This window comes from Salvia miltiorrhiza, chromosome 7 (genome assembly GCF_028751815.1).
Source record: "Salvia miltiorrhiza cultivar Shanhuang (shh) chromosome 7, IMPLAD_Smil_shh, whole genome shotgun sequence".
Classification (NCBI taxonomy): domain Eukaryota; kingdom Viridiplantae; phylum Streptophyta; class Magnoliopsida; order Lamiales; family Lamiaceae; genus Salvia; species Salvia miltiorrhiza.
In genome coordinates this window covers 10,609,175-10,660,064 of record NC_080393.1, presented here as the reverse complement: position 1 = coordinate 10,660,064, position 50,890 = coordinate 10,609,175, and the positions used below count along the sequence as shown (strand labels likewise).

At 34.4% G+C, this 50,890-nt stretch overlaps 5 protein-coding genes and 1 non-coding gene across 6 annotated transcripts; 4 read left to right on the top strand and 2 right to left on the bottom strand.

The window, feature by feature from the left end:
* The first annotated feature begins 3,388 nt into the window (after positions 1-3,388).
* LOC130992531 (acid phosphatase 1-like) lies at positions 3,389-5,141 on the top strand. The gene is made up of 3 exons (XM_057917195.1): positions 3,389-3,877; positions 4,558-4,767; positions 4,850-5,141. Exons 1-3 carry the CDS (start codon positions 3,483-3,485, stop codon positions 5,025-5,027), a joined length of 783 nt encoding a protein of 260 aa, XP_057773178.1. The 5' UTR covers positions 3,389-3,482; the 3' UTR covers positions 5,028-5,141.
* A 14,314-nt stretch (positions 5,142-19,455) lies between these two features.
* Positions 19,456-20,859, top strand: LOC130992530 (acid phosphatase 1-like). The gene is made up of 3 exons (XM_057917194.1): positions 19,456-19,934; positions 20,268-20,474; positions 20,552-20,859. Exons 1-3 carry the CDS (start codon positions 19,546-19,548, stop codon positions 20,733-20,735), a joined length of 780 nt encoding a protein of 259 aa, XP_057773177.1. The 5' UTR covers positions 19,456-19,545; the 3' UTR covers positions 20,736-20,859.
* A 1,702-nt stretch (positions 20,860-22,561) lies between these two features.
* On the top strand, positions 22,562-22,716 carry LOC130996452 (small nucleolar RNA snoR135). Its single transcript, XR_009092625.1, has one exon. It is a non-coding gene; the product is annotated as a small nucleolar RNA snoR135 (small nucleolar RNA).
* Positions 22,717-29,219: 6,503 nt separating this feature from the next.
* LOC130992529 (protein OXIDATIVE STRESS 3-like) lies at positions 29,220-30,230 on the top strand. Its single transcript, XM_057917193.1, has 2 exons — positions 29,220-29,693; positions 29,781-30,230. Exons 1-2 carry the CDS (start codon positions 29,419-29,421, stop codon positions 30,073-30,075), a joined length of 570 nt encoding a protein of 189 aa, XP_057773176.1. The 5' UTR covers positions 29,220-29,418; the 3' UTR covers positions 30,076-30,230.
* A 152-nt stretch (positions 30,231-30,382) lies between these two features.
* Positions 30,383-33,090, bottom strand: LOC130992528 (uncharacterized). Its single transcript, XM_057917192.1, has 3 exons — positions 32,886-33,090; positions 30,765-32,659; positions 30,383-30,660 (listed from the first exon to the last, which is right to left on the bottom strand). Exons 1-3 carry the CDS (start codon positions 32,950-32,952, stop codon positions 30,571-30,573), a joined length of 2,052 nt encoding a protein of 683 aa, XP_057773175.1. The 5' UTR covers positions 32,953-33,090; the 3' UTR covers positions 30,383-30,570.
* Positions 33,091-47,277: 14,187 nt separating this feature from the next.
* On the bottom strand, positions 47,278-50,226 carry LOC130992527 (protein IQ-domain 26-like). The gene is made up of 5 exons (XM_057917191.1): positions 50,055-50,226; positions 49,920-49,965; positions 48,924-49,349; positions 48,165-48,371; positions 47,278-48,081 (listed from the first exon to the last, which is right to left on the bottom strand). The coding sequence occupies exons 2-5, from the start codon at positions 49,938-49,940 to the stop codon at positions 47,488-47,490; spliced, it is 1,248 nt and encodes a 415-aa protein (XP_057773174.1). The 5' UTR covers positions 49,941-49,965; positions 50,055-50,226; the 3' UTR covers positions 47,278-47,487.
* Between the last annotated feature and the right edge of the window lie 664 nt (positions 50,227-50,890).

Here is a 50,890-nt window from a genome sequence, read left to right as displayed (position 1 = left end):
CTTGTCTTTCGGCGTCTGCCCACTGAGTATTAAGTACTCACGCCCTGCATATATTTCTAAATGTGCAGGATAAGCATGGTCGGAGGATGGCTTGGTGTTGGCGGGGATCGTTGTTTCGAGTGATCACCTTTTGATGTCCTTTCGTCTCTATGGCAGCATGATGTTTTTGAAGTTGTTCTTGACTTAATTAAGAAATACACTCTCAACTATATGTCTCCATACATATAGTTTGATCACCTTTTGTTGTGCAACTCTGTACATTTTAAATCCTTGTATATATTGAACTACGACCGTTTGTTTGTGTTTACACAAAACTCCGATGCTTTGGTTTATATAGCGATGTCGATGTTTATGATCTAGAAAGGATGTTATGATGTTAAAATTAGTAAATGTTTATCTTGCTTCCGCTTAAAGACGAGATCAGTTTTCCAGCCTTTGTTACTTCAATTATTTTAGTCGTATCGATACCCGGTCTACGCTATCACTGGCTAGACGGTGGGCTGCGACAAAATCTCAAGAAATTGAGAAGACTCAACAAAAGATCTCCATTGATGTGCGACAACATTGATCTTCCAACATAGATTGGAGCTGAGTTGCTATATCAACGGAGGAGCAAAAAGAAACATAGGTACCGGCCCTATGAAAAGAAATCAAAGAGGAGTTCTTGGAAGCCAAGAACTATGTGGACCAGACAGAAGGCACGCTCCTACAAATCAGGCCAACGGAGCGGACCATCAAGGAGCCGGTTTTCATCCCAAAAACGAATCCCGGCAAGAAAAACTTTCACGCCGCCCCTAAGCCATCTCTAAAAAACCACAGAAAAACCACAAATCTCTCTCAGAAAACCACAGATCCGGCCAACCTCTTCCCATTCGCTGGCCGCTCACCCAACGGTCGTAGCCCCTAAGCCAGCTCTGGAAACCCTAGGCACCAACAATCGTTCTTCCCTCTTCGAACCCACGACCATGTCCGCCACCGCGACGACCCCTCTTCCGGCGAGGGCAGAAGTCTAAACGGCGCCGGACTAAACAGCGTCGGCTGCCACTGTCGGTCAACGGAGGGAATGAGATGGGAAAGAGAAAGATATCTCCCTTTATTTTCCTTTTGCTTTTCGAATACATTGAATGGGTTGGGGGAAGGGGGAGGCTCCGCCGGGCTGTGGGTGCGGGCAGGGTCGAAGGGGTAAGGTAGGGAAGGGGGGTCGATCTGTGGGAATTGGGATGGGTGGGGATGTGGCAACGCATCGTCATCAATCTCGTATAAATTAAATGTCACATAAGCCACGTAAAGTATAAAAAATTCTAAAAGAAAGAGGAGCAATTGAATGGTGGTTTCTGTATCAGTCGGTTGAGAAAGAGGGGAGATTGAAAGCGACTGCACTTTTTCAAGAGAAGCAGCCAATTACCAAAATTTGTGGGATAATGGGTTGGTTGATTATGAAGAGCAAGTTTTATAATGGTCAAATTGAGAGAATCGTGGGAGAGAGATAATGATGAAATTGAAAGAACGTGAGAGTAAGAAAAAATTATATAATATATAGATTAATAGATATAGATTTATTTACAGAATTGCCACAAATTGTGTTTTCATATAATAAATAGATTTTCTCCGCGTTGTCCTTTATAATTATATTCATAATATTTTCTCGATATTTGTTTAATTTGCAATTTAGTTCGAAGTCTTTAGTTTTTTATTTTGGTCCACATATGGTGATACATGGTTAAACGGAGACGGATTTTATCGGAGAATTACTGTAAAGCTACAAATTATACCTAGTGTTTGCTTGTAAGTCGAGAGAGAGAGAAATGGGATTGAGAGCTCAAGAGAAAATGATGTAGTATTGCAAGAGTGAAGATAGCGTAAATTACAAAGGAGCACGTATGCCGCTATTTATAGATTATATGTAGAGGGTAAAATAGTAAAATCAGCACTGGAGCATGCGTCTTGCGTGGTCGGGGGCATAATAGTAAAATCACCTTTACGCGGGAGATTTCCCCACGTTTCTGGTGATTCCGCTGGTGAAGACCATTCCTCTGGCGAGAACGGCTTCTCTGGCGAAGGTGGTCCCTCTGACAAAGGTGACTCCTCTGGCGGGTGTGATCCCTCTGGCGAGTATGATTCCTCTGCTGAGTGTGACTCCTCTGGCGAATATGATTCCTCTGGCGAAAACCATCTCGCTGCATCCCGCGATTCCCTTGGTAAAGTCATTCCTCTGCTCTACATATATTACTCCTCATCAACATAAATTTTAACTTTTGGAAAACATTACAAACACACACACACATATATATAAAAATGTGCCGACACGGATTAGATGCATTATGTGTCCATGTACGAAAAGTCGAAAACGAAAGAATTTGATACCCCCTATATCGTTGACGTTGACAACAATTGTAATTTTATCATTACTATTGTTTATTTATTTTCGTTTGTTAATAAAATTTGTAGTCTTTTTTCTTTTTGAAAATTATTTTGTTGTATTTTAAACTTCATTCGTAATTAATATTTACAAAATACTTAATTATTTAACACATTAATTTTGATGGATTTAAATCTCTACTCAATTTTAGTGGACTTTTTTTAAAATTTTATACACTTTCATGGACGGATTGAGTAATAAAATTATTAAATATAATTTCAAATAAAATTACTATGAAAACAACAACTTCTTGGATTTTACCGTGATCGTTTTCAAATTTCATAGTACGCGCGTCATTTTCTAAATAAGCAGGTGAAAATTAAAGACTCATTTAACTTATATAGTTGTGGTCCGACAAAAATCTAAAAGAATCCAGTTTGATGAGACATTGATATAATTGAATGAGTAAATAATTATGTTAATTTAGTGAAATGCCATTCTCAAGCTATTTATTTATATTGAAAAATTAATACAAACATATATTTGGTTCGAGCATCCAAAAAATAAATGAGTCTCCCCATTTAAAATTACAACTTATATTTTTCTATTATTTTTCAATTAAACTATTCTAAAAATTAGGATTATATTATATAGCAAATACAACCATACTATTTATTACATAAAGTAAATAAGTCTCTAATGCTATGTTTTCCTCAAATTCTTCTTGTTACAAACTTACAAGGCTTCACAATATATAATCCACCAAATTTACTAATTACAAGTCTGATTGGAAATAATTAGATAAATAATCATAAGAGTGTGTTCTCTTTAATTACAAATTTATTATTAATAAAATGAGGAATAAGAAAATATGTAAAAAAAAAATTATCACATTTTATTGGTCCTCACTTTTGTTTATCCCATGTGAAAATATTTGGAGTAAATGAGAGGAAAAGACCTGCCCCAGAGAAATTTTAGTTTGATCGAAAGAAATATAGAACATGTGAAAAGTGTTTCCCCATTAAAAATGTTATTCTTTGCAAAAGTAAGGGTTAAAATAGGAAGACGATTATATTATTTAATCAACCCAAATTGCAGCCCAAAACCGCATCACAATATAGGTATGGGGCTTCAAATCTTCCTATTTCTCGCAACTCTTCTATTCTTCTCCCATGCACAGTCCGACGTCGTAGTGAGTTCAATCCTTCAACTTCGCCCCCGCTCCGGCGCCGGCGGCCACCGCGTCCATGGCGTGAACTGCTTGAGCTGGCGGCTGGCGGTGGAAACCAACAACCTCCAAGGCTGGAAGCTGGTGCCGATGTCCTGCGAGACCTACGTCGGCAATTACATGCTCGGCATGCAGTACCGCCTCGACTGCGAGGCGGTGGCCGACGCCGCCATCGAGTACGCGAAGACCGTCAAGCCCGCCGCCGACGGCAAGGACGTTTGGGTGTTTGATATTGACGAAACCACCCTCTCCAACCTCCCCTACTATGCTCGCTCAGATGTCCTTTTCGGGTATTTCCTCATAATTAATTCATTTATTATTTTTTAACTGCACACTCGAACCTCTGACGTACTAGTTTAATTCATTCAATCCTACATACAAACCTTAGATCTATCGACTTAATTAATTCATTCAACCCGACATACAAACCTTAAACCTATTGATTTAATTCATTCAACCCTGCATATTAGACAGATAAAATGATATATATGTAGGCTGATTTTCTATGTAAGATAATTTTTTTTTAACTCATGATATGCCTCGGTTTATTTTTATTTTTTATAATTACAACATTAAATTTATAGACTGGGTCACGATAAACTCGAACACGAAACTTTTAACCTCAAGCATTAATTAATTACCTAGCCAACACACGTGTTCATTGTCAAAAAATAAATATAGACATATTAGGAAGATTACTTGTTAAATTTTATTTTAAATTATTTTCCTAATCCTTGTGCAAATTTCAATCAGTCTTATAATTGAGACGAAGGAAGTAATATTTATATGCTATGATTTCTAATACTGGACCGGTTGAGCTGGTTTGACCAGTTTAACGGCATATCAATTGTTAGACCAGTCCGGTTATATAATTATATTTGTATGAATGTTCGATTATCTTAATAGCTCAAACACATTGCGTGGGTGATGTGATGTAACACAGTTGGTAAGGTGTGTGTATTATATGCAGGGCGATAGCATACAATGACACGAGGTTCAATGAGTGGGTGGCGGAGGGGAAGGCACCGGCGGTGCCGGGAATCCGGCGGCTCTACCTGGCGGTCCAGTCTCTAGGGTTTGCGACCGTTTTCTTATCAGGAACGGCGGAAAAATTCACCGACATAAGGACAAGCAATTTACACGAAACTGGTTATTACAACTGGAAAAAGCTCATACTTAAGTACGGGATTCAAACGTCATTAACGTTAATCTTGATTTATTAACTAGGATTATTATCTAATTTGAAATTTTTGTTGATGTAGGGGAGATGATCAGCAAGGCAAAACCGCTGTGCAGTACAAATCCCAGAAGAGAACAGAGTTAGTGAATGAAGGTTACAGAATTGTGGGAAATGTGGGAGATCAATGGAGTGATCTCATCGGTGCTAATGTTGGGAATCGGACATTCAAAGTGCCGGATCCTATGTACTACATTGCTTGATTAATTAATTATTCAATCTCCGAATAAGCCTTGTTTTGCTCATGCTCTTTTATTGTTTGTATTAATGTCTTGCTCACTTGCAGCATCTATGAATAAATTCGGTGAATTGTGTTCGATTCTGGAGGCACTACAGAAATTTTAGTCCACATTATTTCGATTATAAAATTGTTTGGTTACTACTCTGAATTTACTGGGAAATAAATTTTGAATACAAATTAGAGATAGATTGAAGTTTATTAACTTGATTCATGCTATTAATTTTGTCTCTGTTCCACCAATTGACTAAACTTATTTTATCACGTCGCACAATTAATTAATGCAAATAATAGAATTAATCCTTGCTAAACTTGACTAAACTTATTTTATCTCATCAGCCTCAATGAAAATATTCTCTTCGATTTGTTCTTTTTGTAACCTTAGAAAAGGTTTTACTTTCTTTTCGATCTAGCTGTTCGCTTTTTCAAACCTTTACTGTACATATATTCTAAGTTTTACTGTAAAAGTTGTCAATCATTTAAATTCTCAAAATATATAAAACAAAAAGTTGTCAATCCTTCTATACATGTACTCTCAGTTTCTTGAAGAGGTTTTATAACAATATAAAATTTAAACACTAAAATGTGGAAGAGCTGAATTAGAATGTTATTAAAAGGAAAAGGAAAAAAGAAACCTATCAACCCTATGTCATTGCGAGTACATGTGGTGCGACTTTTAAATTTTTTTATTTAATATTATTAATTTACTAAGAAAAAAAATATTTTTTAAATATTCTCTTTCCATCTTTTTTTTTTTTTTAGAAATAGTATTTTTTTTATCTACCAAAAGCATGTCAAATCACCACTTACAACAAGCAAGCATAGAAATGTGTGCGTGTGTTGGCCAAGCGGTAAGGGGTTAATGCCTAAGGCCAAAGGTCTTGGGTTCGAGTCCCCTGTGGCGCAATCATTTAATTTCTTTATTTAATATTGTAAATTTAACAAAAAAAAAAAAACATAGAAACAAACGCCTTAGTTCACAAACATTTTGTGAACTTTAGGGTTCAACTCTCCTCTCACCACCATCATCAACTGATACTGTCTAACTACACTATCTTCGTGAAAAGCTTTGCCGTTAAATCTTTGTTCATTCATTTCTCTCCATATATGATAGACAGCTGTTGCCACCAACAGTCTATACATAAGCTGCTTCCCCGCCTTCGAAGCTCCTTGTCTTTCTAAATACTCCACTTCATCATTCCAAGCTCTAGCTTTCCTTCGAACACCACACCACGAACACCACACCACATAGCAAGCTTATCCCACACATTGACAGTATATGGACACAAGCTTTCCACCTACTTTTTATACTTCTTCAATCATACATATATATTTCTTTTAATTTATACATTCACCCCAAAACTTTTCAATTACTAATCGTACAAAAATAAATATTATATTAAAATGTAATTATTATTATATTATTATTATTATGTCATACAAAATACAAAACTTTAAAATAAAATTTATTAAAAATTGGGTTATTAGCGCCTAAATACATCAACTTTGGGAGTGGTTTGGTTTTGCACATAAACTTTAAAAGGTGTAAAAAAAATACATGAACTTTAATACTGTATCAATTTTGCATAAATTCAACAAACAAATCAATATACACATAAAATTCAAGACCTAAAATTAATATATTCTTTCCAAAAATCATTTAATAGTAGTATATTCTTCCCACAAATTGTATATTCAAGACTCGAAATTAGTATATTCTTTCCATAAAATTAGTGATCATTAATAATATTTTATTTATTATTGTGTCATACAATTCATGTTGGTCATGTAATTATAAGTTAATCTATTTTATTATTGCAAATTGAAATACTCTCTCCATCTTGCGATTATCGAATAATTTCTTTTTGGCACGAGTTTTAATGAGTTAGTATTTTGTGTATTAAGTGTGGTATGTGAAAAAGTGAAAATGTGAATAAAGAAAAAAAATTGACATATAAGAAAAATGCTTAAGCTTTGTGGGACAACCCTAAAAAAATACGTACTGCTCAAATTTCATGGAACGGAGAGAGTATCAAATTAACATAATTAAAGCCCAAAATTAACAAAATAATCAAACTAAATGAAGACCAACTGAAAAATACCAAACTAACTAAATTAAACCCAATTTTTTTTTAAAAAAAAATGCCAAACTAAATCGAGTACAATGCACTAATTCTGAAAAATTAATTGAGTCCATTCTGCTATTCTTCGAGCCATTTTTGGAGTTCATTTCAATTTTGAAAATAGAGTCTATTTCCAAGGCCCAATTTATAACTAATATTAATTGAGTCCAAAACAAAAAATATAAAAAGGAGCCCTAACTCATTCTTCTTCAGCTAGCCGCACTGCACAATTTTCCATCTTATTCAATCTATATGCATTCTGATCATCTTCAACCAGTTCACGTCTTCTCAATATCTCTTCTCAATTTCCATCAAGAATAGAGGTTAGTTTACAATTTATAAAAATCAATAAAGTATTTTAATGTGATGAACAGTGCAAACTCAAATTTAGTGTGCCACTATTTAAAATATGACCCCATTTTGGATTTGAGTTTGGTGTATGAGCTGATTTGGTACAGTAAAATAGGATTTGCAGTACCATTGGAGATGGTCTTACAAGCCATCAAGCCAAAAAGAAAAGAATCAACCAAAATACGAAGATAGAAAATATTTAACAACGAGCGATTGTAGAAACAACCCACTCAAAAACAAAACTAAAAGAGTCTAATCAAATCGAAACCAGATCCTAATATTAATATTTATGAAAAAAACATACATTAATTTATCACGCACGAAGAAAATATTTATAAATGTGGAGAGTTGGCCCAATTATCATTAACTCCTCTGGCCCAATACTCTTCCCTAGCCCAAATTTGCTACCCGGCCCATTCCCAAACCCTAAGCCCACTGCCCTTCAGATTTACTCCCCTCATCCTCACTTACCTGCGCCGCTTCATCTTTTTCGCCGCCCGTCTCCTCGATCCCCACCTCCGACTTCAATGCTCCACCCTCCTTCCCAATGACCTCCACTCCTTTTTATCCCTGCTGCAAGTCTTTCAATTGTAAGGAAGTTTCACACACTGTTTGACTCAGAAGACTCTGCTATTCCTACTTGTAGTGTCGCCGGATTCCTGTCCATCGGTTTCCTGGTTTAGTGATACTTTGTGGGTGTGCAAGCCATCGGAATCCTGTCCATCGGATTCCTGGTTTAGTGATACTTTGTGGGTGTGCAAGCCATCGAAATCCTGTCCATCGGATTCCTGCTGCTGGTGGCTGTGCAATCGGGATTGGGGTGCTGATCTGTTTCTCTTGTTCCCTTTTGAACCGTGATCATTGAGCTGCTGGAAGAGCCGAGCTTACTGTGGGAAAAATCTGAGCCAAAGTGTCCCGAGGACACATTTTTCCCAAACTTGAGTTTCCTCTGATTTCTTGTTTCTCTCTTCTTTTTGGTCTCCTGTTGTTCCTTTTACTTGCTTGCTTTCTTCCTTGTTTGTGCAGAGCAGCGAAGTGGATCCAGAGCAACGAAGTCGACGAGTGCCAGAGCAGAGGAATCGAAGCTGCCAGAGCAGCGAAGTCGACAAAGGCCAGCGCAGCGAAGTCACCGAGCTGCCAGAGCAGCGAAGTCGACAAAGGCCAGCGCAGCGAAGTCGAGGGTCAGAGCAGCGAAGCCGAGTCTTCCAGAGCAGCGAAGTCGTTGTCTGCAGAGGAGAAGAAGAAGACGAAGATCCAAAGTACTTGAGTACGTGTGGGGAAGACAGGAGGTTCGGGAACCAAGTGGTGAACCCTGGCTAGGCGAAGATACCCTACAGTGGTATCAGAGCCACGGTGGCCTAGCCAGGGCACCCTCCTAACACATCTTACCCACCCCGCCGCCCCTTGGCTGCGCCATTCTCACTCCCGACGAGCAAGGAACAAGGTAGGACCGGCCTCTCCCCTTCCTGGGAAGGCGGCTCTGGTAAATTGGCTTAAACCTGAAACTCCTAGATTCTAGGGTTGGTGTTGCCTGCTGCTTTTCCCTTTTTTGTTTGCTTTTGCTTGCTGAGTTTCTGGTATCTTGCGATCCTCCCCTTGTGCTTCCGCTTATTGTTCTTCTCTGAGGTTTTCTTGCTCTGGTGTTTTCCTTGAGTGTTCTTTGCTCATCTTCTTGTGAACCCTGGCTAGGCGAAGATACCCTACAATAAATATACGAAAATGTCTCCAAAATTAGCAATTAAGTCCCTAAGCTTTCTTCTGCATGAATAATTGATGCATATACATATATATATATATATATATATATATATATATAGAGAGAGAGAGAGAGAGAGAGAGAGAGAAAGGTTAAACGGAGAATGATAAATATGTAGAGAATAAAGAATTAATCTGGAGCATCCAAATCTGTCAATCCAAGGGTTCAAATTTTATGTTGATTTTATTCCATAATTATAGCGAAAAGGATATATTTGTAATTGGACAATTATATTAATACTATGAATTAAGATTAGCATATCCTAAATTATCTCTTTAATTTTTGGTAATATCTTATACTGCCATATCTTTTTATTTTTATTTTTATTTCGTCCATATCTGATATATTCAATATATCATTCAGGCTAATCTCTGCAAATTATATGAAACTTTCACATTTATTTCTCTCTCCAATTTATTCAGCCCCCTCACCCATTCGAATATATTATTAATGTGTTCGTAATTGTTTTCGAATATATATATAAGTACACTTCTTAAGATAGTATAAAATAAGAATCATTTTCATCCCTTAGATCTACGGTTGATACATCATCCTGTTGAATGAATTTCTGATCCTAAGTTCGAATCTCAAAGGTAGCACAAATTTATTTTTTGCAATTCATACATTTATACAGCTAATTCATACGTGTTTTACATAAAATTCATACATTTTTTTTAGTTCTTATTTCTTATTTTAAGATGTCCTCTCACGGTAGCTATATATATATATATATATATAGGGTGTGGGTCGAGAGAGAGCTACATTATTTGAGAAAATGCGAGAACAATCAAATCTAATGCATCCACTGTAAAAATTAATGCATTCACTGTTAAAATTAATGCACTCAAAAAAAAAAAAAAAAAATCTCCCTTCAGGATTCGAACCCAGGATCTGCATTCATCCAACAAGATGATGCATCCACCGTAGATCTTGATGATCTTGATGCATCCAACAAAATCTCCGTTCTTCTTTTATTTAGTGGTTCTTTTTTGAACATCTCCCTATATATAACCCCATATTTCCCCTATTTTTAGTGAGACATGAGACACGATCTCGTGCGTTTATTTCATCATCTAAAGGGAGAATTTTTTTTCTCAGGGTTCGAATCCTGGAGGAAGCGAAATCTTTTAAATTTCGTCATTCTTTAGTATATACTGCATTTTTCATCTATTGTCTTGTTCATCAGTCTATATTTCTTATTTATTACCAATTTTTTAAATTTCGTTATTCATCAGTATATACTGTCTTGTGGCCTTTGTTCATCAGTATATATGTCTTATTTATTGTCCTCAGTGTCTCACGAAAAATAGGGTGTCTCATAGTGTTGCCGCCGGTTCAGGAACCGCCGGTTCCGGGCCCGAACCGGCGGTTCAGGGTCGAGAATCCGGCTAACCGGAACCGGCCCGGATGAAATATAAAGGGCCGGTTTTCGAACCCTGAACCGGCGGTTCCGGGCCGGGCCGAAAACCGGCGGTTCAGGGCCGAAAACCGGCGGTTCCTGGTTTTTCACAATTTTTCACTTTTTTATTTAATGAAATTAAATGATTTGTGTTAATTTCAACTAAATGTAGCTTCACTATTTATAGTGTACTACACATGGTAGAGAATCCTACATTTTTCAATGTGGGATAATTTTAACTTAATGTAGCTTCACTATATATAGTGTACTACACATTGTAAAGAATACAACATTTTTCAATGTGGGAAATGGTAGAGAATCCTACATTTTTCAATGTGGGATAATGTAGCTTCACTATTTATAGTGTACTACACATGGTAGAGAATCCTACATTTTTCAATGTGGGATAATTTTAACTTAATGTAGCTTCACTATCTATAGTGTACTACACATTGTAAAGAATACAACATTTTTCAATGTGGGATCACTCAACCTAATTTACAAATATATAATTTATATTCATGTAATATATAACTTATAACTTATAAAAATATAACTTGTAACTTATAACTTATATTCATGTAATAGTTTTTACTTTACAAATGTTGAAAAAAATATTAAAATTACTCAACTTATACTATATAGTTTTATAAATTATGATGTTAAAAACTTAAAATGTTAGAATTACTCAACTTAAAGTCTTAAATTACTTAATAACTTATATACTATTGTCATATAAATATATAATTTTTAAATATATGTTTTGTTTTTTAAAGCTTGAAATTACTCAAGTTACCAAGTAAAATAATTTTCAAATTTACTCAACTTAAAAATCTTAATAATATAATAATATTTTTTATGTCATCTTTTTTTTCAAATGACAATTGAATTGAAAGAAAGTAAAGGAAAAATAATTAACACATTGACAACCAAAAATTCAAATGAATTCATAAAAATAGATATCTTTATTGAATTTATTCTATGTACCAAAAAAAATATTACAAGGATACAAATTACATAATCTTTAAAATTGAATAAGTAAACTAACTAATTGATCCCTCGACCTTATAAGTTATAAGTTACATATTTATAAGTTATATATTTAGAAGTTATAAGTTATTACATGAATATAAGTTATATATTTATAAGTTAGGTTGAGTGATCCCACATTGAAAAATGTAGGATTCTTTATAATGCGTAGTACATTATAGATAGTAAAGCTACATTATCCCACATTGAAAAATGTAGGATTCTCTACCATGTGTAGTACACTATAAATAGTGAAGCTACATTATCCCACATTGAAAATTGTAGGATTCTCTACCATGTGTAGTACACTATAAATAGTGAAGCTACATTATCCCACATTGAAAATTGTAGGATTCTCTACCATGTGTAGTACACTATAAATAGTGAAACTACATTTAGTTAAAATTATTAGGATTTGAATATAAAATTAAAAAAAAATAAAAAATTGGCCGGGCCCGACGGTTCAGGGCCGAACCGGCGGGCCGCGGGCCGCTTTCCCCTTGAACCGTAACCGGACCGAGCTCCTTGGCGGGCCGGTCCCGAAACCGGCCTGTGGTCAACGGTCCGGGCCCGGACCGTTGACTTTCGGGCTGGTTCAGGGTTGGCCCGCCGGTCCCGGTTGAACCGTGGCAGCACTAGTGTCTCACTAGAGCGCGCCCATATATATATATATATATATATATAGAGAGAGAGAGAGAGAGGTGAATAGTATGTATAATAAGAGCTCAATACAATGGTATAAATTTTGAGAAAGTATGATCCCCATATATATATGTTAAATTAACGTAACTATTCATGAAATGTAAAGGAATTTTAATTTTAATAAGTAATTGTGAGATGTGTATAAAGTATAGAAGATGGTTATTAAAATTAAGTGAGAAAAGGGATTCATTAAAATTGATGTGTTAAATAATTGAATATATTAATTATAAATATTGAGTGTGAATGAAATTTAAAATATACAAGGTATTTTTAAAAAATAATGGTGAAAGGGAGTTACAACCCTCGCAAAACGGAGAAGACAATGGCTCCGATTCCAAATCAAGGCCAGATGGTGATAAATCAAAATTAGATCCATGTCTCGATGGTAAAAAGTCGAAAAATTTGGTGGGAATTCATGGTGCAGCTCAAAGAGGAAAAGTGAGAGAATACAAATGAGTGCGGCTAACCCTAAGTACGATTAAGGGTGTAGGTTTAAATTAAGGAGATAATTAATTTAGGGTTAATAGTGTTTTATGTCTTGAACTTTCAGCACTTTTCATAAAATATCCCGAACTTTCATTTTCTTCTAAAAGATCCCGAATTTTCAATTTTTTCAATAAAATGTTCCGCTATACAAAATCCGATGACGAAAATATGACTTATCTCGTCGAATAAAATATTTTTAAGGGGACCATCATTGTTGAAAAATTATATTATATGCCGCCATTGTTGGAAAATGTTGAAAGTTCGGAATTTTTCGTCATCTTTTCGTCATTGAATTTTATATAGCGGGACAATTTATGGAAAAAATTGAAAGTTTAGAATTTTTTAGAAGAAAATAAAAGTTTGAGATATTTTATGAAAAACGATAAAAATTTAAGACATAAAATACTACTAATTAATTAATTTGAGAAGAATGGGCTTAATTAAGCTCTAATCATTCCTATTTTGGGTTTGGAGCACTTTTTATAACAAGACAAATCAAAATAAAAAGATGATGACTTATATTGAGAAAGTATTTCAATGTAAATATGATTGCACTCACAAAATTCAATGGCAACATAAACAGTACACAAGGAAAATCATAATAAATGATTTTGTCTTGCATACTTTCTTGGGACCATTTAATTGATAACCTGACAAATGACCATATAATATTTAAAGTGTTAATTACCCATGCCATGCACTATCTTTTTTTCTCTCTCTAGTTGAAAAGTAAAGTTGAAATTATTAACTATTGAAGTTTGGCAGTCGAAATATGCCGATAAAACTTTAAAGAAATATGAAATGATCGATTCATTGATCCAGTGGCTAGAGCTACAGTCTGCAGAAAATCTTGCATGTATTATGCAACTTGTTATTAGGAGAAAGTAACGCAGATTTTGAGATAAAATTATTGAGTATATTGAGAATGGTAAAAATGTGATGTACTCCTTCTATTTACGAAAAAGAATCTCATTTGAAAGTGGACATAATTTTAATAAAAAGTTGTTGTAAGAAGAATAAAAGTACAATTTATACGGATAGTGTTAGTATAAAAAAGTAGAATAAAGATACATTATTAATTAAAAAATGGAATGAAAATATACAATTTTTAGTTAAATATAAAAGAGAAGGTATGATGTGATGGTAAAAAAAAATGAGACTGTTTTTCGTGAAAAAAAAGGTAAGTATGATTCTTTTACGTGGACCGATGGAGTAATTATAGGGGTGAGCAGAAACCGAACCGAACCGAACCCTTTTGGTGCGGTTCGGTCCCGAATCTATTGGTTCGGTTCCGAAAATTAAAAACCGATAAGTTTCGGTTCGGTTTCGGTTTTAAACAGAACCGAACCGATAAATATTAATATTTTATTATATATTTATATTTTATAATATATATTCAATTTTCTAATTTTTAATTGGTTTATATATTTATATTTTATAATATTTTATTATATATTTATATTTTATATATTTTATAATATATTAATTGGTTTTTTCATAAATTATATATTTATATTTTTACATTATTTTACATGTTTTTAATTGTTTTTTTCGAAAAAAAAAATTGCATTGGTTCGGTAAACCGAACCGAAACCGACGATTTTATCGGTTTGGTTTCGGTTCGGTTTGGCACCCCCAATTGGTGTGGTTCGGTTCCAATTTTAACCATTGGTTCGATTTTCGGATTTGGATTTTTGGTTCGGTTTTGCACCGAACCGAACTGATGCTCAGCCCTAAGTAGGGCTGTCAAACCTAGAGGGCCGAGCTGGCCCGGCCCAACCCGACGGGCCTAGGGCCGGGCCAAAACGGGCCAATTTCTTATAAGTAAAATTTTAACTTATTATATTTTCAATAATCGCGTATTCACGCTTCCATCTTGAATATTGATAAATGATAAGCAAGTTTAAAAAGCATTCATATTTAAAACAAAATGCTTTTGAAAAGCAAAAGGTGAATCATCATTAATCACCTATTCACGTTTAAATCAGTAAGTTTTGCTTTTCTTGTTCATCTTTATTCTTTAGGTTGATAACTAAATTAGAAATTAGAAATGACTAAGTGAGGATTTAAATCCTAATTTCAATTTGCAATCAGACGACTTGGACAAACTTTTTTTGGACTTGGACTCTTGGAGGAATAATGATTAATGAATTTAAAATAGCCTATAACTGACGGGCCAATTTAGGCCCGAAAGCCCAGCGGACTTTTTGGCCCACGGGCCGCGTGACCCGGCGGGCCGCGTGGGTCGGGCCTGGGAGGCCCGGTTTTTTTTGGGTCTTGGAAATCCTAGTCCAACCCGCCCAAAACTACGGGCGGGCCGGGCCAATTTCGGCCCATTTTGACAGCTCTACCCCTAAGTAATTAGTATTGGCCATTGTGAATTTGTGAGTATTGGAAAGATGAAAAGTAAGGATAAATGAGATATTATAAGTGGTGAGACATAATTCAAAATTAAAATGCAAAATTTTTTAATGAACGTTCCAAAAAAAAGTAGAAATTTTATCATAAACGGATGAAGTATACCTTAATTGAAAATGAGTTTTACTTGTAGCAAAAAAATGTCTAGAATTAATGTTATTTTTATAAATAAATTTGATGTCATTACCTTTTCTTGTTAAAACCACCTATATATTCTTACTAGAAATTAAAGTGTATAAAATTTCTATTTGAGTAACTTATAACATAAAATTCGACATCATATGGAAGACTACATATAATGTAATGCATATGGTCCAAGAAAACTTATGGACTGGGAGAGAGCCACATGCAATAGCAAAGGACGATCAATTATTGACTCAATTTCGAAACGTGGCTGATTGACTCAATTATTGAACAATTTCAGACTCAATTATTGAACAATTTCAATTTCATGGCTCCCCATATATGTTACAGAACAAGTTTTTTTTTTTTTAATCTTAAAATAATATTTTAATTACAAGATGCAACTTGGCGAGCATGCCCTTAAACTCTTTAATTATCAGTTGAAAATAATTAGTAAAAGTTCATGGATTTTATAAGAAATATTAGTGCGTGAATACAACATTTTAGATATTTTCTAATTTTGTAAATATTTTTTTAGGGATACGTAATTAATTTTATTATTAAAATTCAAATACTCCATCTCCGTATATAAATTTTAAAGCTATATTTGAAAAGAGTAGTGGTTACATCAGCCATTATTGAGCAGATATGGTCCATATCATATGGATCACTCCTTCAATTAATCACGTGTCAAACATTACTCGCTTCATCTAGAGGTATGTTAAAGCATCCACCGCCATTTTGTCTTAGGGTGGTGATTAAACGGCGATCCCCACCTAAACACTAACCTTGTGTCTTAAATTGATGCTTAAATTTTTATTTTCACAAAATCCTCAATTCGACACTTTTTTTAAAAAAAATATATATTATAATAATTAAAAATTAGGTAAAAAATTAAAAAGAATTAAAAAATGCTAAATTTTAAAATTCAAAAAAATCAAAAACAATAAATAAAACAAAACATATTAAAAATATATATTTTTTAAAAGTCATACACCTACCCCCACCTACCTTTTTCTTTCTTCTTCCTCCATCGTCTTCTGTAATTTTTTTTTCAATTTCAAGCGGGGTGTGGCATCCGCGCATAACAATTTTTCGGCCTTCACATTGGTGCTCCAGTGAGACATGACGTAGACACAGGTTGTGTCTCCAGCCCTCCGCTTTTCCTTCGTCCCGCGTCGACCTGGTGCATAAAGCACCGGGCTCTGGATGCTCTTAGGACTTTTGACACAATTCATATAGGTTTTTCAACAAAGTGAATCTTACAAGGTATTTTGATTTTAAATTTTTTAAACCAAATCGAACTGAAAAGCATTGTACCTTTCAATTGGGTTCAGTTTTTAATAGGGATGGCAATGGGCCGGGTCTGGCCAATACCAGATTCAAATTCGTTTTCATATACCAGATCCAAATTCGGATCCAGATCCGCGAATTTGAAAATTTTGGATCCAGATCCACGGATCCGCGGGTCCAAATCCATGGATCTACTATTTTCAAATTAAATTCAAAAATAAATTCACAAAATGGAGATATAAATCCACTCAAAACAAACCTAACATCATGAACAAATGTAAAGCAGCAGTAGACTTAAAACTCAAAGCACACATAAATCATACTTCATACGATTAGATTTGACTTAAAACTCAAAGCACACATAAATCATTTCCCCATTCACAGAGATTTGAAAATAGTATGGAACAGAGAGAAACTTGCAGGATAGAAGTAGAAGGAGAATTAGAATTGGAAACTAGGGTTTCAATTTTCAAAATTATTCTAATTTCTCTATTATTTTTAATTTTTAATATATATATATATATATATATATATATATAATACTATTAATAAAATAAATATAAAAAATAAATAATATATTTTAAATAAAATCGGATCCACGGTCGGATTCGGATCTCAAATTTTAAGATCCAGATTCAGATCCGTTTTATAAAATGAGATCCAGATCCACGGATCCAAAAAATTGAGATCCAGATCTGTAAAATTGGATCTGGATCCACGGATCTGGACCGGGTCCAGGATCCACTGCCATCCCTAGTTTTTAACACCCCTATATTATTGGAATGACTAATTTTGTAATTCGCTGCAAAATAAATAAAAGAAAAAAAAAAGAAGAAAAAAAGATGCAATTATTTAAGATACCCATATTTCCCAAAAGAGTGGACAATTAAAAAAGGGTGCAATGGTTTAAACGGCCCACATTTTATATAGAGACCAACCAAATAAAGCCCATTAATTACTCTCTCTCTCTCTCTCTCTCTCTCTCTCTCTCTCTCTTATACAGAATTCGACTAGATCGGATCATCAGTATAATTTAGTGTGTATTATTGTGTACCACTCATAATTTTTTTATTTTATAATTATTTTTTATAAAAAAAAATTATTATTATATTATGATTTCTAATTAATATTATCACTAAATATTAAAATTTTAAAAAAAATTCTAACTTTAAATTAATTAACTCAAATAATCTATTATTAATTCAAATAAATATAAAAAATATTTATAAATTCTAATTGGATGAGTGAATCCTTGTTAATTATCTTTATATTATATTAAAATATAATAAATTAAAATTAAAGAAAAAATAATAAAAAATTATAACAAATTAAGAATGATATACGATGATACACACTAAATTGTGGGAATAAATATATATGTTCTTGTACGTATTTTACTCGTAAAATGCAACTTCTCGAGCACGTCTTTATAAAAGCTTAAGCAATTAATTAGTAAAATTCATGGATTTTATAAATACTGTCAATCGGTATATATGAAATATTATTACTGCAAAATGCAGTAAATAATTCACGAAAGAGTAGTACAACTACTGAGATGCGACGAGCCGTGGACCGTGGTCCCATGATTCGTTCATCCAATTAACCACGTGCAATAATATCTCATGCATACCAAGACAATAGATAATTTCTCCAAAAAATTTATCATAATTTTCTCTTTTACTCGTCCACGAAAAAATTGTCATTTATAATTATTGTAGTAGGATCTATACAATCTCACTTAAATTTAAAGTGAGACATTTATGATGTTCATAATATGATAATTTTTTGTGGACATAGAGTAAATTTCTTTGAAAACAAAACTAATTATATAAAAAACCTCTTTAGGTGTTGGGTTTTGCCTTGAAAAGGATCTTGGTCCGGTGATCATGTATATCGATTCGTTGCTCGCTATCCATGTGCTTCAAGATTCTTACAAAGGGTCAGATTTCCTCTGCGATAATCTTTGGGAAACTCTCCAACACGCTAGACATACTACTATTGTTTTTTATTTGGCAACCCACGAGCTTGCCAAGTTTGCTTTATCTTATGTTGATGTTATGATCTGGTTGTTGACGTCCCCACGTTGGCTTCTAGACGCGATTTCTGATTATTAATATATCACTCCGATTTCCCCCTAAAAAAATAAAAAATAAAATAATAATAAAACAATTGAACACTTCAATTAGGCTCACTTTCTAACTCGCCGTATACGTCTTTTAATATATAAAAGATTTATGCATTTTTATTCTTATTCTGTTAAAATTTTTGTATGATCTGTAAGAAAAATAATACTAACATCGAAGTAAGAAAAATAATACTACTAAGCCAACTGGCCACCGGGTCCTCACTTAAGTGAAGTGACCCGGGTTCGATCTCTCTTGGGAGCGAATTGGAGTTTGAGGAGATATAAGGTAGATTTTGGTGAATGGAGAGATAAGGTGGTTCTTGGAGTGGATGGGGAACTAATTATTAACATCTAACATGACTTTGCCCGATCAAAAAAAAAAAAAAAAAAAAAAACAATATTGAAGCTTCTAGTATTTTTTTTTTCCTACGTGGGTCCCTGCATATAGATGTGATTTTGTGTGCAATTAAACCTACAAAGTTACAAATAGTCTTTCCAAAAATAACCTTGAACAATTAATGCCCACATCGATAGTTGCTGCATAACATTTAATTCTGGAGAGTCCATAGATAAAGTTTTTGGTAATTCTGTGCAAAAGAGAGGGCAATTGGAAAAGGGTTGCAATTATTTAAACGGCACAAATTTGCGTTACACAGATCATCCAAATCCAAATCCAACATGATCAGACTCTCTCTCCTTGTGTTTGTAGCATTTACCCTACTCTCATCTTCCCATGCAGATGCAGAATTCAACCCCATCCGGCAGCTAGGGCGGCACTCCGTCGGCAGCGACGACTACAAAGTCAACTGCCAGAGTTTCAGAGTCGGGGTGGAGGCAAACAACCTCCGTGACTGGATCACCATCCCTTCTTACTGCAAGAGCTACATCAAAACCTACCTCCAGAAGAACCAGTACAGCCTCGACGTCGAGGCCATCGCTTTCGAGGCCGTCGACTACGCCGAATCCTTGCAAAAGGACGTCTTCCTCAAAGACATTTGGGTGTTTGATATCGAAGAAACCCTGCTCAGCAACCTCGGCTACCTTGCTAGCTCCAGTGTTGACTTTGGGTAATTATATATAATTCACCTAACTACATGATCTTCAATTCTTTAAATGTACATTTATTTTCTTCAATCTTACCATATCTTATTCATAAATTTTATGCATGTATTCTTAAGATGATGATAGAGAACATAACACGTTATTTAAATAATCCAAGTTAGTAGTAAAGTCAGTTCCTACTCAAGAGCGGATCTACTCTTGAGCTTTCATCGTGGGCCCAAAAAATGAAGTAGAAAAATTTGACTCTACTAAATACTCCACTTTCAGGATTCATCCTAAACTTATTGTGAATGTAATTGATCATCAAGTTTAATTAATTAGGGTTTAATCGCATGCAGGACACAGCAAGTGTACGCGACGCCATATTACGAGTGGCTGACCTCAAACGCAACGGTGGTGCCGGCAATTCTAGAGCTCTACAACGCGGTGGTGGAAAACGGCTTCGAAATTGTCCTTTTATCAGAAGCACCGGAATCTATCGGAGATGCTTTGGTTCAGGCTTTGCAAAATGCTGGATTTTCGGGATGGACCAAACTCATCCTCAAGTATATATGATCTCTATATGTTTTGGTTACTACTTAATTAGCTACATACATCATGATCATACTCATCGTATATGCAGGGGAGATGCGGACAACGGAAAATCGCCAGAGGAATACAAATCGGCGAAACGAACGGAGCTAGTGAACCTACGTTATAGAATTGCAGGTAACGTAGGAGATCAATGGAGTGACCTAAGTGGTGAAAATGTGGGAATCAGGACCTTCAAAGTGCCTAACCCTGTGTATAACAGGATTTGGGATTAAATATTTTATTCGCCCAACTATGTCGCAATTAATGATTCTGATCATCACCTCCAATCTGTATTGTGTAAAATAAATTGCGAATATCAAAGAGCTACCACCCCGGGCCCGTTTCCTTTCTCTTAAATTTTATTCAAACTCGCTGGTTGTGGATTTAATTCAAATTACACTCAGGGACGGATCAAAGAATTTAATTAGGACCGGGCGAGATTTCATCGGATGTTTTTAATGAATTTTTAGTAAAGAAAACAGACCAAACAACCGTCGAGATTTCATCAAAATATATACATATATATAGGTAATAAAAAAAAAAATTGACTGGGCGACCACCGAGGCTGCCCGGCCTCTAGATCCGTCTCTGATTACACTTGTCACTCTAAACTGTATTTTTTTTATAAAAACTATATATGTTCATATTACATCAAATTTAGTTGGAGGTTCAAGTCCTCCTCTTCTAGCGCCCAAAAAAAAACATCAAATTTAGTTATGAAATGTTGAATTGAAAAATGTATCATACTTTAGTACTCAATATTTAAACAGTGTCACAAAAATGTCCTAGACCACGTTTTTCAATCTTGAATCCATGCACACATCCGCAAAAATATGTAAATAGATTGTATATTTTATCTACATAATTTACTCTAATTTTTATAAATAATAGCCATTAAATTTTTGAGAAACCATGAAATCTCCATTAAAATCAATTTTACATTGATTTCAAATTAGAGCTTCACATTTTAATATAATATAAAATGTTTTAAAAGAATCCGAAACATGAATGGCGAATAATACTGAACAGTTATTTACCACTTTACCCCCCATGATACATTTACGCTGGGCTTTTGGATGCTATTAGGCCCAAAATTCACTCACCCACCTGAACTAATGAGCCCATCCTCTCTCTCTCTCTCTCTCTCTCTGGTCGATGATATAAATCATGGGCTAAATATGAAGAAAGCCCAGTTTTAGATCAATTCCATTCAACAATCCCATCAATTCACATACCACTTTTAGATTAAATCGTAGATTTACATTTAAGCGTTGTTTACATTATTGCGCAAAGATAAATCGACAGATTATGTAAATAGTGCCCATCTAACATACAATGAAACTTAAGTCAAAAAAAAAAAAAAAACATACAATGAAACTTAAAAAAAAAAAAACATACAATGAGACTTTAACAATTATACCTTTATTGCACATTTATTCCAAATGTTACCTAATAATGTGCATTTATTCTACTTTTTTGTACTAGCACTACACAAATTATATATTTATTCTATTTGTAATAATTTTAACAACTTTATTAAAACTTGTTTCTAAGCAACAATGAAATTCTTTTTCGTAGGCGGATAAAGTATTTATAAATGTGTAGCAACCTTACTCTATTTTTTAGAGTGACCTTAAACATTTATAATTATGCTAACATTGCATAGTCACTTTCACAATTGACATAAGATAGACATATAAGTGGGGGAAAAAAAGGGGTATGTGTGTGTTTACAAAAGAGGGAGGGAGGGGGGGGGGGTGTTTAGGGTAATTAACAAAATAGGGAACGCACAAAACCCTAATGTTTAATCCAATGGGCCGTCACCCGCACCCGCAGTATAAAAGCCACGCACATCACTCTTATTTCATCAATCGTTCCTCACAGATCTCACCTTCTAAACAAATAAATAAATACTGTTTCGACTTCTTCTACTGCATGAATGAGTTTTGCAGCATCACTAGAGATGCTCTAATCTATCTCAATTTCCCTATATTTTATTATGAATTAATTATTTTCTTCTTTTGGATTTGGATGAATACGGAGTCGGGAAATGTAATATGAAGCAGAGATAGTGTGTATCGACGCAGTGCGAATTTGATTCAAAATGCACTCTGATCGAAAGTGTTCTCTGCAAAATCGAATTCACAAGGGAAAGATGGGCAGTTGTCTTTCATTTTTTCACTTGATTTGTCAACAATCATCTTCCCTACACTTTATAAAATTTTCTCCGATCTTCCTCTTTTTTGTCCAATTTTTGCATCAAATTTAATTTTCAAAATTTTTGGTTTGGAGTTACGTTTAGTGGAGGTGGTATCGTTAATCCAAGCGCAAACTTACAAAATTTGTAAATTGGTTAATTTTCCTGTAATTAAATGTTTAATAGTAGTATTGATTAAAGAAATTATTTAAGTTGGCAGCTTCATATACTTTCTGAAATATTTTTGAGATTAAATAATATATCGACGGGCATATTTAGGTTCGATTGTGTTTCGATTAACTGTATTTGGAATAAAAGATGGTATTGATGGCTTCAAAATTACAAATTGCGTGGAAAACTGAGAATGCACAATTGAAGGAATATTGGATTCAAATGTGAAATGATTAATTATTTTTGATAGCTTAACTAAAAAATGGTTATTGCTTATAATTCAACATATGTATTGAAATTTCAAGACCCTTAACAATAACATCCATAAATTCTTGGATTTGCTTGTTAGATTGAGTTGCCCCTAAAATTGACATTGTGAAATCTTGTTTATTACGTGTTGAGTTGTTTTTCAAGTGATTGTGTGGTTGTTGTTTAAAAGTTAGGTCGTGGATAATGATAAGTAATTTTCAATAGTATAAATGTGTGGCCCCTTCTATTTGATGACTCGTATCGAATTGTAGAAATATTTTGACCCATATATTGATTATAATCTTATCAAGAATCTTTCATTGGATTATGTTGTCTCTCCTTTTCTTTTTGTGGCATATGGTTTAATAGATGCATTACCAAATACAATGGTTGGTGGAAAGGACTAATCTACCAATCATCCATATCTCTTCTGTATTTTGAAGATCAATTGTTTCTCTTAATATTATTTGTTCAGCCTTCTTTTCAATTTTGCTGACTACATTTTTGGCTAAATATCATGAGATTCTTAACTACCAAAAATATGTATATAGTATATAAGAGTTGATGATCGTATTGCTCGGGACCATTAAGGATTTTATCAGTAATATTCAAACTTGACATTTATCAATTACTAGAGTTACCCTCCGTATATATATGACTAAATTAGAGAGAGAGAGAGAGAGAAAAAAAAAAATCAAATATGACACCAAAATAGTAAATTTTAAAAAAATTAATTTTATACAACATTTATCTTTGTACTACAAAAAGAGTAGTACATTAATAAAATAAAAACTTTAAAATTTCATAAAATTAATTTTAGAAAATCAAAATTTGCAAATGGGCTAAGTAATCACTAATCACAATTGCTATTTTGGTAAAGTTGTAGTTATAGATATAGGTATTGATACATGCAACATTATTACTTTCATATACTATTATCTATTTTCTTATTTATTTTAATTTTTTTCAATAACATATTTAATTTAATTTCATAAAAAAAATTAATGTATATATTTTCATAAAAATGAATAATGAAATTGTAGGAAAAAGAGATAGAGAGAGATAGAGAGAGTGATAAAAGGATCACACAACTATTCCTTCAATTTTATTTTATTTACAAAATTTCCATTAATTTGATTTGAAATTAATTTCAAATTGAATGTTGACCTTTTAATATACTAGTATCGATATTACAATTTTTTCAAATTATTTCAATTTTATGGAATTTAACTCTAATGATTGACATGGCTAGTGACGGTTCTAGACTTTTTAGTCAATAAGGTCCAACTTACTATAAATTTATAATTTCATAACATGATTTTTAAATTAATCATAGTTGTATAATTTTATAGAAATAACATATTGAAAAATTAGTTAAGTACCTCCTAGTATTTTTCTCATTTTTTGGGTTGGACAAGGTTCATTATTGTTGAATATAACTTTGTTAAATTTGAACTTCAATTCCTTAGATGCAATGATACAAAATTAAAATACATTTTTAATTTATAACGCATTACAAAACAAGCATCAAATGTAAAATGTGATAGTAATAACATAATACTTGTACACAAATCTTAAATGAGAACAATTAATTATTAAAATAATATTAGATTTCGCTATGATATTTTGCATCATTATCATTTTACTATGAAATTTTATACCAATAATGATCAAAGTAATACCAACTTAACCTTATATATACCAGGCAAAGAATAACATTACAATACTTCAGAAAATATATACATTTTTTAATTATTAAATCTAAAATACAGATAGATACCTAAATATTTTGCAAATTCCAGTAGAGCCCCATTGCCCCCACAGCCCACTAGCCACAATCTAGGTCCGGCCATGGACATGGCACACTGGAAAGTAACCTAAAAATTCTATAACCTAAATGCCTCTCTAGTCGCAACATATTTACCGGAGTCAATTTTTGAGATGGCCGTCATATTGAGCAATGAACCTCAATATTTGGACTCATATCTAAAAAATATAAATTTTGGCTATTTTTTTATATTTTAAGATTGTTTTGTCTTTAATTTGGGCGGACCGGATTCCGATTTGCGTGCAAGTTGAGCTTCGAAATCGAGTTGGGGTGCGCGGATTATGATGGTACAGTTGGTACAAATGGGTGGTAAATTCGTGTCAATTGTGTCATTTATTAGATATATTTGGCACAATTATGCACATTTGTGTCAAATGTGACTGAAGTTGAATGATGGTACAACCGGTACAAATAGGTAAATTCGTGTCAATTATATTATTCATTAAGTACACTTGGCATAATTATGCTCATTTGTGCCAGGAGAGGGGGGAGAGAGACATGGGAGAATCGCGTGTATGGGTTGGGTTGGGTAGAGTAGGATCCGCAAGATCAAGGGTACGTATTTTGGATTGAAATTGTAAAAAATTGTCATAATTTGTGTTTTTTCAGATGAGTGACCGAAAATTGAATTGCATTGCTTAATATGACTATATGACTGTGTATTCTCTATTTACTATTTAAATTTCTTGGGTTTGTTTGAAAAAGGTAAATTTAAAGCTGAATGGTTATAAGATCATGTTCACCCTTAACTTCAAACCGTGCTACCTTATCTGAAATATTTAATTTTTTCGTATAAAGTATTCCATTTCCGATGCTTCTCCTACGATTTTTTTTCAAATTAAAACATAAACCGTTGAAATATTTTTGTGAATAATGGAAAGTCGCAAGTCTATCTGAATAATTCAATAAAGATGTCCCCAACTAGGAAACTGACATTCTTGTTAGTGATAAGTCTGAAAAAAAAAGGGGGAAAAAGAAAAGAAGAAGTCTGAAAAATTAGTCAGCAACATGTGCCTTTAGTTCATGATAAGGTTATACACTGAAAATGATTGAACGCGTTGAAGCACTTTTGCTTACCAATTTTTTAATTATAAATTACACTCTTCTAATCCTCAATACATATTCAGATTAGGAGTCTCTGTGTCGACTAATTGTCTTCTTAATGACCTCTAGCACCCATCTATTATATAATAGGATTAAGCCTTAACCTATGTGGCATATCTAAAATCTCACCATTTCAAAATTTACCATATATAATCTTCATCATTTATTAATTAATTAACTATTACATTCTATATAAAGATTCATTAATCATAATAAATATAATTAATAATAAATGTATATATATATATAATAATATTAACATTACATATAATCTAAATTAATAAATTTTATTATTTATTTTTTCTAGATAAAAATTAGATTTACATGTCTGATAAGAAAAAAATTATAATCTATATACGATAAATTATTTTAATTGAATGTTAGTGATTAGATGTATATTTGTTATTAATTTTATATTTCTCAATAGCGTATATATTATATGTATATGTTGCAATATATTATATTGTATGAATATATATATATATATATATAATATTTATCTTTTTAATTTTCAATAAAATCAATTTTAAATTGAGTTTGAATTGAGACATGCACGTGTATGTAAATTATAAACGAGTTCGGTCATTGATTTACATGTTTTAATAATAAGTCAAAAATTCTATAACATGATTACTTTAAAACAAAATCTTATTTTATGTCTATCAAAATAATTAAAATTTTATTTTTATTTTTTATAAAATATATCCGTACATTTTATAAAATATATATTTTTCATTTCTGCAAACTTTATTTGTTTCTGTTCGTCTATTACTACAACAACAACAACAACAACAACAACAACAATAATAATAATAATAATAATAATAATAATAATAATAATAATAGATAAATTATGAAATTAGTAATGCATAAATGAAGAATTTAGATAAAGAACAACAGAGGACATGATGTTAAAATACATTACAAATATTTAATTATGTATTAAATTTATAATAATCTCAATCGAGTGAAGAATTCATATAAATCACCTCATTTCACATTGATTTTTTTTATAAGGTTTCACTAAAATAAAACTTATACAAGAAGAAGCTCTTGCTCTCCAAATTAAAAATCTATATTTATTTGGCGGAATGATTGAAACTAATACAATTTGAATATCTCCAAGCGAGATGATTCCCGAAACCCAATTAAATGATGATACTCACAAGTTAAAATTTTTGGAACCCAATTCTAATATTTGAAGCTAATAATGCATAAAATTTTGGACAAGATTTTTTCAAGTTCCATACAAAATGATGTTTACAAGTTAGTTATGATGTTGGAAGCTCCAAATCATATAATCTCACAAGTCAACTTTGAGTTTTGAAGCTTCAAATAGTGGTGTTAAAAAAATTGACGCATAAAAACTCATTTTTTGTATTTTAAAGTCTACACGAGATGATGCTCAAAAGTTTAGTGTTCAAACGTTATATATCGTCTTTCAGGCGATAGATGATAATATGATCCTACATAGTTTAGACGAGATGATGCTCAGATGAAAATCTTCAATCTTATATCGACCTTTTCCAAAACATTATTAAATAAAAATTTATATAAAAATAATATTTATTATTATAATAAAAAATTAACATTTAATTAAAAAATATGGTCCAGATTAATATAATTTTAATTATATTACCTCAAATTAAATAAATTTAAAAATAATTTATATATAAATAATTGCTTATATAAAAATAATATTATATAATTTAAATAATAATATAAAATAAATATCCGTCGAATTTCGACGGGTTATACACTAGTTATAATATATTGGGTTTTGCTAATATGAAAAGGTCCAAACATTTTATATTGCCTTATCTATAGTTAGTTTATTTCTTATTTACAACAAGCTCATTATCTTAATGGTGTGTTAATCACATGAGCATCCCAAATTGGTGAACAAATTTTATTAATGATTAGTGTGAAAGTATACCATTTCTTGAAAAAAAAAATTGCAACAATGATATTTTACCTTATCAATTCGGATAAGAAAAAATAGAATATTGAGCAAGTATATCCATATTTATTATACTTTTTGTATGACAAATTCTTTCCAAAAATCTTAAGAATAATATATAGAGAACCCAGTCAATGTCTGATTAAGACCCAATATAATTCGTAATTTTCCAATAGCTATTTATCGTTTATAATAAATATGGGAAATGGATATGGACATATGGGGTGCCATGTCATGTCGATATGGAACCAATGGCAAGAAATGTTTCATGTGCTTCTTGCTAGGGTAGGTGGTCAATCCCATGTTTATTCCACCTCCCTCCTTCCTTTTTTTTTTAATGATTTAATATTTACTCCATCTCTTACTTGATTTCTATATTCATTGTCAACAACTATTTGAAATCTCATTTCTAAAGTATTATATCTATACTATTCTCATGACTAGTATAAAATAATCTTTATATATACATATATATCAATATGTAAGTAATACTTATAAAATATTTATTTTTTAAAAATTTAAGATAAAATTTATCTTTTTTCTGTATATATACTTACCATTCAAATCCAATACTTTTATGTGTGTCACACATATATATTATATCTGTGACGATAAAAAATATAAAGTACTATACAATTAGCACGATTGTAAAAGGATAGAGTATGTTGTACAATATAATTATAATAAAGAATCAAACCACCAATACTTAGAATTTTGTAATATTATATAAATGATCCTATATTATTTGCAATTAAAGATTGTGGTGTGGAGGATTAGCAATAGGTACATGTGTTTTATTAGTTTAATGTTATACATGTAAGGTGGGGATGAAGACGGTGACTAGGATGTGGATGCCCTCCTAATACTATTGAACTTATCTATGCCCAAAGTAGGGCAAAATCCCAAAGTCAAGAATTCATTTCAAACCATACGAGAAGATAATGGCGAATCTAAAGATAAGGCAAAAAAAAAGTAAGGCAAATAAACATTTGGTCTAAAATTATCAAACTAGAGGGCCCCTCTAAACTCACCTCATGTTTCTCTAATCTAACCGTGCAATCCCCAATCACAAATTGACACGTTCCACGTCGGTACCAATCCGCACAGCTGCGCCGCTGGATGGCGTCCACGTGTCGCATTCCCAGCGTGGGAAACATGGGATTTTCCATGCACCCTAAGGTGATGGGATACCTTTTTTGCTCCAGAAGGAAAAGCAGCCTAATCCACTCATTTTACATGCCCATATATATGTTTGATTTAATTGGTCCAAGAAATTCATGTTATTCAAGTATTTGAGAAGACTATATATATCTACCCACTGCAGAAAAGAGTTTCTTGAGATCCCTTTAATCTGTTTCTTGATAATTTTTTCTTGATTTGATTTTATTTTTGTGTAATCTGTCGAAGATGGAAGGAGGGAAAAGCCATCATCATCATATGTTTCAAGATTCATGGTTTCAATATAAAGGTAACAACTTGAAGAATGAAGAAAGATTTGAATCATTATCAGCTACTTCATCTTCATCTATTGGAGAAGATTCAGATGCTTCAAATGGATCATCCATAACTTCATCTGATACAGTAGATGATGTGTCATCATCTTCTTCATCGTCATCGTTGAACTCCAGCTGCAGCGGAGCTCTATATGATCTTTCAGAGATCATGGACCAATTGCCCATCAAGTAAGTGAAACTTCGATTTTTTTTTGTTTTTTGGATCTTATATTTTATGTGGAGACTAAATGAGATGAAATGATTTGGTGTGTGCAGAAGAGGGCTTTCCCAGTTTTACAAAGGGAAATCAGAGTCGTTCACATCACTTTCAAGGGTGACAAGCATTGAAGATCTGATGAAGAAAGCAGCAACTCCATATAGAAGAAATTTGAAGGCTTCCAAGAGCTGTGGAACTGGTTTGCATAGCTACAAGCAGTATACTCTACCTAAGGCCACCATATCAAAGAAGGCTTCAAGGGGTGTTTCTCTCTCATCATTTCCAACTAAGAGAGGGGGTGTTATCAACACCAAGCCCCCTCTCACCCCTCTTCACCAGGATTTGGAATGTTGAAGAAAAAGTTTTACATAACATCCACACACACACATGAGAGAGAGAGAGAGAGAGAGTTGTATATAAGCAATTTTGTGATCATATTCTATTTTCTTTCATTGTTCATAGGCACAAAAATTACAGAAATGAGATTACCTTTTTATTTCAGATCAAAAGTTACAATTGGTTCTACTGTTTATCCAACTTTGTGTGATTCTGTCAAGAAATAGGAGGAAATTGATAAAAAGCAAATTTGAGTGTTTATCAAGATAGTTATAAAATGGTCTGAATGCTATCAAGAAATAGGAGGGAACAGCAAAAAACCACATTTCAGAAGCAAATATAGTAACTAGATTATTATAATTTTGTTTAAAGATAAAGAGACAATTAGATGTTGGAAGACAACAAATGAGGATGCTGTTTCAGACAAAGATCCTAGCTTTAGTGAGAGAGAGACATTGCAGAAACAACTGAGAATGCTGTTTCAGACAAAGATCCTAGCTAACTGACGAAGATTCATGGAGACATAATTGTGGTTCGATTTCGGAGTCTGCTTGATCGCCTAACTGGAGTAGGAACAATCATGGCTTCTCTACTTTGGCCTCCCTGTTCAATGCAAAAATAACCAAGAGTTTGTTGATTTACTTTCAATTACATAGAGATCCAAACTAAATAACAAAATGATCGTAGGTTAGGTAAGTATGAAATACCTCTTTCTTTGAGATCTTTCTTTCAGTAGTAAAGCTTCCACGTGGAGTGAAGCTGACTGCAGATGGCTGAGACGACGCAGGAACCACCACTTGAGGTCGTGAGCCACGCTTGCACATGTCTTCAGACACGATCATCTGGAACTTCCCCGAGTTTCCAACTCTGCTAGGCTGTCCAACAACGATCTCACCAATCAACTCGACTGTTGGCGCGTGGATGTGGCTGGCGAGCTTCGAGTGAGATGATGGTAGTGAAGCTCTAGCCAAAAACTCGACTTTCCTATCAATGGAATGAAGCACAGGTGCTTGGTGAAGCACATTCCCCTCAGCTGCAAGTTTTTGCTTTAGCACAGGATCAGATCCCTTAGAAGATGTGCTGCTTCTTGATTTTCTCGAATAAATGATGGCTATTGATGTTGAAACTACGAGTAGTACTGCAGAAACTCCAACAACGGTGTTCCATTCCGATTTCTCCATTCCAACTTCATCTGTAGAATCACTCAACTCTTCATGTGATTCAAGAACAACAAGTTCCTCCACTGATCTTGTGTCGTCTGCGCCTTTGGACTCCGTTGGTATCTCCTCCAATACAGGTACCAGCGAGAACGCATTGGTATCTACACCACTGCCTATAATCTCCGTTTCTGCAGCTTCATCCTTGTTTACATTATCCTCATCCAAACCAGTATAAGAAGACACTACTTCCATATCCAACAAAATGCCACCATCTAAATTTTCATCTGTTTTTGCATCTATCAAGTGCTCGGATTCATCAGCTTCAAACTCAAATCGAGCATCTCTCACGCCCTCAAATTCTGCAGCTTCATCAGCTACATCTTGACTATCCACGTTCTCATTTCCAATCATCTCCTTCTCATCATGCCACTCCAAATATTCAACAATTTCTGCCTCAATACTCTCATCAGTTTCACCACCATTTTCTTCCTCAACTTCTAACTCCTCAATACTGTTATCTTCACTATTTACATTCTCATTTCCAGCCATCTCCTTCTCCTGCCACTCCAAATACTCAACAATCCCTGCTTCGATGCTCTCATCATAACCACCATAACTTTCTTCCTCGACTTCTGCCTCCTCAATACTGTTATTACCTCCATCTTCCACTTCAAAGAAGCTATTGCCATGCAAATTCGTGCTGAAAAATTCAAGTGTTTGATTCTTGATCACAACACCACTATCTTTAAAATCCCAAATGGCTTGTTGAGTTGGTAAATCTGTTGGTGAGTTCATTGGACTAATGTAGGAGGTTAACAACAAACAAGCAATCAGTGTAAAAAGCAGCTTTGATATCCCTCTAAGACACCATCCTTTTTCCATCTCTTCCTCCTCCGACTCATAACCATCAACGACACTACCATTACCTTCATCAGATGCAACTCCATTTCTCTGATTTACATCATTTCCTTTTGGAGGGGAACGCGAAGAGTCTGCAATCTCCTCCTCTACTGCCTCATAACCATCAACGACACTTCCTTTTGGAGGTGAAAGAGAAGAGTCTGCAATCTCCTCTTCATCACTAGCCTCCTCAGAATCAAGAGAGCTATTCAACTCCTTCTCAAATCTCTTGAGTATCTCTCGACGCCTATTTGGATTGAAACGCAGGTAACGAGGCCGTGGGGAGAGGTAGTTCGTCAAAGGGTCATAAACCTTCACAGAAGAATTGCAAATTCCCCTTTTCGGGGGACTACTTTCCAAATCCAGATTGGAGTTTTTGTGAGCTTGAGCATCACAAATGCTTGGATTTCCCTTTATCTCAGCAAGAATTTTCTTTCTTGCAACTCCAGACATGAAATGTTTGCCATATGCAATTTCGTTGTTTGCAAATTGTGGAATCAATTTATCCACACTTGAATCATTCTCATCATTCTCCACCGATCCTAGCCAAAAATAAGAATCAACTACTAATCTTACCAATAAAAAAGCTTCAATTAACGAAATCTACATTCAACTTCCGGCATAACACAGAACAACCAAAAAAAATTCGAAGAAAACCCACCCGAGAAATAGAAGAAGACAAAAACGACAAACAAAAACAATAAAAAAAATTCAAGAAACTATGAACAATTAAGGAAAAGAAACAAACAATTAAAAAATAGGATATACCAGAAGACGGGAAATTGCGGTTCGCATTCGATTTCGATGGAGACAAACCCTTCTCAAAACCATTCATTTCTTTGCTTCTTCAAATCTTTCGATTTTTCAGTGCGTGTGCTTATTATTCAACGAGAGAAAGAGGAAGTGAGAATTCTGCAAACTCCCCTCGAAATTGAAAGAGGCAAAATTGGAGGGAAATGGGAGATGTTGAGTTGAGTTAAGTGACCGTTGGGAGTTTGGATTTGAATTCATTCCTTTGTGACCGTTGGAATCTCTGACGTGGCTAACGGCTTCTTTTTAGGACAAATTAGCGAACTTCATAAATTGCTAATACAGAATTTACTTATTTACTTTCCTCCAAAAAAAAAAGATACTTATTTACAAATTGTAATAATCTGCAAATCTGATTTTTATTTTTTTATTTTTGAGGAAAGAAAAACTGAAATATTAAAAAAGAGGCAACTCGTAGTCTTATGCAATTATTCGATTATTCGATATAATTGATGTTAATAAGATTCAAATTTGTAATCTTTTAATCATAAATTCACCTTCTCCGTCTAAATAACCATAAATGAAATATTTTTTGGATTAATTAGTAAATTTTCAATAAATTCTCATTTTACACACTGAACTTTAAAATACTTACTAAAATTATATAACTATTAAAATTTTCTCATTTTGCATATTCTCCCATTTTTTTTATTGTGGTGATATGGCATAAATGCACTCGTTTTGTATCAATATGCTCGCGTGACATAAATAGAGGTGTGTGGAAAAATAAAAATGACGTCGTATTGTGTAGTTTGATGGAAACGACGTTGTTTTATACCCAAAGTTTGGTCGAAAAATGGACGAGTATGCAAAATGAGAAAATTAATAATTGATTAATTTTAATAAAAAAATTAAAATTCGTGTGTAAAATAAAAAACTATTGAAAATTTAATAACTTATATGAAATTAACCCTATTTAAAAAAAAATCAGTTACATACCATCATCCCCATATGATACTTAATGATTTTTAAATTTCTTGTTTATTTAGCTATTTGTGAACAAAAACGTTAGTTTTGAATGTATTTCAATTTAAATTCAAGAAATTTAATAGTAGTGTTTTTTCGTGAACCATTTGTGTCCAAGCATATATTCTTATTGAATTTGTGATTTTAGATATGAGCCGTTTGACCGTAGTTGATTAATTTGAATTTAATTTGTCTTGATATTTATTTTCATTTTATTGAATGGGCTTTAGGGGAAAACAAAGGTGAAGACTGAAGTCTCCGCTACTCTAAGCCCAACCTTATTAAGGCTCAACTAAGGAGGTCTCCTAACACTTTAATTTGAGAGTGGATACCGTTTTGGGTTTTGGGTTTCTGAATTATAATGACTAACACAAAACTGGTTGAATAAAAAATCAATGTATTACCATGGCTTTTAATTTTTAACCTATAATGGTGGTTTCAACCTAAACGTTGTTAATGTAAAAAAATGATTTTATAAATAACGGTCATTGTATAAATATTTATAATAATTAATAAACAATGACATATGTCCTACTTTTATCTAAAAATCAAAGAGGCCACAAAATCTCATTTGTATTGGCACCGGACCGCGGTAGGTCTTTGCAGTTAATTAAATAAGTTTTTTTTTTTTCTTTTCTTTTTAATTGTTGTTTGTGGAGGTATTGGTCGAATTTTGGGGAAGAAGGTTACTGTTATATATAGTCTTATAACTATAGTGAGATACTTCTCTCACACACTTGTATAAATATCAATCCTTTTTGGCTAATTTTCATTTTTTTTCTTCCACGAAAATATTACTAAGTAATGGATTATCGGTATCTTTTGTTATTAAATTGCAAGATAAAGAATTGATGAGAAAAATAATTTTTTTTAAGAGATTAATCATTCATACAAAAGTGGTCATTTACCTATCATTATATCATAGTATTTCATAATACAACCCTACAACCCCATAGTATACCCCCAAAATAACACGCGGCCATTAAGCAAATACACATCAATAGCACAATTTAATCTTGTCATTAAACACATAAGTTTAATCTGGAGGAGTGGAGAGAGGTGAGGAGAAGAGGGGTTGGTCCACCCCGTTCCGAGCAGTTTCCGGTGAGACACTTTCACAGACCCAAACCTAGGTTCAACCGTTACCCCCTGTCAGGTGAGAAACGTTCTGAGAAGAGATCACTCAAAAGCGAAATAACATTATTCTTCAATAACTTCCCAGAAGGAACTAGGGTTGATCTTCTTGAAAAGAGATTCAATGAGATAGGAAGGGTTACAGATATTTTCTGTCCCAAAAAGAGAGATGTCAAAGGGAAACCTTTCGGTTTCGTGCGTTTTGAGAAGACTGACAAAGAGCGAGTCTTGTTCGAAATGAATAATATCTGGATCGGAAGTTACAAACTGAGAAGCTACATCCCAAGGTTCGAAAGAGCAGCAAAGGAATTCCCAAGTAGTGAGGTGAATGGAGGTTTCGACATGCACAGGAATGAAACTAGGCCAGCGGAGAACCCCAGGAAAAGAGTTCTTTACGTACCAGACAACAAACGAGAAATAGGAAGGTCATTTGCGGAAGTCTTGGGAGGTAACAAGAAGCAGTCCATCCCAGTGGCAGATGAAATCATTGGATTTCAGTCATCTGAAGAGGACACGGAATGGCTTCGCAAATCCTTTTCAGGTTTTATTAAAACTGAATTCGCGTGGGAAGAATATGGAGAAGAAATCAAGAGTGAATGCTCATCACACCTCAAGATTAACTCTCTTGGCGGGAATCTCGTTCTCATTCAGAGTGTTAACGATATTTCAGTTCAAGATCTTTTGCAAGAACTAGATGAATGGAGGAGTTTCTGGTTTGAGTGGACTCGACCGTGGTCTTACGTAGACGTGAGCACCCAAAGAACGGCCTGGACTAAATGGTATGGGGTTCCCCTTCAAGCATGGAATACTAGGTTCTTCGAAATTTTGGGAGCACGTTTGGGGATGGTCCTGAAGATTCACGACCAGACAAAGAATAGGGAACGTCTGGACGCCGCTTTTATCCAACTCTCTGCAGGTTTATCCTCCCTGAACAGAACCTTCGAGTGCAAGATCAACGGAGCTCACTTCAAAATCAGAGTCGAGGAGGTTTCAGACCAAAGCTTGGCGGAGGAACCCCGGGTTCCTGACGAGGATCTGGACTCAGAGGAAGAAATCGAATCTGAGGACGACGAAGAGGCAGCTTCCCTTGATTTTCCGGCATGTGCGCAGGCCGGAGACGATCTTGAATTTCCCGGCAGCGGAGATACTGACTCAGCAACAGTTCAACAAGCCTCTCCGAATTCCCCAAAAGTCGGCGCAAACGATCCACTTCCCCATAAAGATTGCACGCCAGCAGTCTCACAATTAATGGGGGCCCAGTTTCAAGAAAACTCGGAGGAATCGAGGAGTCGAGGCTCTCTTCGTGGAGGCTCACAGGTTGACAGGTGTGTAATTTCTAATGTAGTCATTGTGGAGGATGTCTTGGGTTGTGCCAGCCCATTACCTTTTTGTGGACACAAAGATCAAATTCAAAGCCCGGAAGATCCTGTAGCCCCTGGACCAGTTGAAAGTGGGCTTTACCAAACCTCTCATAGAGCAGAAGGTGAGGCCCAACAAGATCCAATCCCTCCATCTTTATTATCGTCGAATGGAGTCACCCTTCTCTCCTCTCCACGGGCCCCTATTCATCAGAAGAAATCTAAATCCAAAAAGAAAGTGGCAGTGGAGAATTCCCTCAAGTTCGGTCTGAATCGTTTCTTGCACAAAAGACCCAAGCCCTCTCTCTCAAAATCACAACATATGAGAGCTTTAGCTGGAGTCGTCCCAGCCCCCAGGCTGGTGGGGAGCGATGTTCTTGAGTCTCAAAATAAAGACAAGGAAAGCGAGGAAGCTGGGTCTAGGAATTCAATTGAAGTAACCAGAGATCATTCCCTTGATGAGGGGGAAAAAATTTGGGAGTTTGGGAAACAAATCGGGCTCCAAAGCAACCTCGAAGATTCGAAAATGGCCAAATTGTTGGCGAACAACGAGGGCAAAGAAGGGACCAAGGCGAATTTTCCAAAGAGTGATCAATGAAAGTGCTATCTTTCAATATCCGTGGGCTTGGGAGCAAACTTAAAAAGAGAGAGATTCGCGAATTGAGTCAGAAACAAGACTTGGATGTGTGCTTCCTTCAAGAAATTAAAATGGAAAAGTTTGGGGACTTTGATTTGAAACAAGTGTGGGGAAAAGAGATTGGAGAAAAAGCTTTTCGTCCTTCCGAAGGCAGATCGGGAGGGATCTTAACAATTTGGAACCCAAATATTTTTTCTTGCTCTAGTCAGTGGGATATGCCGGGGGCGGTCGTCGTGAACGGCCGATGGAAATCAAACTCAGGTAACATTGATTGCTGCTTTATTAATGTGTATGCTCCACAATGTTCGTCGGAAAAAGCTGCTCTTTGGGATAGGATTGGTTTGGTGGTTGAACAAAATAGGAATTCTTGTATTTGTATTGGGGGAGATTTTAATTCGATCAGAGCAGGAAATGAAAGAGTTGGAGGGGGATTTCACTTCCCTACAAGAGACCTTCAGATTTTTGATAATTTCATCAAAGGAAAAGATCTTATTGAGATTCGGTTGCAGGGGAGGTTCTTCACTTGGTATCAACCTCAAGGTCTTTGTAAATCCAAATTGGATAGGTTCTTGGTTAATGAGAATTGGCTGAAGTCGTGGCCAAACACCAGAGCGAGAGGTTTGCCCCGATCTGTGTCGGACCATTGTCCCATTTTGATGGACACTGTGAATGTTGATTGGGGCCCAAAACCCTTCCGCTTCTTTAATGCTTGGGCGAGCCACCCAGAGTTTCAAAAAGTTGTTGCTGAGTCTTGGAATAAAACAGGCATTTCGGGATGGAAAAGCTACGTGTTCAAAGAAAAATTGAAGAGATTGAAGGCTGACCTTAAGAGATGGAATCTTACGACTTTTGGAAAAGTGGAGGAGAACATCGCAGTACTTATTTCAGACTTGGAAAAATGGGACGCGACGGATGACACTTTGGGGCTGAACGAAGAAGAGATTGTTAGTAGGAATGAAGTGGCTGCCAATCTTCTCACGCAATTGAAGAATAGGGACAGCATTCTTTCACAAAAGGCGAGAGAAAGATGGTTGAAAGACGGCGATGTCAATAGTAGCTACTACCACAGAGTGATCAATGGGAGAAGAGCAAGAAACTCCATCTCGGGGTTGTTGGTCGGCGATCAATGGGAAGAAGATCCTAAGGAAGTTAAGAAAATGGTTCGGGCGCATTTCGAAAGTCAATTTCGCCATCAGAAGGAAGGAAAACCAGTTCTCCCAGATGATTTTGTGCATAAAAAACTGACGGAGGAACAAAGAGTTGGCCTGGAGTTGCCTTTCACGGAAGAAGAAGTCAAAACGGCTATATGGAACTGCGAAGGAGGGAAAAGTCCTGGGCCCGACGGTTTCAACTTTCACTTCCTGAAAGTTTGTTGGGAGATTCTCAAGAAGGATCTCTTGGAGGTTTGTCAAGAGTTCCATTCTAATGGCAAGCTGGCGAGAGGATGCAATCCATCCTTTGTTGTGCTTATCCCGAAAAAAGAAGCCGCCTCTGAGTTAAAGGACTTCCGGCCCATTTCGCTCATTAATTGTCTGTACAAGGTTATCGCCAAAATCCTTGCCTCTAGGCTGAAGAAGGTTTTACAGTTCATTATCTCTGACTGTCAAAGCGCTTTCGTCCATGGAAGGTTCATCCTCGATGGAGTTATTGTCTTGAACGAGATCATAGAGGACGCCAAAAAGAGGAAGAAAGGTGTCATCCTGTTCAAGGCAGATTTTGCAAAAGCTTTTGACACCGTGGACTGGGATTTTCTGGATTCAATGTTGGATAAAATGAATTTTAGCAATAGATGGAGAAGATGGATGAAGGGATGCTTGAGTTCAGCCACAGCAAACGTGCTGGTAAACGGCAGCCCGTCGGGGGAATTCCAGCTGGAGCGGGGTTTGAGACAAGGTGACCCCCTTTCCCCGTTCCTTTTTCTTATTGCAGCTGAGGGCCTGAATTTACTCACAGAGAGAGCAATCAACAAGAATCTACTTGAAGCAGTTGAAGTCGGGAGAAATGGTTGTCGTATCTCACACCTCCAATATGCCGATGACACTGTTTTTGTCACCCCCGGAAACAGAGAAAACGTTTGGGCTTTGAAATGTATTCTTAAACTCTTTGAAGTTCTATCGGGTTTGAAGGTTAATTTCGACAAGAGTAGTCTGTTCGGGGTGGGGATTCATAGTCCTTATACTGATTCTCTTGCTATATCTCTCGACTGCAAAGTGGGTGTTCTCCCTACCAAGTACCTGGGAATCATGATCGGGGCTCGGCAATCCAGGGCAAACGAATGGCAGTATATGGTTGACAAAATCAAGAGGAGAATAGCCAAATGGAACAATCGCATCCCAGACGGGTGGCGATGGAAGCAAGGCCAAAGTGGAATCTTTTCAGTTAGCTCTGCATATAAGCTTCTCCGAGAGAATGGAATCCCAAGGGACTTTCGAAGGAAGAAATCAGAGTTCAAAACCATCTGGAAAGCCCCGGCTCCCTTCAAAATGAAGACTGTTGCATGGAGAATTCTTAAGGGGAGACTACCCACTTGCGAAAATCTACAGAAAAGGCAGATTACTATCCCTTCACCGGAATTAGATTGTCTTTGGTGCAAGAACCAGCTTGAAGATTTGCATCACCTTTTCTTTTCCTGCCATTTTGTCATGAATATCTGGTTTGATCTTCTCAAATGGCTTGGGATTCAGTCGGTCCTGCACTGCCGCGCAAAAGATCACCTCCGAGCTTTCTCGAGCCTTGGGACGAAAGAAACGACTTTGCTGCTCTCAAGCTTGTGGATTTGCACTGTGGGATGTATTTGGAAAACAAGGAACGAATGTATTTTCAACAATGGCTCTTGGAGTAAAGAAAAGCTGATTCTTGATATTAAGACAATGCTGTGGAGCTGGAAGAATGTCTTCAATCTGAAAATTTTCTCCCCGGATTTTCGATCTTGGTTGATGCACGCTGGTTTGACTGAGTGATGTTGTTTGGTTTCTTCCCCATGTTTCATTTCTTTTTCCCTCTTTTTGAGGCCTTCTGATGCTTTTGTTCTCTCTGGTACTGCTGGTACCAAACTTTCCCTTTGGTTAATTTAATTTCCATCTTTCCTGATCAAAAAAAAAAAAAATTAAACACATAATAGTGCACCCATATGAGATTGAGAAGTACACTCAATTCTAACCTTTTTATAAATAAAATAAAATAAATAAAAACCCATCTCCTAGGTCTCACCCCACCCTCTTATCTTATCTCTAATGCACATCTTTTTCTATACCCCAACTTCTAGGGCTCTTAATTAATCCACATTTCCAAAAATATCAACATTCTCAAACTGATTTGCCACCTTCCAAGAAGGTCAATGTGGGGACTTCACTTTCAAATTTTGGCCAAATTCCATTTATTAATACGACTCACCCATTAATGCCCCATTTGATTAAAAAATTAAAAGCAGCCGTTACATTCAAAATCAAAATTCCGTTTTTCAAAATTCAAAGTTTTTTTAAATCTAATAAATGGGAGACTATTAACTACTAATAAGTTATTAATTACCTCGATTAATGTTAATTAATCCATTTGTTAAATACTCAGTAGATCCCCTTAGATATGTAGATAGTGTATTTTAATCTTAAACCACAGTATTTTTTTATTGTTATTCTTCGAATCTCTTGATATAGTGTTCCTTAATTACGATTATTTAATTCCTAATCTTGAATTTGCAAGGGGGTGACGATTGCATTAGCCGATAGACCAATCCCTAATCACTCTCATGGTTATGGGAAGAAGAGCTTCTGATATTAAAAATTAATCAACAGTTAGTGTTTGAATTATAAGAGACATGCCAGTTAACAAGGGATAATGTTTATTTAATTTGGTGGTTTAATTTCAAACTAGCATTTGCACAGGGAAAATATTTTTAATTTTTTATATTTATATAAAATTAATATTAATTCAATTATTATACTTATAAATATAATAAAAAATTAATTTTAATTGAATATATTTGAATTGAATATTGAACAAATAAAAAAGAATTCACAATTATAAAATTTGATATTATGAAAAACAAAAACAAAAAAATAATTTAAAAAATTAAAAATAAAATACTAATTAAAAAGAATTAAAAATATATTTATTCAAAAAAGATGAGAGAGGATAGAGAAATTTATAAAACTTTAATTTAAACAAATTTAATTTTTACATTTTAAATCAAATATTTTCATAAAATATAGTATTATAGTAAAGCTCTTATCGTGATCTTTAATTTGATAAATTGATATGCATATTAAATATTTTATAATTAATCGAATTTCACAATTTTGGAAAAAAATGTAACAACAAATAAGAATTTAAAGAAAATGAATATAAAAAGAAAAATATATAGTTTAATATAAACATTCAATTTTATTATAACTACAAAATTGCCACTCAATTTTGAAATTAATTTGAAATTGATTTCAAATTGAAAACTCCCCTTTTAATATATAGCATAGATGGCCTAAAGATTGTTTAAATCCTATACACGTCTAATTACATTATTCGGTTTTTCAAATTCTATTTTCTTTTTTCTTTTCTTTTTTATTTTTTACTTTATGGAGCTTAAAATTGAGATTGTATTTGTGGATGTTGCTTAATATGGAGGAGTTGAATCATTGTGCATATGCTTTAATTGTTTTCATCAATCTAGCTCCTATTAGAGCAATATTTTTAAAATTTTAATCAATAGAGAAATTGTTCGACTCATATACATTTCAAATATTTCCCAAATCAAGCTCAGATTGTGAATGCAATTTTATTACTGGCTCTCGACCATAGAATCAAATAGTTTTATTAGCCCTTTAACCCTAAAGGTTGATGATTAAAATTTCCACACTTCCGATTTCGTATGTTAACAAAGTGGCTTCGTATGTTTAGCATAAATGAGTTCACTCAGGAACAACCCGAAGATGAATTTCTCTTGTGTAACGAATGAAGTCTAGAATTTAATTATACTTGTTCCTATTTCTAAACTTTAAGGGTCCGTTCACTTTGATGGATGGGAAAATAGGGATAATAAAAATTTGGGCGAATAGTGCCAAAATCTCTATAGTTTCCCCGAATTCGCATTTTTTCCGTGACTTTTAAAATTCTTGTTAAAATCCTTGAACTTAATTCCATTTCTCGTTTTTCCCATAAAATTGACTTGCAATATAATTAATGTGGACATGGCTGTCTGAAAGCTACGTAGGATTAAGTTTCCGGCGAAGCAAACGACATAGTTTAAGCTAAACCCTAAACGACGTAGTTTTATGTCTATTTAGGGAATTAAATGCAATCCAATCGAAAAATTGAGGGCAAAATCAAATTAGGGTTCTTGAGACAAACACACTCAATCCATGTCTTCGCCTTCATCATCCCGCCAGAACTTCGCCTCCGCCACCTCCATCTGTTACCATTGCTCTCTCCGACCTCAAATCTCTTCTCCACCTCTTTGCCACCGCCCTCTGATCCCTCCCAACACCAATCCATGTAGAAACCTCCATTGTCGCTGCTACCTTCGTCCCCTGCCCTTTCAACACTAACCATCGAGTGCGCCGATTTCAATGAAGAACCTTGGCCGGAAGATGTCGCGCTGGATTTTATTCGATTTCTTCCGTCGGAGATTTGGGCAATTCGTGGTGAAATTGAATCATGGGGCGGTTGTTTCCCCGCTGCTTACTCTTCGAGAATTTTGTTTGCGATTTTGACGGCCATGACAGAGAAGGAGTAAGAAGGGATTGTTCAATCGTGTATAAAACGACGACGTTTTAGTCCTAATTTAATGACTCATCACATGCTTTCCACATAGGTGACACGTCAGTGAAATTAGTTGCCGGAAAACGTCATTAAGGAAAAAAAGAGAATTGGAATTAAGTTCAAGGATTTTAACAATAAATTTAAAGGTCAAGTGAAAAATGCGAATTTGGGGAAACTATAGGGATTTTGGCGCTATTTACCCTAAAAATTTATGCCTTTAAATGTCTCATTTCTTTTCTCACATTTTACACAAAAGAGAAGTTCACCATTTTTCCTTCCTCACTTCAAGGAGGGATAATATTATTCATTCTTGAAGTGAAAATAAGGAAGTAAAAATAGTAAACTTATCTTTTGTGTAGAATGTGAGAAAAGAAATAAGACATTTATTTTCACTTCAAGTAAATGCATAAATTTTTGTTATCCCTCATTTTCTCATCCATCAAATTTTCTTATCCATCAAAGTAAGGAACAAATATTTCACGATATGTCTTATCACGAGAGATAATGTAAATTAGTGAAAACATATACGCAAAGCAATTGCGAAAGCAAGTAAAATACACGAAAAGTAGTCACTCAATTCGCCTCTGAGAGATTACTTCGTGAGGAGTTGCTAACTCAAGGCTTTTGCTCTGTAATTTTTGAATATAATTACACGGAATAAAGCAATAATTTATAAGAAACAATAGTCATAATCCAGTTCAAAATCTCAAAACAACAACTAATTTGGTCGAATGCTAAGTACTTTCAAGATCCATTAACTCAATGTGATTTGAAGAATATTGTATATAAATAAAAGTTCATCCAATGCATACACATCGAATAACTACTACGAATTACAACAAAAAGAATAGAAGGGGATAGAGCTGTCTAAACGGTTTGGTCCTATTACTCGAATTGAAATTTCGAATTACCCGAACTCGAAATATGTCTTATTTCACTAACCGTTCTCGAACTGTTTTGGATGATCCGAATCGGTTATTTGAGTATCCGAACACTCGTTTAAAACATTAAATTCAAAAAAAATTAAACATTATTATATAATTAAAATTAAAATAATTATATAATAATTTTAATTTATAAAATATATATAATAAATTATTAATTAAATATTTGTCGGTTATTCGGTCGGGTTAACCGATACCCAAAATTTTTGAAAAATTGATAACCGAACTCGAACTAATATTCAAAATTTTTGATTATTGAATAATTGAATCTGAACGATTCGATTCGGTTATTGAATTATCAAGAATCTGATATCCATTTAGACAATTCTACGATGGGGCGTTTTGATTTAAGAAAGCGGGTAATTTTGGAATAAAATAATGGTAAAGAAATGCAAAAAAGACAAGGTTATCAACTTGGAAGAAGAGAAAGATCCAAAGATGATGTATAAAAAGGACATACTCCTTAATGCAGTCAAAGCAGCACAATTACCAAAACAGCCTCGCAGTTATGTGTTTTACCAGGTACAGTACTTCAAGAAAGCAAAAAGGAAGAATTTTCTTCTCATCTCATATGATGAAAGCAAGCACTACAAGCCCACAATTTTCAAGAGATAGTAAAACCAAACCCACCACAAATCAAACCTTAATCATTACCTATTTTTTCAAACCAATAAATTGATTTTAATAAATACATTCTAGCCAATGAGGTTTCAGTATTTCTTAGAGACCACTCCACGAACTGCCTCGTGTACCTTAGTGCTTATAACCCAAGTAGAATCTAGCCTTTTCGCCTTGCAAATTAGATTTCATGTTCAATAAATAGTGTATCCTTTTTACTTTCTCCCTTTTTGGGCCATACATGGTAAATTGGATAAAAAGTAGCTAATATTTGTAAGATTTGAGTTCAATCTCTAATACTATTAAAACTGTAATGTTTGCGATGGAATCAAATTAAAATGTTAATTTTCATATATTTGTTACTATCCGTCAATGAGATCAATGAATTTGGATGGAATTAGATAATTAGACTAATTAGAATTTAGCTCATTTTATTTCATTGTATATAAACAGCCTTCATCATTATGAATTTATGATTAAAGAAAAGGAAAGCATTACGTAATTTCCATAGGCTTTTAGTACAATTATCTAGCTTAAATAATACTCCATTTATAAGAGCATCCGCATCGCTTACACGATGCGGCCTACTCGTGTAAGGCAACTATCGTGTAAGGCGATGCGGGCCTTGCCTACACGAGGGCTACACGTTCTAACGTGTAGCCCATTTTGCCGTTGATGGAAGGCGCGTGTGAACACGCGCCATTAAAAAAAATTGAATTTTTGAATTTGAAGACAGCTTTGACTGCCTCGGTTTGCGTGCAAATTTGACCGTTCAATTTTTTTTTTTTTCAAATTTTTTCTTCTCTTTATATTCTCTCTTCCTCCTTCTTCCTCACTTTCACTCCACAATTCTCCTCTTTCAATCTACACCTTTCAAGCCTTTTCTTCTTTTTTCTTCCAACAATGGCGGAATCCGACCACGGTTCTTCGTCTGATTCATCCAATGGTGTAGCTCACGCGATTATGGAGGAGATAGAGTTGCAGAAACAATTGCTTGCTCAAATCTACACGTTTCGGACCTCGGGGACCAGAATAGTTATTTGTAAGATTTGTTTTTATTTTATTAAGTTTTATGTAATTTTTAGGATTTCAAAATTAATGCAATTTAAATTTGAAGTAAATTGTGTGATTTAAATTTATGAAATTTAACTTAAATGAAAAATGGAAAAATCAAAACTAAAACTATCATGTAGGCTACCATGTAACACCAATACAGCTTCTTTATACCATGTGGTCCCCCCCTCATAAAGTAAACTATCATGTAACACCAATGTGAATGCTCTAATTACATAAAATAAATAGACACGAAGATTAAGAATAAAATGTCAAAAGTGTAAAGTGGATATATATATGAATCACTTATTTTATGTGTGTAGAATAAATAAGTACCACATGCTATTTTTAGAAAATATTATTATAAATTGGACAAATTAAAAAAAAAGTATCATTGTACAATGAGACTGGGGGTACTATAAATTTACCCTCACTTGTTTGATATCAAATTTTCTTTTGGACTCATTGGAACATTTGTAATTGCAAAATTATGGGCAAAAGTACTTTTCAATTTAAATTTGGAAATGGTTATTTGTAACTATCAATGATGTGGTAGTGTCACATGAATCATCACGTATACAATATTGACATACAAAATTAATAAATGTTATATAAAAATGAATTTATAATTACTTTGGTAGTGTATTTAGCACACTAGCACGTACACTGACCTAAATAAATATTGAAAACGAATATTAACGCGTCTGCAAGAGATAATGTGATTACGTGAATATGTGATTGCCTCTAAAATAGCAATTAAATTTGTTGGTACCAAAACTACTTTTTTTAGAGGGATTACTAGATACAAATACTAACATAGTAGTAAAGAAATTTGATTGCTTTAATAAAAAAAAAAAAACCTTGGAATTTGCGTGCTCTTAATTAGTAGTCCTCCCCTTGCTATAGAAACCTAGTTGCAGATTTATGTTGTCTATAAATACTTAATTTTGGTAACCTGATTTGCAAACTTATATATGAAGTCTACAAATACTTAATTTGGTAACCTGTTTTCCAAATTTATAAAGTCTACAAATACTTTGTTAGTAATTTTTCAGAGAATGCCAAATTCCATGCAATAAATATTCAAAATATTCACACGATTTGCAATTTGAGTATATAAAAGTGCAAATGGATCCAAGTTTTATAAATCTATAGTATCAATTCAAAATACTGATTTATTCGTGATTCTTAAATCGGGCTAAACAATGTTTCTATTTTCATTTGAAGAAAAACAATAGTTGATCTAAAGTCTACAACCTATAAAATATGTTACACATGAACATATATCATGCCTAGCTAATTTATTCACAAAATAATTGATCAACCAGACATTTCCATAACAGTTTTCAAGAATCGTTTAAATCAAGCACTTTTCCTCTACAACTTTTAAAATTTTAAAGAAGTTACAATCAAAATAGTTTATACTTCAACTTGACCTAATTCTTGTAGTAAAATAGAACACGAAATTATAAAAGAATGCAACAAAATCTGTAACGTTCTTGTACAAACTGAAGAATATTCTTTCTATTTGTGGATGGAATAAATTCAGAGAGATTTAATTTACCAAGAGCAACTGTCATGTTGCAAAAACAAACATGTAATTGAAAATTGTGCCTGTGACGAAGTCACATGGAAGGAAGTTTCAATATTCACACTATACATCATAAAATAAATACAACTACGGGCGGGAAACAATCAACATGTTCATTTCAAAATAGTACTTAGTATAAGATTTTCTCACCTTGATAAAAGTAATAAGAGAATTTTATTGAATGTGACAAATCAATTTAACTTTGTGGCTGTAAGCTCATATTTTCAATTATAATTATTTGAAGTTAATTTGAAATTTGGAGTGTGAAGAAACACGACGTTTAAGTGTAAAGAAAAGAAAAAAGAGAGTGATTTCATTAATTAAAGCAAGGTGCTTAACATAATTTTGTCAAGGAATGTACACAAGCATTCTGTTCTATTCTATGAGGAAAACAAAGGCATATAGAGAAAGCTTTTATATGCTGGCTCCATTTTGTCTATAGACAAAGCTAATCTCGGATGCAACAAAAAGAAACATAATTTTAGCATATCATATAAATATCCATATCCTAAAATTCAAAATCTTCTTGAACTTGAGAGCATGACCTCTGCATTCTAACGGCACTGAAGCTACTTCTTGATGCCATGATCTCGTTCAACGACAGCCGTTTCTTCGGGCCCAATTCGGGCCTCTGCTTCGGGGCGCTGTACGACCTCAGCTTCGCCCTAAACGATTGTGTGTTCACCATGTAGTTGGGGCAGTTTGAGTACGGCCTAAAGAAGCTATCCCCACACACGCTCTTGGGTGGTGTCACCGGGACATGGGCCCGGCCCGAGCACGAAAACCTTGGGGTGTTTTGGGCAGTGGGGAACTTGTAGTCCTCGGTGACGAACCCCCAATCGAAATCTTGTAGGTGGCGGCAGTCGGGGATCGACAAACGGGCTGGGCCCGGGCATGGGAGAGGCGACGAAATTGCTTGGTAGTAGTGGTCATCACCATACTCGGACATGCACCCATTCATCCTCCGGGACCTCGATTTCGGGCCACACGTGTCAATTTCAACGATTTTCGGGCTCTCATCGAATGTGTTGACGGAAGGGTCACAAGAAGTTGAGACCACCCTTTTGCTATGAAACTCACTCCTGTTTTCATCAAATCGGTCCTAAAAAGGTTCACCAAAAGGGAAGCCTTAATCAATTAACAATTGAATATATATTTAATAAAAATTTGTGTCTGCGTTCGTACCACGGGCTTTCTCCCTCGTGTTTCAAGTTGGTATCGATAATCATTGCTGATCGAACGACGGGCCCGTTGAGACCGGACGGCCGCTTGGGCCCGGAATAGAGCTTGCATGCTATGAAGCGTTGCAGCGGCACGTTTCCGCACTAGGTAGCCTCTAACCAGGGCCTGCAACTTCACCAGCCCCTTTAAGGCCCGTAACGCTTTTCGGGCCTAATAAAAATACCAAATTCACACATCAAATTACCAAAACACAAAAATCCAATTGAAACAGACCAAAATATAACAAAAGATTCTTACTTCACTTTACATCTATTCCAAAAAGTAATAGGGTTATTTTGGAAGCCCTTAGCTTTTACTAAATAATATCAGCCCGTAACAAAAATAGCAATAGTCTTTATCTGATTTTGGAGAATATTATTCAAACTGCAAGAAAATTCAAATTTCAAATTGGAGCTGCAGCAGCAGCAGCAATGATAGATGAAGATCGCAGTCGAATAAATGTAATAATCAGAATAGGACAGCACATAAACATTCTGTTCGATTACAGTGTTTGTAATTTGCTTATATTTCAAGAAACCAGCAAAAGTAAAATAAACATTGTATTATATTCTCTCCAACATTTAATTTTTTTTTTTTTAATCCAAAAATGCGGACAGCAAAATCAATTCAGACCATTAGCAAACAAAGCCATCAACCAACTAAATTTTTTTGGAACATTCAAATTGAAAAATATAAAATAAAATAAAATTGAATGGCACATACCAAAAATCCTCTAAACACCGTTTGAATCTTGACAGCAGCCAATCGCTCTCTGCCACCTGTATACAAGCCACCCTTCCCCTGGCTGGTCAGCCTGACCACCGCCACGGCAGCCTGTGCGGCGGCGACGGCGGCATCGGCGGCGGCTGCCGTTGCCGCCGCCACGGCGATAGCGTGCTTATTCTGCTCCTTGTCCGTGCCACCAATGTAGGATCTCAACCAAGCCGAATCGGCCGCCGGAATATCCACCGGAATCTGATTAAATCCGCCGGAATCCTTGCCGGACTTGGCAAAGCTCCACCGCTTCTTCTCTCTCTTATTATCGCCGCAATTTGAATTGCTTTCCACGTTGTCTTTATCTTTCTTCATCCCAAGCAAGCCCTTCAACCACTTTGTAGCTTTCCCCATTTTTTCTTTTTTCTTTTTTAGCTTCAAGATTTTAGATAGAGTATGAGAATACAATGTTGTGACGATGTAATTGTACAAGATGGCAGAATGTGTGTAAAGATTGTGGCTTTTTCAGAGAGAGAAAGAGGGGAGAGAGAGTGAGATGTGAGGGACACTTAGAATCTTTACATGTAGAGACTTATAAGCAGAGCATAATGCAGAGGTGTGGGGAAAATAGTTTTTACAAATGGCATCAAAACCTTAAACTTAAAATAGTGCAAAGAGTGATAAAGATTGGATTTTTATATCTATTTTTCTTGGGTTTTTCGGTTTATGCCTTTGTGATTTAATTTTTGAAAAAATTTCCTCCCTTTCTGACACAACCTCGTGAGGAACTGTATTACAAGACAAAAAGGCATCACAGAAAGAAACGATTTTTAAAATGGTAATTATGATAAATTCAAAATAAAATTGAAACTTTTTATTTTTGAAAAGTTTCATCAGCCATACAATTTATACAAACAAGAAATTACACAGACAAAATCAGTGTAAAATAAAAAAGTTTGCCTAAAAAGAAGGCAATAATCATATATTGAAGCTTGAAAATCCAACCAATGGGAAGCTCATGTTCATGCATCTGCAATCATTTCTCTCACAACTACAAAATTCAATGGAAAAAGTGGGAAAATATGAAACAAAAAGAAAACTCAAATGTTCCTTAAAAGTCACTCAAACAGATAAACATACCTTTTTAAAATTCAAACAGCCACTCAATATTTCCACTTGCTCCAACCAGTAACCCACAAAAACTATAGAATCTCACTCCCTCTCTCTCCTCTATCTCTCTCTCTCAAGCTTCATGGAGCAACGTGCGCAATATATGAGAGAAAATACACGGCTCTTATATGTTGATCTTTATAAACTATCATTAATATATGCACAGGCCCTTTTTAATGTTAAGTCTACAGAAACCATTAAAAAAATCTCTATAATTGGTTGAATCTGTACAAAACTCTCAGTGCCCTCATCCCATATCACTTTCAACTTTTATGTAGCCTTTTCTCCGAAGCTTTTAAAGGGCGCAAATAAATAAGAAAAATCGGTGGTGGAGAAAAAAGGGTCTCTGATTCTTGAAAATTTAATGCTTTTTTCTTTTCTTTTTTGAAACTGTCACGTTGTACGTCCACCCTCAATAAAAGCACTTACCAAATTAAAGCAGTGAAATCTTGATGGCTGCTTCTTGCTGAAGGGGACGAGTTATGGGCGATATTCAGCGGGTTTTTTTTTTTTTTTTTTTTTTAATTTATTGGTATTATTTTGGTTGATTTGGGGAGGAATCTCTGCCTTTTTGTAGTGCAGAAAATCAGTATTGGGATGTGGTTGTTTTCTGGAGTTATGAAGAATTATAGTGTAATTAATTAAGAGTGGTATTAAGGGTTTGAATATGGCCATTGGTAACGAATCGTTTCTGAATTAGACCTAATGCCTGCACATCTTCTATTCAATTAATCATATTTATACTTATTTTATTTAGCATCTTTTAATAAGTTATAGATGCTATTTGTAATTGTAACTACTTTTAT

Bases quoted from the DNA above. Each gene is read 5' to 3' on its own strand.
- LOC130992531 (XM_057917195.1), top strand. From the start codon at position 3,483: ATGGGGCTTCAAATCTTCCTATTTCTCGCAACTCTTCTATTCTTCTCC. The intron at 3,878-4,557 runs GTATTTCCTCAT...TATTATATGCAG, and splicing joins CGCTCAGATGTCCTTTTCGG to GGCGATAGCATACAATGACA. The intron at 4,768-4,849 runs GTACGGGATTCA...TTGTTGATGTAG, and splicing joins TGGAAAAAGCTCATACTTAA to GGGAGATGATCAGCAAGGCA.
- LOC130992530 (XM_057917194.1), top strand. From the start codon at position 19,546: ATGATCAGACTCTCTCTCCTTGTGTTTGTAGCATTTACCCTACTCTCA. The intron at 19,935-20,267 runs GTAATTATATAT...AATCGCATGCAG, and splicing joins AGCTCCAGTGTTGACTTTGG to GACACAGCAAGTGTACGCGA. The intron at 20,475-20,551 runs GTATATATGATC...TCGTATATGCAG, and splicing joins TGGACCAAACTCATCCTCAA to GGGAGATGCGGACAACGGAA.
- LOC130992529 (XM_057917193.1), top strand. From the start codon at position 29,419: ATGGAAGGAGGGAAAAGCCATCATCATCATATGTTTCAAGATTCATGG. The intron at 29,694-29,780 runs GTAAGTGAAACT...TGGTGTGTGCAG, and splicing joins ATGGACCAATTGCCCATCAA to AAGAGGGCTTTCCCAGTTTT.
- LOC130992528 (XM_057917192.1), bottom strand. From the start codon at position 32,952: ATGAATGGTTTTGAGAAGGGTTTGTCTCCATCGAAATCGAATGCGAAC. The intron at 32,660-32,885 runs GTATATCCTATT...ATTTTTGGCTAG, and splicing joins CCGCAATTTCCCGTCTTCTG to GATCGGTGGAGAATGATGAG. The intron at 30,661-30,764 runs GTATTTCATACT...TGCATTGAACAG, and splicing joins GAAAGATCTCAAAGAAAGAG to GGAGGCCAAAGTAGAGAAGC.
- LOC130992527 (XM_057917191.1), bottom strand. From the start codon at position 49,940: ATGAACATGAGCTTCCCATTG. The intron at 48,372-48,923 runs GTATGTGCCATT...TATTTTTATTAG, and splicing joins CGGTGTTTAGAGGATTTTTG to GCCCGAAAAGCGTTACGGGC. The intron at 48,082-48,164 runs GTACGAACGCAG...GAACCTTTTTAG, and splicing joins CACGAGGGAGAAAGCCCGTG to GACCGATTTGATGAAAACAG.